Here is a 72089-nt window from a genome sequence, read left to right on the forward strand (position 1 = left end):
TAGTATAAGATGATCTACAAAGGACATGAAAATAAACAACTGTATGTGTATACATACAGAAGAACATATCAATGTTAATAATACAAAAACAGGACAGGCTTAGGTAACAATCCTATTACTGCAAATATAATGATAAATGTGTGCATTGGTCTATGTGACTTAAACCTCATAGTAAACCAAACAATATGTCATAATGGTTATAACAATGACATAATCGAAAACAATAATTTATCCTGAAAAAATAATAATGAATCATATGGCTAAAAAAATCAAATAACTGGAAAGAATGGTTGTTGAAAAACAAAAATCAGCAATATTAAATTATAAAATATACTATATATATGTGTGTGTGTATATATATATATATATATAAAACGAAGCTGAATCACTAATATAACAATGTAATGATAATGAAATTAATAAGTGAATACCACAACTGAATATAAATAAAAACAGAAATCCTTTAAACAAATAAATATAAATAAAATGATAATGCAATAAGAAAAATAAACCATAAATTAATATAATTATAAATATATTAAATATAATAAAAAATGAAACATGATCCACACCCTGGACACTGAAGGATATTAAATGATATTAATAAGGAAATGTTTTAATTACCAATAAACATTAATGCCAAAGGGTGATAAAATGTCCAGGGTGCAGATCCAGAACATCTCCCTCCTGTTGAGTCTGTTTAGCCTGTCACCTCCAAGTGATGCTGAGGGACATGCTCCAATCCCTGGAAGGAGAAATGGGCCATCCCCACCAGAGAACATGTGGAAGAGTGACATGACACCGGGTGGTTTAAGTCCCGTTTTTTTATCAGTCTGATATGTTCCATAATGCGGGAACCGCAATGGTCTAATCGTTCATCCAACATAACATTTTTGACAGTCACATTTTAACATGTAATTCACGTAATTGGTATGACAGTTAATAAATGTTTTGATTGAATGGTTTGACCTGCCATGAGAAATTGTTTTCACTGGATTAACATATTGACAAATAGAACATTCTCCCACACCGAAAAAAAGCCTCTAGGTATACCCATGGCATGCTATGGGAACATTCGTTTTGCTTGGGATGTATGTCCTGTAAGGGCAGGCTCACAGCTGGGCACCGCCTTCAGGATTCCCACCCTGCTACTGCTCTGCCCCTCATCTTCTCTATCAGATTTATTATACAGGCACTTTTCTCAGGAAGAGCATAATTCCACAGCGGTATATCCTGTCTTCATTCAGGCACCTTCATTGAGCCTTCATTTGTCATATGACTACAGTACATGTACAATCAATATCTATTTCTGACATACATCAGGAGCATCGGCTCAGGTGTTTCCCCATTTTTTCCATCCTATATGTGATGGTAGGGGGTAGCCATGCTATAATATAAAGGCTAAGCTCATCTGGTTACCCCTGAAAACCATGGGTCCCTGGCAACTGCATAGCACCATGAGCCAGGGACCATGTAATGTAACATGTAAAAGTTAAAGTGAACACTGCTTTTCCACTTTCCATGTTCCCTTTGTCCCAAAGTCCTGAAACTTTAGGAGTGTAAGTCTAGGGTGGGATATTTGGGTAGAAATGCAATTATTTTGTTTGCAGGATTTCGGGGGCCAAAGTTACCGGTAGTCCCCCAATTCTCCCTGGCTTGCAGGCATGATGTACGAGTAGCAGCGGTGCTGAGTAGGATCAGGGAAGAAGGGCTGAAACCTGCAAAGTGTCTGGTGGGTATGGCTGAAGTGTTGTACTTAGGGCACCGAGTGGGTGGTGGGCACCTTAATCCAGAACCAGCTTAAGTGGAAGCTATAGTGCAGTAGCCCGTTCCTAGACCAAAAAGCAGGTTATGGCTTTTTTAGGCACCGCTGGAACAGGAAGTTTGTCCCACAGTATAGTGACATTGCTAAACCCCTGACTGACAACGCAGAAACGATTCTTGGTTCTGGTAGACTGGTCTCCTGCCTGTGAAAAGGCTTTCCAGGCACTGAAGACAGCACTGGCAAGTGCTCCTATTCTTGCTACAGCAGACTACACCAAGAAGTTTCTTGTACAGACCGATGCCTCTGACTATGGTATCAGTACTGTAGGTGGGGAGGAAGTTGGTGAACATCCTGTGGTATACTTAAGCATAGCTTAAGCACTATACTTAATAGTGGCTTATGCTACTATTGAAAAAGAATGTCAGGTCATCTGAAGAAACTGCAGCCCTATTTGTATGGTAGGTCATTCACAGTGATCTCAGATCACAATCCTCTGAGTTTGCAACTGAGGGTGTCGGAGGAGAATGGCAAGTTACTGCGCTAGAGTCTTGCATTGCAGGAGTTTGACTTTACACTCCAACACAAGAAAGGCAGCCATCATGGTAATGCTGATGAACTCTCCCGTCAGGACATCCCTAGCGAGCCAAAAGCCACCAGTAGATAAGCTTGTCACGGGAGACCAGGCATTTACACCTTTTATACCGGGATCATAACACTGAGCAAAACAAGGTGGTAAAATAAATTGTCATTTATTCACTTAAAATAGACTAAGCACAATGAAACACAAAATTCATATGAAGGACACACATACTGGGGGTCTGGGGCTGAAAACTAGACTTTCCTAGCTTAATCAAAACGTAAAACAAAGTCTTTGGTTGACCGGGACCTGTCCCGAAACGTCCTGGAACTCAAATCGGCATGAAGTTCCTGACGCCACCGCTGGATCTGCTCCAGAGGAGTTGAACTAACTTGACCGCGACCTATCTCAAAACATCCTGAAACTATTTTCGGCTTGAAATCCCAGCCGTGACTGCTACATGCAATTCTCAGAAATTGGCTGCAAAAAGTGGGATTAGAAAATTTCTCGACCTGAAATTTCTGAAGCCGTCTAGCTGCTATTTCTCCTTGAGCCTTTTTTGGTACATTCAAATTTGCCGCCGCCGCTCTGGCGCTGAGAATCCCCTCTCCGGATTGGCTGAGATATTCATATAGTATTTCAGAGTTCATTCAAATACTACAGCCAATCCGAGCATGGGAAAAATCCTACCAGCCAATCAGAGCGTTGCCGGTCTAGTGAAGCTGGGCAAGTGGGACATTGGCATCAGACAAGGTCATGCGCCAACCTGGCACCTCTGCCACTTTTCATGCAGAACCAACCCGCTGAGTTAGGCTCCTCCAAGTCTGGGTTGGGTCACATGGTTGTCCGAGGACTTCCATTACGCCCAGGATGTGAGTACTTGAGCCTAACTCCGGTGCCCACATGGCTTTCACACCTTGGCAACCTCTGAGGCTTTCATGTCTGGGACCCGAGCAGACTTTATGGCACCAAGCTTGGTAGGCAAATGGTCTCTCGGAACCCTGGACCTGGAAGTCCCAGCTCATATACCGTGCACAAGCATATATACACTTTAAACATATCAGTTGAATAAAATATATAATTTAGCATTTCTAAGTCTTATGATTATGGGGAGTAGAATAAGAATCCTGCACTTTTATTCCTTCTAGCCATATTCCCCACATACTATACCGGACTTAAACTTTAACACTCCTTGCAACCATATATGGTTGGAATACCCCCAGAACCCCTATACCAGGTTCTGGGTGATCAGGTCATTAACTGGGCATCTCCTCATATACTAGTGACCCCTTTACCGTTCTAGGGATACCACACATCCATGTGTCCCATTTACCTTTCTGGTCTGTGCTGAAGCAGGGAATCCTAGCGGCGAGTCACGCAAGCGTTTTCAAGAGGAGATTTTGCCGGAGCAATGTGTCTCAATGTATCTGAGAATCTGACCTGATTCCCAGGTACATTTTTAATGTATCCAGCATCTCCAGATCCCGACTATCTAGACACGTTCTGACAAGACTTTCTCCAGCCCCCCCCCTTGAAACTCATAGCCTAGCAATCTCTGCTTGCTGGCACACCTGGAAAGGTAAAAACACAACAATTATTTATTGGCGCATAATTTACAGACATGCAATGACAATCACTGGGCTCAAGAGCTAGCACTCCCGAACCCCAATACATGGATCAGAGGTAACCAGACGGGCTTAACTTTTATTCACAAAACAAATGTTCCCGGCACTCGAAGTGATAAAGCATAGGCAAATGGATCAGCCAAAAGGATTTAATGGTATATATGTAAAAATAACACAAATACACAATACAAGCTGAATGATGACTGCTGATGTCTATAAGCAAAAAGATGCACAGTGAAGGATAATGAGATCTGAAAAAATAAAACAGGGAGAGACACAGGGATGTGAGGGAAGGATAGGAAAAGGAAAAAGGGGGGGTGAGGAAGGAAAGTTCAGGGCAAGGGGGGCAACGAACGTTTCGGTGTATGAAACCCTTTCTTCAGGCCCGTTCCCAGGGAGACTGTAGTCCCCTGGTACTTCCCTATACCATGTGACTAAAATCCCTGAGGTAAAGAATGTCATACTATTGTATAATGAGGTCAGAACACAGGACAACAGCTATCAGCATAAACTGATGCTAAATTAGTGATAGCTGGTAAAGAGGAGTTCTCAAGGAATGTGATATCCTGAACATAGACTTTGTGAAGTGGAGAAATGCTGCCAGCACGATTGGAGTCCAGAGGGATAAAGCCCAGATGCAGCCCTGTCCAATTCTGTACACACAGCCCAGCAGAGGTAACTTTTATTGTTGAGCCTGGTTACCCCTTCACCGTCACACTCATTGTGGACGCATACGAAGCTCCCTGGACCCTTATGGTCTTATACCAACAAAGTTTTGGACAGAGTATACTTGTGATTTTGAGCACCATTCTTCAACCAACCCATAGAAGGAAAAGTGACATGACATAGAGGTCTCAGACAGTGGGTTCCCAGTTGTCGGAGTATTGGCTCTACCGGCAGATCCATACCAGTATTCGGTTCAGCCTCTATGAAAGTGGCAGTTCCCAGACAGGACTAAGGTATAATCTTCACCTTGATAGGACCGGCAAGGATCCCAGTAAGGGCCCAGCTTAAATGGGGTATAACAGAAATTACTCTGAAAGAGAAGGGGGCCAAGTCCTAAAGCAACCAAGTAGATATACCCCCCTCTGAGTATTAAGAGTGGGCACTTATGGAAGCACAATATTCATGAATAAGAGAAAATACTACAAAGTTGTCGTATTTGTGTGGTGTGACCCAGTGACTGGGGACATGAATAAAGTTGTACTACAAAAGTTCCTGGCGCCCATTATTTTCACCCTTGCTACCTCATCACCCCGCCACCCGAATACAGCCCTCTGAGTCATGGCAACCTATGCTGAGTAGCCAAAAATGGTACACCAACGTAATCTCCCTAGAAGCCAGGCCGGGAGTGTTACATGGACATTACATAATGCAATAGATCAGTCAAACAGTATTGTGTGCCCTGCCATTTACAGCAGCTTCATGAAAAGCATGAAATATAACAATAAAAGCCAATAAGGAAAATGACTATTGGTGTGTCAATTGTGTGTTTAACTGAGTTGTTCTCTTTAGATATTCTCTTGATTTGTAATCTAAAAAAAGACTTCAACGTTAAGATGATTAGAGGATTCATAAATTAGTGTTATGAATATTTAGCGTAATATGTTTTTGTGACGTATATTTCTGGTAGGATCCTTAGTTTCCAGCAGCCTCATCCATCTCTCGCTGCGAGTGCTTCATGTGTCCTTCAGCTTGGCACGTTCCTTTTTTGGGGGGTGGCGTGCATGAGAGGGAGCTCACGCGCTGGTTGCCTATATGCAGGGTATAGAAGTTGCATCTGTATTCTGTACTATAATTTACACCTGAAGGGGCAGTTGCTTTCGAAATATTGTGTGCTTTTTGTAATCAAAATTCTACAATCATTTTCATATGCCCTAATTGGGTGTGAATAAACAATGGTAACTTTGATGTCCTGGTGTGTGAGACACATCTCTGAAACAGTGGGCTCGCAACAATGAGGTGTCTTTTTTATTTTATTTAACGGTGACAGGAAAAAGCTGAGGTAGGGAGAGATGAGCTGAGGGAAGCGTGAAGCGTAAAGGCTGACGGGACAGATAGGGGAGGGGAGAAGAATGCAAAATCTAAAAGTTACAGGTTGAAGTAAAGTAAATAAGTAAAAGATCTTGCTAAAGTAGATTAAAAAAAAGCAGCTCAAGAATAGGGACAGTGAGACAGAAGAGGAAAGTGGGAGTAGCAGACACAAAAAAAAAGAAATAAACAGGATTCAAGGGGAAGAAAAGTTTGCCAGCATCTGATGACTGCAAGGAAGACAAAGGAGATGTCCAGAATATCTCCCTGGCCAGAGGGAAGTTGTGTTTATATCCCTTTTATTTTAAACAAACAGCATAGGTGTCCACGTGGGATTACAGTGGGGTATACACATTCATTTAATAGCTTTAAGGCAGGCACTGTCTAGTCCAAGTAAAGAAAACAAGTTACTGTGTTTTAAGTATTAAACAGACTATTTATAATCTATTTATATATTTTATAGTGCATTATTTATTTGTTCTCATGCATTTATATGCATACCTACTTAGGTATGTGTATTCATTGTTCAATAAATATCATGATTATTAGCTAGCTTTATTTTTATTGTGCTTATTGTATCCAGTTTTCTTTTTATTGTGTGTTGGGACACGCTTGGCCTGAAGTACTATTATTTATGTACACAATCCTGTACAAAGTAAGTAGTGTTTTCAGTAGACTTAGCTAAGAATCAGAAACATTTCTTGCTGCCTGTTAATTTTACTGATTATGGTATTTATGTGATACATCATTGCTTTATTCTACATTGAAGCAAGTCTTATTGTAGAATACATATTTATGTGTATATATTAGTGTTGTACCGAGTCCTAAATTATACCGGGTTATGGGTACCCGGGCAAAATGAGCCCAGACTGAGTGCACCCCTCCTCATTGTACTCATGAATTGTAATTTAGCCCAGTGTCTAAAGAGGAGATTGTACAGGAGCTCCTCAAATTACAGCTTGTGATAGTGAGGGGGTAACCAGGCTCACAATAAAGGTTTAAGCACGTTTGGTTACCTTTGACCCATGTGTTGGGGTTCGAGAGTGTCAGCTCTTGAGCCCAATACTGTTTAATGCATAACCTGTAAAATGTGTTAAAGATTTATTGTGTTTTTAACTTTCCAGGGATGCCAGAAAGCAGGGATTGCTAGGGCATGAGTTTCAAGGGGGTGGGGTTGCAGAGAAAGTGTTATCAGACTGTGTCTAGATAGTCAGGGTCCAGAGTTGCTGGATACCCCAAAATTGTACCAGGAAATCGTGCTTGGTTCTCAGATACATGTAGGCACATTGATTATTGATTTATTTCATTTGTTCTTTTGAGTTTTGTTAGGTACAATAAAGTTGTTGTTGATTTTTATTAACAACATGGGTTGACGTGATGATGTTTTTGTCGTCATCACGTGGACGTGTGTGGCGCGAATCCAGTCACTTACTTCCGGGTTCGGCGGACATACAAAAACCCATGCTGGAGGTAAGAATTTATGCACTTTGATAAAGCCAGTTTGGGCGAAACATGTCAGTGTAACTCTTTCCTATTTTTGTCATAATATATCGTTTTTATTATCATCCTCCTCGCTCTGCTATTTTGGAGGTGCAGCGGGTTTTTTTTTGGCTTTAAGCCAAATTTTCTTCTACTATCAGACATCAGAGCTGAAAGCCACCAGGGAACAAATCAGGTGTTAGAGCCATTTGGGTAGCAGGGCTCAAGTACCCTCGTCCTGGGCTGAATGGAAGTCATCCGGACTACCATTTGCCCCATCAGACTTGGAAGCACCTGTCCAGCAGGTGGCATCTGAATAGTAAGGGACTAAGGTGACAAACCTGTGCATGTCCCTTGGCAGATTCAGATTCCCCGCTTACCCGGCTTTCTAGACAGGCATCGCTCTGATTGGCTGTTGAGAAAGTTACCAAGCTATGATTGGCTGAAGTATTTTGTGAATGAACTCCAAAATACTATAAGAAAGCCTCAGCCAACCCGTTCGTGAGATTCTAAGTGCCAGAACTGCAGCAGGAGATTTGAATGTGGAGAAAGATGCTCTTGCACGAATAGCAGAGCACCGGCTTCAGAAAAAACAACTCTAAATATTTTCTAAGTCCAACTTTTTGCGGCCAAGTTCTCACAAAGGAACGTAGCGGTCGCGGCTGGGATTTCAAGTAAATTTTAGTTCCAGGACGTTTGGAGCTAAGTCCCGGTCAAGCAGACTCAAGTCCTCCGGAGAGAAGGGAGCGGTGGCGTCTGGAACTTCATGCCGATTTGATTGCCAGGACATTTTGTGCTATGTCCCGGTCAGGGTAAGTTTCTTATTTAGGAGCCCCTGCACCCAGGAAAGTCTAGTTTTGTACCCCAGACCCCCAGTAAGTGTATTTTCTTATGTAGTTTGTGTATCATTGTGTGTATACCTTTTCCTGCGAATAAATTTCCAATTTATTTGACTTACATGTTTTGCTCAATGTATGACCCTAGTAAAAAGGTGCAAATGCCTGGTCTCCCATGACACAGCTAAACAATCAATGTGTGCCTTACCAATTGCAATCTCAGTTCCTGTCTTGGTGCCCCTATCATTACTAAACCAATTGCCTCCATAATCAACTCCATTTTGTCTTCCTACCAAATCCCTAAGGCCTTTAAAACCGCCAATTATCTCTATCTTCAAAAGTGGTGACAAAGTCTCAAACTAAATACCTCTCCCTATACTCCTCTGTTATGTGAAGTCTGGAAAAATGCATTATCTACCAATTATGCAACTTTTATCAATCAAAATGTCTTCATTAATTTTATTCTGGCTTCTGACCAAATTACTCCACAGTAACAACCCTCTTCAAAATGTGCAATGAGATCTAATGTGGTATGAAATATGGACAGTTGACTGGTACAATATTCCTAGATTTTGCAAAGGCTTTTGATACAGTTGACCACGCTATTATGTTAAAGATGCTGCAGTTCTCTGGTATTGGGCCACATGTCCTAAGCTGCTTTAACTCTTATTTATCAAGAAGATCCCAACATATCTCTCTCAGGCTCCAACTCCAACCACTTGGAAATTACCTTTGGGTCTCCCAAGACTCTGTTCTGGGACCTATCAGTTTTTCTGTCTGTTATAAATGACCTGCCCACAGTTTGTAAGACCACTTCTGTGCAAAATGTATGTATGCTGATGATATTATTCGATATGCATGCAGTCCCTTGAAAATGTACTGCAATCTGTTTTTTCAAACATTGAAAACTGGATTACCCAAAACAAACTGTTTTTAAAAACACTGAGAAAACAGTAACTATGGTGTTCGGGGCTAAAGCTACAGTTTGAAAGCTTCCCATGAGAGAGCTATTGATTAGAACCCGCTCTAATACTAATAATGCCTCAGTTACTAGGTTTACATATTTGGATATGTGGATTGAGAATGTAACTGTTGGTTTGTATATTGACATACTAACATCCAAAATCTATCCCAAAATGGGTGTACTTTATAGAAATAAATCCTGCTTAAGGCCATTGGTCAGAAAGCACATTGCACAACAGATGCTAATTCTAATTATCAACTATGGGGATATAATGTAGAGCCGAAAAAGGAAAGAATTAAGGCACTTCGTATTTATGCAAAAAAATATTTATTAAAGTCCCCAACAAATAACATTTCGGCTATCTCAGTAGCCTTTTTCCAGGATATGGCGTCTTATTTATTTAAATGTCTGTGTCGATTATCATATGTGAGGGAAACCAATTGCATGCTTAAAACTAGATTAATTGTACATAAGCGCAAGATAGGAAAGGGTGAGGCGGATACCACCTTAGTGCAACATTGTAAACCATTTAAACATCTGGTTGCCTCACTATGTAAAATGACTCAGTGCAGTGAGTAACTAGTCTCACCGTAGAAACACACTAACTGAAAATTATAAACAGAAACTGATCCCAAGAGGCTTTAGAATTAAAAAAACACCCCACACTAACTCACACTTTTAGAATATTAAGCTTGCGTATCACCATAGTTACATAGTAGATGAGGTTGAAAAAGACATGCGTCCATGAAGTTCAACCTATGCTAAATTTAGACAACAGATATTTTATCCTATATCTATACTTACGTATTGATCCAGAGGAAGGCAAACAAAAAGTCACAGTGACATATCATCCACTGAAATCTCATAAAGGGAAAACTAAATTCCTTCCTGACTCCAAGAATTAATCCCTGGATCAACATCCTTCCCATGTTTACTTATTTGGTATATCCCTGCATACATTTCCTTTCTAAAAATATGTTCAACCTTTTTTTGAACAAATATATTGTATCTGCCATCACAGTCTCCATGGATAATGAATTTCACATTTTAACTGCCCTTACTGTAAAGAACCCTTTCCTTTGTTGCTGATGAAATCTCCCTTCCTCCAACCTTATGGGATGACCCCGAGTCCTTTGTACTGCCTTTGGGATGAATAGTTCTTTTGAAAGCGCCTTGTACTATCCCCGAATATATTTTTATATAGTTATCATATCCCCTCTTAGACGCCTCTTTTCTAATGTAAATAAATCTAATTTAGTTAGCCTCTCCCCATAAGTTATATTGTCCATCCCCTTTATTAATTTGGTGTCTCTTCTCTGCACTCTCTCTAGCTCCATAATGTTTTTTCTATGGGGTGGTGCCCAAAATTGTACTCCATATTCAAGGTGTGGTCTTACTAATACTTTATAAAGGGGCATCATTATATTTACTTCCCTTCCATACATTGCCCGTTTAATGCAAGATAAGATCTTGTTTGCCTTTGTAGCTACTTCATGACTTTGGGCACTATTGCTAAGCCTGCTGTCTACAAGCACTCCTAAATCCTTCTCTATCATGGATTCCCCAATGTATCCCCATTTAATTTGTAAGTTGCCTGTTTATTCTTGCTTCCCAAAGGCATAACCTTACATTTATTTGTATTAAACCTCATCTGACATTTACTTGCCCAAGTTTCCAGTCTCTCCAAGTCCTTCTGGAGAGAAATTACATCCTGCTATGATTCTACTACCTTACACAATTTAGTGTCATCAGCAAAGATGGAGACTTTGCTCTCAATGCCAACCTCAAGGTCATTAATAAACAAGTTCAAAAGCAGGGGTCCCATTACCGATCCCTTAAGTACTCAACTCACGACCTTAGCCCAACCTGAAAAAGTTCAATTTATGACAACCCTTGTTGTCTATCCTTCAACCAGTTTTCAATCCAGGTGCATATATTTTTACTGAGTCCAATTTGCTTTATTTTGTACACCAACCTCATCTGGAACCATATCAAAAGCCTTTGCAAAATCTAAGTAGACCACATCAAATGCATTACCCTGGTCTAAATTCCTACTTACCACCTCAAGGAAACCAATAAGGTTAGTTTGGCATGATCTATCCTTCATAAATCCATGCTGACTATTACTAAAGCTAGCTGCAGGTAACTGGATGTATGTGAAATGTGCTAATTGTATTTGTTCAATAGGAGTGAGCTAGCAATCTAATTTTTGGATCCCCGGTAGCTGAAGAAAAACGACACACCTACATATTTGTTTTATATTGTTCATACAGGTAGAAACCACATATAAAAAATAAAGTGTGTTTCAGTGCTGGCGTGTGCCTGTGATCCCCGATCAAAGCACGTTCAATAAGCTAACTCACGATCGGAATAAGATAGCACTCTAATTTTTGGAGTGGAGTAAGTAATAAAGAAACCATACACACATATAAAGTTTATAGTAGTGGCACAAGCAGAACATACTTTATTAATAAACTGTGTTATACTGTTGGTTTTAAATGTGAAGACAGGAAAACTTTTTCTGTGAGCCCGGGAAAAATCCTTTAGCATGCAAATTTGCTAAGGGTGAATGAACTGAGGAATTTTTCAATTCCGTACTTCAAAGGGCCCCTGCAGAGAGGGTGCCTCAATGTCTATGAGAAGTCCGGAGTTGAAAAGCCTCAGCAATCCTAGGTGTTAGGGTGGCCGGGATATTGTGAGTGCCAGATACCGGTGTAAAGTATGGGTACTTCACACTTGGTGCCAAACCCCAGACTTACTGTCTCCAGGTAAGAAGTTGGACCCGGTATGCTAAGCAGCTTAGGTGTCAAGTTGACACATGCTCTATGCAAACCAGGAAGCCACTTCTACCCCTGCTATGAACTACTGGCAAGTCTGGGATAGGGGGAAAAAAGTGTTCCCACGGAAGGGATTGGGTGCGTATGTTAGGTATAGGACCCTTAACCCTATAAAGATGCCTGCAGCCCAGTCCCAGATGGATTCATCTGATTTTAACAACGATTTGACCAAGTTCCAGTGTCTGCGGTTCCGGAGTGTGAGGGGTTAATAATATTGTAACCAAGGATCATCCCCCTCTTCTGGAATTCGTTAGAGCTAAGGGTTCCCAAACGAACCCTGTAAGGACTGAACAACCTTTTTCCTGTTGGCTGAGATATAGGGCTGGCAAGTTGCGCCCTAGCCAGGAACTGCTACACGGATCCTTTTGCGCACCCACTTGCATGCATGCAGGGGTGCCCAGAGACTTTGTTTCGTTCCAAGGACATTTGTTTTCGTTTCCCTATCCCAGTAAGTGTTTTATTGAGTGTATATTGTGAAGATTTGTGTGTCTGTCTGAAAAGAAATAAATTACCATTTATTTTACCCAACTTGTGTGTTCAGGGCAAAATCCCGGTATTAATTTGTGTATAAGTCTTTGTCTCCCATGACAGGCATAGACTCAAAACACAGAATTTCGCACATCTTGCACTCTCCAGCAAGAGGGGAGAAAAGAGGCATAGCTATACTGATTAACTCAAAGATACCTTTCAAGTTAAACAACCAGATATCAGATATGGGAGACTATTGATTCTAATGGGTAAAGTAAGGGAAACAGCCGTAACCCTGGATTCACAGGATATGCCTAATGAAAATCAGACTTTTTTTGTAATATGTTCACAAAAATTATGAACCATAAAAGAGGCCACCTTATCATGGGAGGGGACTTTAAACCTGTTATAAACCCAGCAAGGGACAGATGAGATGCTAAAGCAACAAAATCCACTGCTAATAAGAAATTCCAAATCACTGCATAAGATAATATGGGACAACCACCTGGTAGATACATGGAGAGCTGTAAACCCCATGTCAAGAAGTTACACACACTTTTCTGCATATCACAACCTACACTCAATGATAGACATGATAGTTGTAAGAACAGGACTAATTGCATAGATTGAAGGTGCTGAAATTGAAAACAGATCTTGGTCAGACCACGCACCAGTAAACTTAAAGCTATCTGGTCAAAAACACAGACTGAAAACACGAAAAAGGGAAAGAACCCTTGGAGATGCACACTACTCTAATACATAAAAATAATAAAGTTTTATTTAAATCTGAACTATACACAAAAAAAAAATATATATATATATATATATATATATATAAAGACCATCCTAGAGCGCATGAATCTTACCAGCCTACTATATAACCCAGATGGGTACTAAGAAGCAAAACGAAGCTATACCAGAAGAGCCAGCAGATTGCCCAAACAAAGTATCATTGACTGTGTAGCCACTGAGCTTGGCAAAATGCTTATGCTTTTATAACTGTATCTTGAATAAGTTATAAACCCAGTGTGGTATGATGATCCTCATACCACACTGGGTTTATAACTTATTCAATATCTTGACTCTAAATCAAGAGACAAAGAAAAGTCCGAATTGACAAACCCAGACTCACACACAAAGACACAGCAAGATAATACCACATTAGAATTAAGAAACCGCCTGATTGAAAGAACTGAACAAGAGATTTGCTGATCATGTCAACTATATAACGACAAGGGAAATAAGGCCGATCACCTTCTAGCATCTATTCTCAGAAACAAGATTAATAGTCACATTATTTATGCAATCAAAAAAAGCTCAGGACTCCTTACCCATAATTTCATAGAAATAAATAATGACTTTAGGAACTATTATCAAGAACTCTACAACTTGACCCAACAAGTTCAGATCATATAAATAAATACTTAAAGCACAATTACCGACCCTAGATACAGACTCTGCCCAAATATTGGAGAAGCCCATAACGTACAAAGAAACTACTCAAACTATTAAATTACCTAAATCCTCAAAATCTCCAGGCCTTGACGGTTATACCAACGTTTATTATAAAAAGTTTGCTCCCACATTAATTCCATATCTATTTAAATTGTTTAATGAACTACTTAAAGGTAAATCCCCACAACAGGAAAAGTTAAAGGCTCAATAATGATGATACCAAAAGAAGGTAAAGACCCTGCTCGAGCTATAGACCAATTTCACTAATAAAAGTGATGTTAAGATATTTGCGAAAATATTAGCCACTAGAAAAAACGCAGTCCTAGACTTCCTTTTACACCCTGACTAGGTAGGCTTTGTCCCAGAGGGAGAGACAAGCAGCAGACATCTTACGGAGGACAACAAATATTATCCATAATTGCAATAAGAGTCAGATCTCCACAATAATCCTAGGGCTAGATGCCAAGAAGACCTTTGACAGGGTGAGTTGGCAATTTACAGTATGTTTCAAATCCTCCATAAACATAGAATAGGCCACCGCTTTATAGCTGGCATAAGAGCAGTATATTCATCTCCGGCTGTAGTAAGAGCTTCAGGGTTCACGTCACAGTCATTAACGATTAAAAATAGAACCCATCAGGGATGGCCAAAGTCACCTCTACTATTTGCTCTACTGATAGGGGCATTAGCATCTTGAATCAGATTAAATGAAAACACAGGTGTGACGATAGGAAATAAGGAACACAAGGTCTCTCTATTCATAGAATATGTCCTTTTTTTTCACTAATCCAGAAGAATCCCTGCCAGAACTTTTAAAGAAATAGATGACTTTAATACATTGACACATTTCAAAACAAACAACACTAAATCTGAGACTTTGAGTCTAAACATACCGACTGCCTTGAAAACTAATTTGGATCAAGATTTTAAAATAAACTGGTTGGAGACAAGTCTAAATTATCTGTGGGTTTACATCACAAAACAGTAAAAACCTTATATAACCAGAATTATCCCCCCATTAAATAATGAAATCAAAGAGGACCTCAAAATGTGAAAAACACACCAGATATCATGGCTGTGAAAGATTACGGCAATAAAAATGAATATTCTTCTGAGAATTCTGTACCTCCTCCAGGTGTTACCAGTATCTGTCCCACGTCAAACAATCTGTGATCTGCAGAGGGGTGTATCTGGGTTTGTGTGGGGCAATAAAAACCCCAGAATTAAATTAACAATTATGTGCCTCCCATTATTGGAGGGCTGCATGGACCTACACGACATATAGAGAAATTATAGAGCAGCGAGACTCGGCCACTTGATATTTTGATCACTGAATAAGAGCCAGAAACCATAAGTAAATATAGAGACAATTGAAGCACAGGTAACTGACATCTCTACTATCCTCTGTGTCCTGGCTTCCAAAAGATACACCAAACGTAATGCCCACCCAGTTATCTCCTACTCGTTAGGAGTGTGGGACAGAGCCCACAAGCAAGGGAATCTCTCACCAATTTCTTCCCCAGTTCCTGCTATGGGGAAACCCTGAGTGACAAACACCAAGGGTAATTTCCCTTATGGAGGCATAAGGTAATGAAAACACTGGTTGGTGTATGATATACCTTGGTTACAAAAATCTACGGAGCTCCACGGTACCGCTGCACAGCTGCAGACATCACATTTACTGGCAAGACACCATGGCTTGCAAAATGTCAGCGTTAACAGATTTCAATTACACACCTGGGCTCACGATTCAACGCCATTCATTTGCGGAGGTTCTAGCTGATGGGAATGTGACTGACGTCATCCCTGACTCAGCACACTGGGTTTCCCCGCTTGATGAGGAGGGACAGTAATATCTGGATCACTGATGAACAATTGGATCTGCCTTACTGGTAATATATTGAAGACATCTATATTCACCACACAGATTTCATACGGGACTCCGGTATCAACACAAAGATGTATCACATAGAGCTGGTTAAAGTGCCAGTTAGTCACAATTAATCTATTTCCAACTTTTGACAATTGAGCCCTCAAGGCTACCTACAGTCTCCACCCATTGTGTAGTTTATATATTTTATAGCTGCTAATGGACATAGGTTGCTAGGAGTAGGGAATACAACTCACATTCTCCCTGTTCTTTGGCGCAGTAAGTGTACTGGGGTTACACTTAGACCACTCTTGATCACTCGAGTATCGCCTGATAACGCTGCATTTAAGCCTCCCTGTTGTCCTGCTCCTGGAAATCACGTGCCTCTCTTAGACACTAGTACCCAAACTTCCGTGGGTGTGCGCACCTTCGTATACTTCTGTATATTGCAAACCTACAGACAAAGACAGCTACTTGAAGGGCAACAGCTTCCACCCCACACACACTAACAAAACACCTCTCAACACAGAGAGAATCAGCGGGGCACTGCTATGCAAAAATGTATAAGGCTGGACTGTGCTGGTAGAAAAATCTTTATTAAATCATGAACATAAAATGGATAAAAAGGGGTAAAGCCCCCTGCAACTCTAACGCGTTTCACCCCGTGGGGCTTTGTCAAAGAGTACCTATAAATATAGATATAGCTATGGACCTCCATCTGGTAATATCTCATCTATATATATATATATACTGTATATATATATATATATATATATATATATATATATATATATATATAGATATATGCACACACACACACACACACTAAGTTATGGTGGGTGAAAAAGGCGACAAGAAACCTCCACTGTATAGCATATAGCAAATAAAAAGATCACTTGTGAGCACATTCACATGTCTTAGACAAGTCTGCAACCCTGCCTTTCACCATTATCACCTGCTTCCACTGCAGCAGGGGATTTGGGGAATTTACATGCAAATGAGCGCACTGTATCACCTTTTGCCTGAAATCCATTTTTACATGGAACCCTTCTACGCTAATGCACAATGTTGACACTGCTGTTGAGAAAGGCAGGGTTGTAGACCTGTCTAAGACGTGAATGTGCTCACAAGTGATCTTTTTATTTGATAGATATATAGATATATATGCACACACACATATACACACATGATGTATTTCTCAAGGAGCGATGAGCGATGGACTCCCCCTCATCTTTTGTAAGTACTGCCCTCGCAAATTAAAAATACATCAGTAGTTATCGATGGATACAAATATGGGGAAAGTCAACTTTTCTATTCTTTATTTGACTTTTCTTCCATACCCAAAGGCTTTCAATTAAATACAATAGGTTATTCCAATGTAATTCCCACAATAACATCACATACAAACAAATCAATAAAGGATGTACAGTACTGTAAGAATTATGTAGGTGCTTCTGAGGCACATGAATATACACTAGGCAACCTGTATCAAGAATACAAACCCAAATTGATCGCAATGTTGAATAATGTAATTGTAATCTCTTATGTGCTAAAGGGGCTTGCAAAATAGCCAACACAATACAAACACATTCTTATTTTGTATTATTCAAAATATGCTACAATGATTAAACTGTAATTAATCAGATTTCATTTTTTTTTTTAACTTGTAAGTTGCATTTTTTATGTAGCTATTTACATACATAGGCGCTATGGTTACTGTTTTTTGTTCTTTTCAGAAACGACACAAATGAAAGTGGATATCTAAATAAATATATTATCCTTTAAAAAAATACACTTTATGTATATGCTTTTATATACACTACACAATTTGTCTATTCAGTTTCTTGATGTATCCAAAGATATAATGTATTTCACACAAATACTATTATTCCGTTTTTGCAGATGCTTACATTACCTGAACACTATCAGACCAATCAAGACGTAGGCCATGCAGAGGACGACTCCCATGGCCAGCACGAATATACAGTAGCACCAAAGAGACAAAGGCAATATGCTTATATATTACATATATCTAAACTTGTAGAAAAGTACAGGTTATAATACATTGGAGTGGTACATGCTTGAAATTATATTTACCAGAGATGCATAAAAAATAGTAAGGCTCAAACTACATATTTTAGATGCAGAGCGTCCAGAGGAGGGAATTTGATGAACAAAGCTACTTTAATACCGTACCACCCTTTGATCTGCAAATACTTTTTGGTATTATGGCATATATGGTAACAACATTTTTACTTAAGTAATTCTTCAATTTCTGATTCCTAAAGATCTAATATTGTACGATTCAAGGTTTTCTCCCACAAATGTTTGTTTGGGTAGTTTCAAAGTCTTTGACTTTATTTTGAGGTAATAACATTGTATGATTAGAAGTCTCTTCTCCATAATAATTTGCTTGGACAATTTCTCTATACATTTAATTGTTTAAAAATCAATTATTATTATATGATGTTATTGTAATTGTATATACCATTTTTTTATGGTATAAATTCTCACAATAGGAACCTCAATTTATTTTTATGATATCATTCTAGATATACATTTCCTTTATCTATTTGTGTATGTTTTATTGTTTTCTGGTACAACAATAGACAATTCGATTGACAAATATTACTTTATAGCTTTTCATTGTCATTTTGTTGGTTACTTTTTGATCAGTTAATATATGTTTCTTATTCAATATGTCCCTTGTCTTTTGTTACTTTTTATCTTCCCTTATACCTATTGTATCATGTGTATCCGCCATTTGTGTATTCGTTGCTGTGGGCAACTGCAACTGTTTAGTCACTGTGCATCGTCCATGTTTACCATGGGGGATCTCAGCCGCGACGGACAGGGTGGAGCCTTATACAGGGAATTACTACAAGTGCCGGTACCCTCGAGAAGAACACTGCTCTTTGACAAAGTGCTATTTACAGTATTTATCATAAAGGGAAAATCCAAGACCACTCCCTAAAGACACACCAATTGAAACTTCCGCATGAAATCCATGAGGAAGAAAAACCTAAGACAACACTTTTTCTTCCTCATGGATTTCATGCGGAAGTTTCAATTGGTGTGTCTTTAGGGAGTGGTCTTGGATCATTTTACCACATCCCTCTGTACAAATATTTGTATTTTCATTATATATAATAAATAGTCATTTTTAATGTTCTTTACCATTTCAACTTTATCATTTTGAGTGCATTCATTGGGGAATCTTTTTGTTTGTTATGTTTAGCTACCAACTTGGTGCCAGTAGGTCTGACAAGGCATCAGAGATGAAAGCCACAGGATATCTGAGGTGCCAAGACCATTTGGGAAAGAGGTAATAGCAAGTACCCACGTCCTGTGATGAATGGAAATTCTCAGAATTTCCATTTGCCCCACCAGACTTGGAGGAGCCCAACCCAGTGTGTGGCTTCTGAATAGCAAGTGGCTGAGATAGCAACTTTGCACATGCCCTTGGCAGATTCAGCACCCCCACTTGCCTGGCTTCACAAGACCAGTATCGCTCTGATTGACTTGTTAGGAAACTCCCACGCCCGAATTGGCTGCAGGGTTTTGTGAATGAAACTCCGAAGTATTATAAACCCCTGATCAGATTTGTAGATTCTAAGCACCCAGTCCAGCAAGTAAATTCAAGTCCTCTGGAGATAGGGGAGCGGTGGCGTCTGGAATTGCACGCTGATATCAGTTACAGGACATTTCAGGCTAAGTCCCTGTCATGGTAAGCCTTGGATTTAGCCAGGAAAGTCTAGTTTTCACCCCCAGTAAGTGTGCCTTTTCTTGTGTAGTTTGTGTAACATTGTGTGTCTGCCTTCTCCTGTAAATAAATGTACAATTTATTTCATTTTTACCTCTTTTGCTCAATGTATGATCCTGATAAAAAGGTTTAAATGCCTGGTCTCCCGTGACAGTAGTACTCTTTGGGAAGGATGTATGCCTATCCCCTAGTAGATGAGACAGATAGTGGTGGATGGTGGTGTCAAATTTAGCTACAATGTAATGCAGACTAAGATTGACTATTGGGTAACAGTTATAACACTCAATATGCTGTAAATAAGGTTTATGAATATAGATTTAAAATGATGCTTGCATACCTATGTTGATCTAAGTGACATTATTTAGAGTCAGGAAGGAATGTAATTTTCCCTTTATGAGACATCTTTGGATGATGTTTCACTGGGTTTTTTTTTTATGTGCCTTCCTCTAAATGTAAAGTATGTGACACATACTGGGATATACTTATCTGTTGGATTTACCCTATTGTGTCATAGATCTAGCGCTTTCATGCTGCTGAGGTTTATTTTTCCACAGCCTTGGTTTACAGGGCAGTTTTGATGCAGCTAATACATGAGGCAACATTATTCTAAGCATGCTGATTATAACATTTATATTTCTGATTGAAGTAAGAGCTGTTTCTTAGGTCACCAATTGATGTAGTTATACAGGATTACAGATGTACTATTTAGCAATTGTGTAGTCAGGTCTCCACTATTCGTGCTGTGTGGCCATACTGCACATACCCATGTATATATATTTGTGATATACTGAGCATTTATGCTGTTACATTGAGGTTTATATGTCATCTGATACCTGGTATACTTTGTGCCTATTAGGTGATTACACCAACAGGGGATTTTTTCCACTGCGTACCAACCACTGCATTTATTAACTGGTGTATGTTGAGGATAATAATCCTATTATTTGAGTCTTATCATATCAATTGACTTAAACCAGACAGGTCTTGATTCAACACCCCATAGGGGATTTTAGTATTTATTCGTTTTGTAATTTTAAGTCGTCGGTTGTCATAATTAATAAATATTTTTTATTTTTTGAATTATTGTTTTTTGTGAGCTCTGACTCACTCTAGTGTGTCACTAGGTAGGGGTGATTCTACCTCATATAGTGGGACAATTGGTATCCCAGGCTAATTTAGCTATTAATATTACTTTGAGTGCAGTTAACTGGGTTCTTTTCATTAATCTTAGAGTTAACGTGTTGTGATATTAATACTGTATATGCAGCCCTTGATTAACTTTATTGAAAACTAATTACCTAAACTGCCAAATCGATTCATTATCCCTTGATCGATCAGCAAAGATCTTGCTTCCCAGGGTTCACTAAATGGCTGCCATTTAGTTTCAATCAATTCTTCAGTCAGTGTAACTCAGCAACTACAATGTATTCTAATATTACTAAGGTAACATTATCTACTATTAGAGTTTGCAGATCAAACCGCTGGGAATATTGGCAACAAATTATCACAAATAGGAAAGTATTACAAAGATCTTGCACTGCTGGGGACGACTGCTAAAAAGATTAAAATCAAAGGATGCTCAGAATATTAAAACTCAAAAATGGCATTGAGTTGAATTTTAGAATAATAAAAAAAAAAAAAAAGTATCATCTAACACTACAGAACTGATTTATTTAAAAAAACACATGTAGGATATTGCATGGATTGCTCCTTTAAGATTTATATAGCATACATGAGTTTACAGCAGATGGCACAGCTACTTAAAGGTGTACACGAGCGGATTGGATTTCTACAAAGAATAAAAACATTCTGGGTGCTTTATTCTATGCTTTGTGCGCTTAAGGACACGATTATAGTGGCGGCACACGTGCAACGCCAAAACAAATGAATGTTGTCCAATGAGCGCACACGACCATGACCGACGCGTGATTTTTGAAAAGACATTTGAAATTGTTCTTGCCGCGCGACAGCCGCATCACGTGAGTGGTTCAGCCAGAGGGCAAACCGCTCACGTGACGTCACGGCCACGCCTCCCTGTCACCCCCAGCGTACGTTTCGTGTGCCCGCAACGTCACTCGCACGCCGACAGTATAATCTCGGCCTAAATGTGTAAACTTCCTGGGGGAAAAAAATATTTTGAGGATGTTCCAAGTAAAATTAAGGCAAAGTAGTATTACAACATTATTTAAACTGAAGAACGATCAGCTAAGGATTACGCAGCAGAACCAAACTTACAAACTGTACAGTTTGGAAATGTCCAAAAAGAGGGCGGTACAGTACAGGAAGGTAGCAAACCATGAGTGCAAATCAGGTCACAAGATGCAAAGAATTACTGGTACCCATCTTGAACGCTTTTTCACTTCTACCTCATTCACATTATAACAATTGTGTGCACATTTGTTTCCTGCTCTAACAAGATCTTATTTGGTTCACTATAAAGATTATTTATTTGAGAACCATAATCATTTTGTTACTCAAAGCTATGCAAGTACCTTTAAACATTATTTATAAGTTTTGTTTTCTCGGCACCAAATAATTGTATTGATCTTTAATGTCTTTTTGTAGAAATGTTGTCACACATAGAAACTGATGATTTTTGTCCACTAATCCTGCTAAATCTCCATGCCTGTTAAAATTTCCCCCACTTCTTTACAATGGACTGATGAATGGAGATCTATGGGATCTAAAACTCTTATCGTTATTTTTTGCAATTAGCAATAGATATTACGTGGACAATGTACTGTAAATGTTGATTAAAAACATAAGATAGCAGTTGGTACAATAATTAAAACAAAATAATAATACTCAGCAATGTGTTTTTCATGGTGAAAGCCAGTTAAAAAAAAATCTGTACATTAGTTTATTGTTATTGCAGATATGCATGAGATCTTAGTGTTCTGTAACCATGATACAAAGACGCTTCATCGTACTTATTGCTTATTTTATAAGCCTCCGAAGAACAAAAGAGCACACCCCCAGTTGGATACCCCCCAGCATGTGGCTGATTCATAGCGCTATAGGGTTAATCTTTTTTGATTTCATAAATTACTCAAATGGTGACTTTATCGATGTTAAACTAATTTCAACAAGATTTCTCTCTCACACACACACACACACACACACACACACACACACACACACACACACACACACACACACACACACACACACACACACACACACACACACACCACAATCGTCCATAAAAAAATAAATCTCTAAATATTGTACGTAAACTAAGTCTCCCCTCCAAACGCACTCACACCCCCCCAAACCTCTCCAAACACACTCCCTCCAAACGCACTCTCACCCCCACACACAACCGCCTGCAAACTATTCATCCAAAAATGAAAGGGGAAGTGCGCGCCCCCTCCCCCCGCGCGCCAAAATACATACCGGAGGCGGGCTTTCAAAAGCGCGTTTGCCTGTGTACGAGTTTTGTCCCTCTCGCGTTCCGTAGGGCCATTGTTTTTTTTGAATGGTCCCGTGTAGGTCTCTGTGGATAAGGGTTGAGGTACAGACCAGGCTCACAGGTCCGAGGACAATGGCACAGAATGTGCAGAATGTTACATTGTCTCTCACTCTGCCGATCACCTGTCACATCTGCCTCGGGAAGGTAAGAAGTAGGTCCATGTTACTGCAGCTTTCTGCTGGGAAATGATGCTCGTGTTGCATTGCCACCCTTCAAGGCAAAGGGGCCAACCAGGCACTTGTCTTGTTGGTCCAACTGGCAGTGAACAGTTTAACAGGGATAGTTCTGCTCTGTCTTTTCCAACCGTTTTGCTTTTACGTTTCCTCTTTCAGGGAAAGTGATGCTAATTAATCATGACTGACTAGATGCACATGGTCCGTGAAGTGAGTTTCACTCTTGTCCTTTTTTCCCCCCAGTGATCTCTTATTAAAGTCATTGTCATTAAACTCCATCCACTGTCTGAGGGGTTAATCAAGCTTGACAACTCATTTTCGCTAAGTTTCAGTCAAATCCATGTCATCATGAGATTTGTATGTATACGTTTATATAGCACCAACAGTGAAAATAAAAAGCACAGAGCGCACCGAGGTTGAATAATATTATAATAAAAGTGAATACAAATAACAAGTATCAGATTAGTCTGTGAAACATGTTGTGGTAAGAGCACTGTGAACACTGCATGCAAATCAGCCCCTTGGCTAATTGCCACTTGACTTGAGAGAGAGACTGTGAACTTGGGAGACGTGCACAAAACAGCACACGGACCGCGCGGTACTGCGCATACCCGGAAGTAGTAGTTCAGAGCAAGACGGAGGCACTACTCGATCCCAGCACGCGGGATAGACTGTCTCGAGCTCAGCGTTACTTCCCTTCTACCCACAGATGGGGCAGCATGGACTGTACCACTTAAGATCTCACTGGACAACAGATTCATTATATGTAAGTTGATACTTGCGATTTGTATTCACTTTTATTATAATATTATTGAACCTCGGTGCGCTCTGTGCTTTTTGTTTTCTCCACGCACAGAAGCAGCAAAAGGAATGAGTTGGTTTACTCTAGAGACTGTAGGAAGCATGAGCGCGGATCAATAACCCCCCTTTCATAGCACCAACAGTGTACAGAACACTTGTCAAAACTATAGTACAGGGAGGCAGAAAGGATAAACAATTGGGATCAGAGCCGCATGTAAATGATAACCCTGTCTTGAAGTGTTTACAATCTGTGCCCTTGGTATCAGGTGCTAATCCAAGTTCATTCTAGTTTACAGTAGTCCTAAAGTTCCGTTGATAATGGGGACCTACAAAACCAGGGCTGGATCAGATTCTCAAGCAGACATTCATTTTTTTTTTTTTTTTTAAATACTGATTTTGTGTTAACATAATTGGAACAGTGAATCACATTATTTTCAGCTCCAGGGACCCCGACTGTTTCCAAGATACTTAGTTTTCAGTGCCGGTGTTTCTTCTCCCAAATGGTTAATTTAAAGTACCCACATAACTGCAGGCCAATAGGAAGCTGCAAGATATGACGTTGCATGTTCCTCTTGGATGGCCGCGGGCGCCATCTTTAAATATACAGGAAGTGTACCGGTACCGAAAACTGTAAGTATTTCAGGAACCAGTGGTCCTCAGCTGAAAATAACACAGTTAATCTCCGGGGTTCCCCTCTGGTTCCAAATATGTAAAAAAAAAACATTTTGGGCCGGATTGCTGGTTTAAACGATGGGACTCTTAAGTCAGACCTGTCAACGCTTCCAGTTTAGCAGTCATTGTCTTTAGTGATGTTTCACTGATACATTACAGTGCCCTTTTTTGGGGTCAGATCCCCAAATCACTGATTTCAGTCTTTCGAGGTCGACATCTGGTATTTGTACCCTTAATATATGGAGTTGTTCGCAACACACTGTTGCAGTCTCCTGTAAAAGATAAGAAGTTAAAGCTGCAGTTCAAGCTCCCGTTTTTTTTTTACTTCAATAATTTCATGTGGGAAATCTCTACTTGCCTAAAAAAAAATCTGCATAGCTGCCGGTCAATTCGTTCTCCGTCTATTGATCGGCGAAGTTTGGCGACATCTTTAAATCTGGGGAATGTAAATGGTTGCTATAAGAACAAGCATGCTTGTTAAAATAAAATACAAGAAAATTGGTCTTTCAAAGTTGTTTTTTTTTTTTCAAACAGAAAATGCTTAAAGTATTTTTTCTTACTACAGAACTGATTTATTAAAAAAAAAACACACATGCAGGATATTGCTTGAACTGCAGCTTTAAGTTAATGTCCTCTTTGCTTCTTCCTTTGTTTCTTTTTGCCTCAACATTTAATTATTATATTCAGTGTTTTAAATTTAATTTAAAAACAACATTGGTTTTGCTGCAAGAGGTGGTGATTTGTATAAGCAAATTATTGATGAATGTAGATTTTAAATGCATCGGTTGCATCTGTTTTGTGCTTCCAGATCTTAAGTCTCTCAACTCCACACAGAAGATTGTAAGATGCCCGAACTTGTTCTGTTTGTCTATTGACAGTTACAATTGCCTGCAGAAGAATCCAGTTTTCAGCAGTACCATTAGGGCTCCTGTAACTGTAGGAGAATATTGTAACCTTAAATGGCAAGCATTAAGAATAACTATGGGCTATACCAGTGGATTTCAACTTTTTTTTGTTTTGTTAGGGAGCCCCAGAATTCGATTTTTAAATTCTGGGGAACCCCAACCCTCGTCCCCGTCTCTCAACCCCTCCCCCCCATCTCTCACCTCCCGTCTCTCCCCCCGTCTTCCTTTGCCCTGTCTCTCCTCCCCCCTGTTGCCCCTGTCTCTCCTCCCCCCTGTTGCCCCTGTCTATCCTCCCCCCTGTTGCCCCTGTCTCTCCTCCCCCCCTGTTGCCCCTGTCTCTCCTCCCCCCGTTGCCCCTGTCTCTCCCTCCCCCGTTGCCCCTGTCTCTCCCTCCCCCGTTGCCCCTGTCTCTCCCTCCCCGTTGCCCCTGTCTCTCCCTCCCCGTTGCCCCTGTCTCTCCCTCCCCGTTGCCCCTGTCTCTCCCTCCCCGTTGCCCCTGTCTCTCCCTCCCCGTTGCCCCTGTCTCTCCCTCCCCGTTGCCCCTGTCTCTCCCTCCCCGTTGCCCCTGTCTCTCCCTCCCCGTTGCCCCTGTCTCTCCCTCCCCGTTGCCCCTGTCTCTCCCTCCCCGTTGCCCCTGTCTCTCCCTCCCCGTTGCCCCTGTCTCTCCCTCCCCGTTGCCCCTGTCTCTCCCTCCCCGTTGCCCCTGTCTCTCCCTCCCCGTTGCCCCTGTCTCTCCCTCCCCGTTGCCCCTGTCTCTCCCTCCCCGTTGCCCCTGTCTCTCCCTCCCCGTTGCCCCTGTCTCTCCCTCCCCGTTGCCCCTGTCTCTCCCTCCCCGTTGCCCCTGTCTCTCCCTCCCCGTTGCCCCTGTCTCTCCCTCACCGTTGCCCCTGTCTCTCCCTCCCCGTTGCCCCTGTCTCTCCCTCCCCGTTGCCCCTGTCTCTCCCTCCCCGTTGCCCTTGTCTCACCCTCCCCGTTGCCCCTGTCTCTCCCTCCCCGTTGCCCCTGTCTCTCCCTCCCCGTTGCCCCTGTCTCTCCCTCCCCGTTGCCCCTGTCTCTCCCTCCCCGTTGCCCCTGTCTCTCCCTCCCCGTTGCCCCTGTCTCTCCCCTTTACACTCCCTCGCGCGCATGCACACACTCTTCCACGTACACACACACACTCTTCCACGTACACACACACACTCTTCCACGTACACACACACACTCTTCCACGTACACACACACACTCTTCCACGTACACACACACATCTCCCTCCCCCCTCCCCCTCCTTCCTTCTCCCCCCTCCCCCTCCTTCCTTCTCCCCCCCTCCCCCTCCTTCCTTCTCCCCCCCTCCCCCTCCTTCCTTCTCCCCCCCTCCCCCTCCTTCCTTCTCCCCCCCTCCCCCTCCTTCCTTCTCCCCCCCTCCCCCTCCTTCCTTCTCCCCCCCTCCCCCTCCTTCCTTCTCCCCCCTCCCCCTCCTTCCTTCTCCCCCCTCCTTCCTTCTCCCCCCCTCCCCCTCCTTCCTTCTCCCCCCCTCCCCCTCCTTCCTTCTCCCCCCCTCCTTCCTTCTCCCTCCCCCCCCCTCCCCCTCCTTCCTTCTCCCTCCCACTCCTTCCTTCTTCCTTCTCCCTCCCCCCTCCCCCTTCCTTCTCCCTCCCCCCTCCCCCTTCCTTCTCCCTCCCCCCTCCCCCTTCCTTCTCCCTCCCACCCTCCCCCTTCCTTCTCCCTCCCACCCTTCCTTCTCCCTTCTCCCTCCCACCCTCCCCCTTCCTTCTCCCTTCTCCCTCCCACCCTCCCCCTTCCTTCTCCCTTCCCCCTCCCACCCTCCCCCTTCCTTCTCCCTTCCCCCTCCCACCCTCCCCCTTCCTTCTCCCTTCCCCCTCCCACCCTCCCCCTTCCTTCTCCCTTCCCCCTCCCACCCTCCCCCTTCCTTCCCCCTCCCACCCTCCCCCTTCCTTCTCCCTTCCCCCTTCCTTCTCCCTCCCCCCTCCCCCTTCCTTCTCCCTCCCACCCTGCCCCTTCTCCCTCCCACCCTCCCCCTTCCTTCTCCCTCCCACCCTCCCCCTTCCTTCTCCCTCCCACCCTCCCCCTTCCTTCTCCCTCCCACCCTCCCCCTTCCTTCTCCCTCCCACCCTCCCCCTTCCTTCTCCCTCCCACCCTCCCCCTTCCTTCTCCCTCCCACCCTCCCCCTTCCTTCTCCCTCCCACCCTCCCCCTTCCTTCTCCCTCCCACCCTCCCCCTTCCTTCTCCCTCCCACCCTCCCCCTTCCTTCTCCCTCCCACCCTCCCCCTTCCTTCACCCTCCCACCCCTTCCCTCTCCCTCCCACACCCCATGCCCCTTTCTCACCGTTTAACCCCCCCTCCCCCCCCCCTGGCGGCCAAGGATCCCCAGAGGGGTGCTCACGGAGCCCCGGTTGAAAACCACTGGACTATATTTTAGTTTCCAAAACATCGTTTTTTTTTGTCTTGAATTTTACATTCGCTTATCAGGATCCATTAGATATTGCAAATTGCATGGGTTCTTTGAGTCATTAAATATAACTCCTGTCTGTTCTGTTCTGACTGACAGATTAAATATAACTTGCATTGCATGTTCTTTATATATTCAGAAATATTCCAGATCTGCGGTTTGTTGTACAGTAGAACTACCCCCTTCATTGACAGAGGGGCATATAACCAAAAAAAAAACCTCTTTCCTTGGCACTTAACAATTCCTGTTTCTTTAAAGGTACGGCAGCCTGTCATCTGTGTCAACTATCATGTCTTCTGTTCTGTGTGTATTGAATTGTGGCTGAAGAACAACAACCAATGCCCAGCCTGCAGGGTGCCTATTACTCCTGAGAATCCCTGCAAAGATATAATAGGTATGCTGCAATTGGATTGTCTTAATTATCTTCTACATTTGGGTCCTAACTCACAAGCACACAGCGACCGTTTATGTTCAAGGATGGAAATTTGAATGATAATTAAATGCTGCCACGTATAATAATTTTGAGGTATCGTTGCATAGTCTTATTCCACTCGCTCTCAAGACATGAATATTGTTGAGAAATTAAGACTCGTTCATGGACCACATCGCCAAACACGTGGTTTTGTTGTTGGATAGTGGCCACCATTGCAGTAAGTAAGGTGTGATAGATGGAGTTCCATTTACACCACAGCCGGAGTGGCTACCGGCACACCCTACGGAGGTCTGTATCTCCGGAAGTCTGGGGTCCCCGGAGTTGAAATTAATTGAGTTAACCTCTGCAGACCCCCTGCTGTAATACAGTATATTCATTTTTTTTTAAAACAATCGATCATCACTGTAACAGCTGCTCAGGGAGACACAGAGAGACAGCGTCTCTCTGTTACTCCCCTGCGCAGCTATTACAGACGCGTGACTGGCCTGGTAGGATTAAGTCAGCAGTGTCTCATTCAGAAACACAGACACCCACTGAGTTAATCATCCCGGGCAGTTTACTGCTTTCTTGTCCCGGCCCTGCCACACGCATTCACCCACTGAGGCAGTAAACGTTGCTAGATCTGTAATTTGCAGTAAGACAAACCAAAGACTAAAGGGAACTGAACCACTACATGTATAGTGTTTACAGACATTAGCAACATGGCTTTAGAAATGATTTAAAAATTGTTTGGTTTTGAAATTAAAAAATAAATAATCGTAATGACTATTTAGTTCATGAAGCATGTCACTGCATTAATGACTTCTCTTTGGTCCTGTTTGAGATTTTGTTTTAGTGGTATTACCATTTTTCTGTACATTGCAAATTCCCTAAATGGTGGCTGTTGTGGGTTATGTTAGCAGTGGCCTGTTTTGGTGTTGTATTCATGAAAACCAAGAGAAGTAGGGTGAATGATCTGAATGTAGGTGGGAAATGAGTCTTCTCCTTTTCAGTGCCATGCTTTAGTGGAGGGAATGCTCCGTTTGAATCGAAGTGCCAGCTCTTTGTGACTTTGGGTGTATATCAAAATCAGATTGTTAGATCTTCAGGGGTTTATTGATCATGCAACAGGAGTGTGAACTTTTGAGTTGTGAATTCCAACCATTTACTGTGGTTAAATTGGCATGCAAAAGATTGCTTTACTGTGTATTTTAAGTCTCTTTCGCAACAGATATTAATTGTATTCAATTTTATTCTTACATTTACTGTGGTTAAATTGGCATGCAAAAGATTGCTTTACTGTGTATTTTATGTCTCTTTCGCAACAGATATTAATTGTATTCAATTTTATTCTTACATCCTGGATGTTCTTGAACTACCATGCAGGTCTTGTAAGATTTATTATTCAGCCTCTGCTTCAAACTGTAAGACACTGGTTTGTCAGCGTTTTTCATCACATGGAACACATTTCATAAGTATGTAGTTTTAATCAAGCTCAGACCTGGCTTTTTATTTGATACATATAAAAAAAAGAAGCGCAAAAAGAGAAAAATGAGTCATAGATCATTAAAACATTTATAAACTTGACTCTATAAAACTTACATAATAAAATAGGATCCTTGTAGACCCAAACATCCACAAAAGCAAAGCATAGAGAGGGAGGGGATTGGGGGGGCCGGCGGGGGGGGGGGTTTGTTAGTCCCTCACATCCAGAGCCCATGGAGTATGGAAAAAAGTCCAATGGTGTTGCTGGATGTTTCAGCTCTAAATGGATGGAGTCTGCACCCTCGTGCAAACGGGGATGGTCGCAGCTGCCCGAGCATACGTCATCACTCTTACTCTCAGCTGCGTGTTGGCGTCGCCTCTACGCGTTTCGTGTCATATGACGCTTCTTCAGGAGGTTTTATTTGATATACAAGAATGCAAAGATTCACAGGAACTGATGCAAATTTGTACACAAATAGTATACACTAGTACTATATATGTGCACAACACTTCAACTCATGTCCTCCTAGCATCATCATGCTTTTAATATTGGTCTCAGGTGTAGAATCACTGTGTCCAAGATGACAAAATAAAGGGGTCATCCTGTCAAATGAACAATAGAGCAATGTACTTATGTTTTGAGAATTATTGATTTGAAGAAATGTTTTTGTACACAAAGCGCCACTATTTTGACTGTTTGTTAATTAGAAGTCAATTGTGTTATATGTAGTACTTTTTTATTTTTTAGGTGGTACAGGTGAAAATGAGTGCATGTTTAGTCATTCGGTCCGAAAGCACCTTCGTAAAACTAGACTTGAGCTCCTTCACAAAGAATATGAGGTAATTTTAGACTTTCTTTTTTTTTTTTATTATCAAAAATTGGATTTTTTTTACAGACTTGTTGATTCTGATTTGCTAAAAAAATACTTGTTCTTTGTTTAATTATTTTATGAAAAGCGCTAGTTCCGAGTATTTTCAGAATATAAAAGTTTCTGTTTCTATATTGTTTGTCTCCTGCCTTTCTTTGATAATTAATTTGAAGTACTTCTTTTACTCTGCATTATTACTATACTAACATTGGTTTTCTTCATCACCAACCTGTTTTAGGCTGGTGTTTAACTGTTTTACTGTTCCATTTTGGATATCTATAAGATGGCGTATTTTTTTTATATTATGTGTGTGTCTGTGTGTACAGTATATGTATGTATGTTTTTGATAACTAGTTATATAGGAACATCTAAGTGCATTTCTATCCAGTGAGTTAACATTAAATGGAAACATTAATGACCTTGAAATTTACCATTTTTGTTTGCGTTGATTAACTCATAACTGAACATATGCGTCTAATGCTGTGGGATCACCATATTGCTAACATAATAATGCATGTGGCCCTTTCGGGTAGATTCCTTAACCTCTTCTGCGGGTTAAATGCCACGTTTAATGCCATTTATAAGTCCATTGTAGATAACGCAGGATCACAGTGCGATAACCTGTGTCGCAGGTTCATGAATCCCAGTGTTTATTTCTGTCTGTTTTTATAATAACGCTTCATTGTTAAAAGGGATCCCTGAAGCAGGTGTTTGTTCACCGAAACGACGGATGGTTTGTGACTGTAATCAGTCAATAAAATGAACTTTTTATAAATTATTGCATTTCTTTTGGTGTGCTCAACTTCCCTTCTGTTCTAAAAGGGATGCTTAAAATGTTAACCTAGATTGTGTCAAGGTGAGCCTGAAATCAAGTGACCCAAATATACATTCATGTTTATTTTATTTTTTTGGTGTGTTTCATTTGTCATTTGCATCATGTATTGGAGCATGGGTTGTTAAACTGTGGTCCCTGGACTACTATAGACCGCCAAAATCTTGAGCTAAAACAAAGAAACTGACGTTTGAAGCAGGGAAGCACACTATAAGTGCTAGTGTGCGCTCATTGTGACCTTGGGCAAGTCACTATATATTCCTGTGCCTCAGGCACCAAAACTTAGACTGTAAGTTTGTCGGGGACAGAGACTTTGCGTGTAAAATTGTATGTTCAGGGCTCCATACTACAGCTTAACCCGTTATAGCGTGATCCGATTCAACGCGGATCCGCTTAGAACGCAGTGTGAGCGTGGCTCCCAATAAATTACACAGTCACACACATAAGTACATTTTCTTATACCATAAAACAAATACCTGTATACTGCTGCTCACTGAGGTGCGCTTTTGCCCGGTCACGTGGGTGGTGCGGCGCGCTCTGGTGACGTCTCTGGCAGGCTGTGCGACATCTGGTGGATGCTGGTGGCAGGACTCCAGGAAGTGAAGCTGGCTGGAGTGGAGCGTGCTGCTGTTGCTGCATGACACTGGGACTTCACCACCTTCCTATAGTTCTCCCTGCTGCAAGAAGTTTATCCAGCCCCCCCCCCTCCCTGTATACAGTTTCCCCTCAGTCTAATCCCCCCGACCCCTTGCATATAGCGCCTCGGCGATGGCTGACCCGGACGCCATGTCCGTGGTGTCGGATCCCCAGCATGCTGCGGAGCGGCTCCGGGTAAGTTCTGCGTGGGGGTGCTGCTGCGCCGCCGGATCTGGGACAGCTGGGAGAGTTATCCCAGCTCTCCCCCTCCGGCGGACGCGGAACCCCTGATCGCGGCTAGTTTTTTTTCTACGATCCGCTTATAACGCGATCGCATTATGTGGACCCCAAGCACTGCGTTATAATGTGGTTCAGCTGTATATTGTAATTCTAAATTGCTTTAAGTTTCATTAGGGAAAAAGGACTGTAGAGAATAAAGTTGTTGATGTTATGACTTCAGGCAGCTCCATTTTGTAGCCTGTGGCTTTGTGTCACTACAAGTATACGTTTCCAATTACTAATTTTTAGATCCATGATTATTTAATTTTTATTTTTTTACAGAATGTTATTTAAACAGGCATATTGATGAGCTGTTTGAACGGCTTCCTTGCAAGAAGGTAGAGGGTTAATTAAGTTTCCAATCCCCCCCCCCCCTTAATAGGGTAGAGTAAGGATTTAAGGAGTGTGGTGGTCCTCTAAGGATTTCTTAACATTGAACTGATGTGTTAGAGTAACAAAGTAAAAACTTGTACTTTATGCTATGTTATGTTTTTATGCCTTGTTCTCACGTCATAAACACGCAGAGGCATGTGGTAGTGGTATCAAAACTACTTGGTAATTTGTACCAAGTAATTATGAAATCTCCATAAAATCGTTTTTCCTTACTGATTAAAGCGCCATAACTTTCACATTTTAGTAATTATTCAGACAAGAATGCTTCCATGAGTGTGAACACTTTCCTTGTATATATGTAATGTCATTATATAGCGCCCATAGTGTACTGAGAGCTTTACTAAAGAGACAATACAGTACAGGGAATTATAATATAATAAATGCAACAAAGTTGGATAATAGTAAAGGAAATTCTTCCTGGAGCATTTACAATCTAAGTGGTATGTTGGAAGACTTACAGAGAGTGAGCGTGTAGGTGCAGGAGATGGCAGTGCTTGGCCCAATGGTTGGTAGAAGCGACTGGGTTTTGAAATACTTAATTTAAGAGGTGAGGTTTTTAAGGTTTGACTTAAAGGTGGGGAAAGAAGGTGATTGGTGCATACCAAGTGTGAGGAAGTTCCACAGGTGAGAGGAAAGAGGTTGGAGGAGAGCGCGAAAGAGAGCAGTAGAGGTGGAAAGAGACCATTATGGGTAGAGCACAGGACAAGAGCAGGGGCATAACAAGAAATCAAAGCTGATATATAGGGGAAGAAATTAGTGTAGAGCCTTGAAGGTAAGGAGGACAACTTTGTAGGTGATCTGAAACTTGATGGGAAGCCAGGAGAGGGATTTAAGGTAGAGATGAGCAGATACTGTTTTGGGAGAAAGTTACATTTTTCTAGCGGCAGAAGAATTGTGGATAGATTGCAATGGAGAAACTTTTGAGACAGGGAGGCCTGTTAGTTGTATGTTACAATAATCTAGAAGGGAGAGAATAAGGGCATGCATTTGAGTTTTAGCAGTAGATTGACAGAGGAAAGAGTGTATCTAGACAATGTTATGGAGGAAGAAGCGACAAATTTTAGCCGTGCCGTGAATGCAAATGGAGAAGGAAAGGGAGGACTCAGCTATCACTCGTATGCAGCGTGCTTTAGCAACAGAATAGATGGTAGTACCGTGTACTGTGATGGAAATGGGGTTATTAGGTCAGGATTAGGGGGAAATACGAGGATCTCCATTTTAGACATGTTAAGTTTAAGGCGGCAGCGCACCATCTACTAGGATATAGCGATGAGGCAACCAGAGATTTGGACCTGGATTGCAGGAGTGAGGTTAAAGGTGGATACATATGTGTATCATCTTATAGGGATGATCCCTAAAACCAAAAGAGTTATTAGGTCACCAAGTGATGGTGTATAGAGCGAGCAACGAAGATGTCCCAGAGTAGAGCCCGGGGGTACACCAACAGAAGATGGATTTGAAATTTTGGTAACAGAGATTAAACATGTGCGATGGGAGAGGTATGAGAACCGGGATAGAGCTTTGTTGCGGATACCAAGAGGGTTTAGAATATGAAGAAGAGAGTGGTCAACCGTATCGAAGGCAGCAGTGAGATCGAGTAGGATAAGTATTGAAAAATTACCATGAGATTTTGCTTCATGTAAATCATTGGCTTCTTTAGTGAGCACAGTCTCTGATAAGTGAGCTGAACAGAAGCCAGATTGTAAAGGGTCCAGGAGAGAATGGGAATTAAGAAATTTGATCATACAGAGAACACGAGACGTAAGGCACGTTGGGTCTATGGTGTTTTTGAGAATAGATGTGACCAGTGCATGCTTAAAGGAGGAGGGGAAAGTGCCAGAGGAGTTGAAGATGTGAGGACTAAGACAGGAGAATGAGTTCTGATAAGATGTGAGGGGATGGGATCTAGAGGGCATGTGGTAGAGGGACAAGAGAAAATCCGCATACAACTCCGTAACAGGAGAAAAGGAGTGGAAAGTGGAAGGAGGAGGAATAGGTAGAAACAGAGTATGGGGAACATCTTTTTTCCATTTTAACTTAAAAGTATTAAAAATCTATGATTGTAGGCAGGTCTGTAAGTGGGCAGGGTTTTTCACTACACTTAAAGACTTTAGAGAGGTGCAGTTCAAACAAACCAATGGTAATGACATGTTTAAAGGTTAAATATAGGCGTCTTGACACTTTGTTTTTTTGTTTTACAAAATAAAATAAAAAGCCAGCTACAACTAATTTTAAATACTTTTATTTTATTCAACTGTTGCAATCTTAAACTTGGCAGGGGTTTTTACTTTTAGTTCTTACCTTTTTGTGTGATGTCACTGTTCAGCAGGGCCCTACATTTTCAAAGGGCCTTTTTTCCACTCCTGACCAATCCTATGATTGGCATACATTGTACTTTTTAGTGTCTTTCCAAGGAAATTCACAAATGTAACAATTTGCTTTAATGATGATTAAATTACATTACAGCTAAATGGACTGCTCCCTAATAGAGGCGTAGAAATATAAACTGAAATTGCAATAAAATGAAATCCCTTTTCAATATGATAATTTTAGACACTAAAACCTAAAATGCAGAAAAGCTCAGTGGTGGCAGTTTGTAATAGAGCCCTGGAGGAAAATATTCTTACATCAATATTTCTCCAAAACGGCAAAGTATTAAATAACTTCACAGTGATGTGATCAGGATTTAAAAAAAAAAAATAGGAAGTACCTTCTACTTTTTACATCCTTTTTAAATGAATAAATAAGACTACCCTGGTCCCAGGATGTTGTTTTGTTTATTGTGCTCCAGATCATTCCAATAAATGATGGGAAACAACATTCCAGTAAAGGCCTTGCACTATTTAATGGTAAACGTGGGCTATCTTTTCTAAAATATACTTTATGAAAGTAGACATTGAAAATAATGAAAGGACTATATTATGTTTCATCAGACATATTTGAACTGGATGGTGAACTGTTGCCTTTAAAATGTTCCCTTTTTTTAGGATGAAATAGAATCACTGCTAAAAGAGATTGATGAACTGAAAGGAAAAAATATTCATTTTCAAGAACAGCTGAAAATTGTTCTTGATCCGATTCCTGTCGCTATGTCTTCTTCACCCAGTGAATGTGAAGGTGGAACCAAAGCTGCAGAAGATAAAAGCTGCATAGACACTAGAACCTCAGAGGAGTGGAACAAAAAGCTTCAAGCAGCACATGACATAACCAAAAAAGTTACAGATGATATTGAAAAGCTAAAAGAGGTCAAGTTAACCTGGTGTATTGCATTATTTTCTCCCTAAATCTGCAGTTGGTAAACTTTTTATTTTATTTTTTCTCTACACGTCCATAACTATGACAGAACTTCCCATGCCACCAATGTTTTACAGTGATCTACTCATATGTACAGTACCTACATAGTTTTATTCTTACTGAATGCGCAATTTTCTATATGGTTTAGTTATCCGTTGCTGTTTCAATCTGCTTGTTTTAGTCTTCGTTTGCCAAGTGCGAAGGGAGGTACAGTACAAAAGGAAATGAAACTCGGCAAATGTTACTTATCTGCTTGTAAGTGATAGTTGTGCTACAGGTTGCTCTAAAGAAGAATTGTAATAGAAAATAAAAGCAAAGCAATCTTCTGGTTGGAGGTTGTTGGGCAACTTTTAAAGGGGCAATCCCTGTTTTTTTTTTTTTAAGTTTTCAGTGTTTTTGATAAATGCATAGTTTTGCAAATATTTTTCATATTTTGTTATTTGCATTATAAAGTAGATAGTAGAACATCTGTATTACTATTCTGGTAAAAACTGTGATGGGTTTTAATCACAAATTCTTCTAGTTATCACATTCGTTATTTTCAATAATACACTGTTAGACCATATACTGCACCGACACACTTTATTCGAGCAAATACCCAGTATGTACCTGGCAGATACCTGGAATGCGCCGCTCCTCACCTCTGACAAGCCCCGTTGCGTTTGCCTTCCCAGCCTGGGTTCATGCCTGGCTGACGGGCGGCTGATCTGTTAAATGATAATGATTAGGATTTAATAGGCTGCAATGCTTCGCGTGTCTACCAGATGGCATAAATTCATGAATTGTAATGCAGTATATATATATATATATACTGTGCGGTATTGCAGCCAGCGGGAATAAAATGCTTCAATCCCTGCCTGGAAAATAACCCAATGCACTCGGGCAGAAAACAGTCACAAACCTCAATACACCCGGGTATACCCGAATTCGTGGGACTAGCCGAGCTCGAATAAAGTGTGTCGCCAGTGTATCAGTTTAATTAAGAACTCATGATTTCTAATTCGTCTTGCAATATAGGAAGCCAATCAGCTGCTCAGCAGCAAGCCTATGGATGTGTCATACTGCATTCTTCTCTGCACAGAAGGTTTCCCTTTTTGTGAACTTCATTATTTGACTTTAATGTGTGCTGCTTTATTCAGTCAAGTGGAGAAAATTATCATCTATTTTGCTGATACCTGCATATTGTAATTTTACTTGGCCAAAAAATATCTAGTCATGTGAAAAAACATGGAAAAGCAATTAGTACATTCCCTTAATGACTTTCTGAACTAACTACATACTGTAGCTTTGTTTGTCTCCCTAGATAGGGAACTCGCATTGTGTTTTGGGAATATGAATACAAAATGCCTTTGCAAACCTGTCCCAGTGTTAATTAAAAGTGATGTTTTCTTCAATGTTACAGATGTATATTTCGATTTTCATTTATGTTCATTTTAGTAAGAATGTGTTTCTTGTTGTATCCTTTGTTATAATTTATTATTTGTATATTGTAGGCAAATAAAAAGCTGAGAAATGAAAACAGCACATTTGTGAGAGAAAATTTACGATTGAAAGCTGAAGTAGAAAGCCGATCACCTCAAAAGTATGTTTGTGTATGTTTTCTGTAAATGTTTTTAGGGTTTTATGTTTTTATACACAATGTTTAACTGTTCTTGTTTCACTATACTTGTTGATCCATTCATCTCCTCTAACTTCTCCCAATAACTTAATTCACTAGTAATATAAACTTTATTGGTGAAACTCAGCAAATGTTACTTATCTGATTGTATGTATGTATGTACAGTATGTATAGCTTTATTTATATAGCTCCAGTTATGTACATAGTGCGTCACAGTAGTAATACATGGGTCTGGGTCTGGAGTTAGAAGGGCGAGAATGGCAGAGAGAAAGAGGGACATGTAGATCAAGAGATGAGGATAGGGCAGAGTTGTAGCTCCTGACCAGGTTGTCAGTTTAGAGGAGAGGGAGAAGTGCCAAGTTGGAATCCAAATCTGGTAGGTTAATACCAACTTTGTCTGTAGAAATGTGGGGTAGATGGAAGGGGAGAAGTGAGAGAAAATTAGATGAGATGATGGTCAGAAGGAGTGAAGGGGGAAATAGAGAAATTAGAGAACTTTTTGGCAATGGCCATCTTTGTAGGTGCTGAATACAATCAATTGGTGAAGGCCAAAAGAAGAGGTTAGAGAGTGAAAGCAGGAAGCCCAAGGGAGAGAGGTGTCATCAATAAGGCGTTCAAGTCCCCAAGGGGAGTGAGGAGAAAAAGGCGAGCCAGGATTCAGTGTGAGAGAAAGACAGAAGGGAGATGAGTAGATGTAGGTGGGCGATAGATGACCACCACGTGGAGATGGAGAGGAGTAAAAAGCCGGACAGTGTGACACTGAAAGGAGGGAAAAGAAAGAGAGAGAGGGAGGAATAGAAAGGGTTCAGTAACGGCAGATTGAGAGGAGGAGTCCCACGCCTCCACCCCTGGCATCAGGGCGTGGAGTGTGGGACAAAGAAAGGCGACCATGAGAGAGGGCAGCTTCCAGTGCAGAGTCAGACTGAGGGTTAAACTAAATGACCCTTTTTCAAGAGAATATACAGGTATTGCACTGTTTTTTTTTGTCACATAGGAAGTAGCTTTAGGCTGTTTGTTTTTTGTTGTATACATTTAGCCAAGCCCACTAGCACTCCTTTTGACACACACACACACACACATATATATGTATGTCCATAGCATAACAGTGTTGCACACTAGCCTTCTCAAAATTCTGATGCTTGTCCCATAAAGCAGATAATAAACTTGTATAGTTACCAGAGTAGCCAGAACTGGTCCGGTGACAGAGACACAGCACACAGTGATATAGAAAAAAACTGTATTAAAGATAACGCAGGACACCAACGTTTCGGTCCTCAACAGGGACCTTCCTCAGGGTAGTGCACTACCCTGAGGAAGGTCCCTGTTGAGGACCGAAACATTGGTTTTGGTGTCCTGCGTTATGTTTAATACAGTTTTTTTTCTATACCACTGTGTGCTGTCTCTCTGTCACCGGACCACCGGACCAGTTCTGGCTACTCTGGTAACTATACAAGTGTGTGTGTGTGTGTGTGTGTGTGTGTGTGTATATATATATATATATATATATATATATATATATATATATATATATATATATATATATATATATATATATATATATATATATATATATATATATATATATATATATATATATATATATATACACATTTTGTGGTAATGTTTGGTGTTTCTCAGAGCTTGTTGGGTATCTGTGTGTTTATTAATTTTGTGCAGCTGGTCTCAGCTGTTTTTAGGAGGTTAGCGGCCCCTCCCCAAGGTTTAAGCTCGCCCTCCTCACTTTCCAAGTTGGCAGGTCTGTTTCGTTTTGCTGGGTTAAGGCAGATCATTCTTTCTGTAATTATACAGGTAAATAAGAATTTTAACTCGTGTAGTGTTAGGACCTGCTAACGGTCATGCTTTGAAGTGGCAGCAGGCTTGAGATGCTTTGGCCAAAGGGTTAAACTAAATGACCCTTTTTCAAGAGAATATATAGGTATTGCTCTGTGTATTTTTGTCACATTGGACGTAGCTTTGGGCATCTTTGTTTTTTGTTGTATGAAGAGTCAGACTGAGTAAGCAAAGTTTCGGTTATTGCAGAAGAGCAGAGCATGAGGGAAAAAGGAGTCGTACACGGAGAGGAACTTTTTGGAAAGGGAGTGGGCATTCCAAAGGCACAGTAGAAAGGGAGAGAGGATGGAAAAGAGGAAAGTTGACAGAGGACAGGTATAAGGTTAGAAGGGTTGACACAAAGAAAAAAAGAAGTTTTATGTGAGGACGAGAGCATGTAGAAATAAGGCAGGGACAAGGATTGCAAGAGATTCACCCAGAAGCAAGGAGAAGCATGGAAAGAATGAGAGAATGTGTGGGAAATGTATAAGTGTGTTTTAAGTGCAAGGACTATAGCTGTGTAGTGTGATAGGGTGCAGATTGGAAAGGCGTTCATGTAAACTGAAAAATGGAAAAGGAAGGACAGATTAAGAAATATGAATGGAGTTATACATAATGAGGCTGGTAGAAAGAAATATGTGTAGTTTGAAAAGAGGTAAGGTCAGAGCAAATATAAATAGTAGAGCAGTCATGGCAGTGGTAGCAGTGATGGATTAGTGTTTAGACGGCAGTGAGGACTGGGCAGTGAAAATTAAGTTCGGGTAAAGATACAGTGGGTTGTGAGAAATGCAATATATTAGTGGAGGTGCTCTAGAGCAGGGGTGAGCAAACTTTTTATGCCGAGCCCCCCTTTTCATCCATGAAATTTCTCGGGCCCCCCCTGCCTGATGTAATCAAAATCACATGACGTCAGTGCACGTGAGCTGGTTCAGCCATTGAGGGCGAACCAGCTTTGTAACGCCCCCGCCACACGTCTACAAAAAAAGTATTTATAGCACAAATTACATAACTTAAAAATAAATATTATAATATTTGTCTAATAGCGTTCCCATTTCTGCTGTATTATTAATCTCTCTCTTCCCGCCACATTAGAACACCTCAGGACCTCTCTAACCTCTTCCAGTCTCTCCCTGTATTTCTCACTCCCCCTCCAGTCCCTCTCTATTCCTCCCCTCAGTGTCTCCCCCTCCCCCCCCACTCTCTTTCCCTCCCCCCAGTGTGTGTCTCTTTCTCCCTCCCCCCATTGTCTCTCACTCTCTCCCCTCTTCCAGTCTCACACTCCTCTTCTAGTCTCTCCAACTCCCTGTATTTCTCACTCCCCCTCCAGTCCCTCTCTATCCCTCCCCTCAGTGTCTCCCCCCACTCTCTTTCCCTCCCCCTGTGTGTCTCTCTCTCTTTTTCCCTCCCCCTAGTGTCTCCCTCCCTACATTGTCTCTCACTCTCCTTCCAGCAATTGCCTCTCCCTCCCCCCAGTGTCTCTCTTGCACTCTCCAACCAGCTATTGTTTCTCCCTCCACCCGGTGTCTCTCTCACACCCTCCCTCCAGCCATTGTGTGTCTCTCTCCCTCCTGCCAGTGTCTCCCCTCCCACCAATGTCTCTCTCATCCCCATCCCCATGTAGCTCTTTCACCCCCCCCTCCCCATGTCACACTCACTCTCACCCCCCTCCCCATCTCACACTCTCACCCCCCTCATGTCACTCACACCCTCCCCATGCCTCAGTCTCACACTCACTCCCCCATGTCCCAGTCTCACACTCACTCCCCCATGTCCCAGTCTCACTCTCCCACCCCCCCATGTCCCAGTCTCACTCCCCCCCATGTCCCAGTCTCACTCCCCCCATGTCCCAGTCTCACTCCCCCCCCCATGTCCCAGTCTCACTCCCCCCACATGTCCCAGTCCCCCCCCATGTCCCAGTCTCACTCCCGCCCCATGTCCCAGTCTCACTCCCGCCCCATGTCCTAGTCTCACTCCCCCCCATGTCCCAGTCTCACTCCCCCCCCCATGTCCCAGTCTCACGCCCCCCCATGTCCCAGTCTCACGCCCCCCCATGTCCCAGTCTCACTCCCCCCCATGTCCCAGTCTCACTCCCCCCCATGTCCCAGTCTCACTCCCCCATGTCCCAGTCTCACCCCCCCATGTCCCAGTCTCACCCCCCCATGTCCCAGTCTCACTCCCCCATGTCCCAGTCTCACTCCCCCATGTCCCAGTCTCACCCCCCCATGTGCCAGTCTCACTCACCCCCTCTCCCCATGTCACACACGCTGATGCAGGAAGCAACGAGATGCTGCTGTGTACTGTAGCACAGCGCAGCACAGCGCCACTTAATGGCCAAAAGAAAAATTGCCGCTGCAGACGGCTTTTTTCCCTCTGCTCCTGGCAAAATCGCCGCTGCTTCCTGCGCCCCCCCTAAACAATGTTGCGCCCCCCCAGGGGGGCGCGCCCCCCAGTTTGCGCACCGCTGCTCTAGAGTGAAGAGAGCTTCATCTTCTTACGTCTGTGATAGAAACTCTCCTCCTTTCCAGCACATTTCATATTTAGAGTTCAGGGTCAGTAGATGTGTAGATGTCCACTTGTTCCACTTCTGTTGGACTCCCTGTTAAACTCCACACTGTATGCCACTTAAAGTTAGGCTGCTCCCCTAGTCTGTCACTAGCTATATTTGTTTAAGAAGTCCCCTGATTCAAATTATGCCCAGACTCCGCTTAATTATCACATTTGAGGCACAGAAGGCAAATAATAATAGTTATATACGTTCACGGCTTTACAAATGTGACCTGAATTGTGAAATCATACTGTATATAGTACATACAGTATCTCTTTTTGTGGTGTGTTTTTTTTTTTTTAATGAACCCTTATAATGATACAAATGTCATGTACATTTTTGAAGAATGGATGTTTGAGCTCAAAGTCAAAATGCATTTCGGAACTAGAGTGGTTTTATTGCTCAGGAACCGTTGTCTAGTCCGTGGGAAATAGTATGTAATATGGTATTTGCATTGTAATCAATAAATATTTTTTTTTATATAGCATACTAAACACTCACTAGAGTCTATTATGCCTTCTTGACAATTAACATACATCATTTTGACAAGCATTTTGTTGTAGGAAGTCATAACTTTGATATTAATGAGTGAGCTAATAACAGACCTTCATCTGGCTAAATAGAGGAGCCTTGAATTATTTTAAGGACAACCAAGTGGGTGCAAGCTAAAAACAGCCTAGTTATACTATACAGTTATAGAAAAAGAATATCTGTACCAACAATGTTTATCAAAAAAAAGTGAGTCATGTGGGGAAGTAATGCTCTAATGATGATTCACATAACATTGGTAACCAGTGTCCTCAATTAAATTACTCTGTTTTTCCACATATTGTTGCACTGCAGCTATATTTTACAAAAATAGAGCAACCTCACAGCAGCTTATAGAACACACATCTCCCTGCTTTACAGGTACCAGATTACCCATTGTATAAACTATGTTTGATATGCTTGGAGATTTGTCCTAGAAGCACTGGTTCTCTAAGATCATTTCACTAACATTAATTAAGAATGTTTTCACATTCTGATTTAATTAAAGATATTAATGACTAAACTGTAATTAGCCTACAGATATAAATTATGCAGATTTTACTGTGATTTTCTACACAAGGGCATTAAAAAAAGGACCATGGAAAACTGCATTTCTTATTCATTATTTGGGATGTAACATGTGTTGCCTTAGTAATGCTTTTTGTCTAAACACCTGCATGCAAACATATTTACCACCCTATTGAATATAATCACCAACCACTTTACACAATTGTACTGTTAAAAGTAAAACTGGATTTTGTATCTGAGGACACTGGTTTAAATAGTTGCACTTTCGATTACTGTGCTTCGCTGGGTAAGCACTAAAACCATGTCCATTAAATAAATATTAAATCACACATTTTATCCATTATCCAATTTGACAGGTATGCATGTAAATGTTAAAACTGTGTTTCATTTCTTATGCCTCAAGTGTTTATCCCAGGAAACTTGCATAAGCACTTTAATTTTAGGTAGTAGCCAGGAAGACTCATTTTGAGTTTACATGAACCTGACTTTCTATTACACAAACCAGACTATTCATAGTTGGACAACCTGATGCAATTCAGATTTAATGTAACATTCAGTATTCTTCATGTCAGTAATGTTTCATTACAAATCAATGTTTACAATAATAACTCACAATAATTATGCAAAGTTGGTGTAATAAAGTGTTAATATTTTGGCCATCCAGTGTGTTCAATATAGTCATTTATAATAACATACACTGAAGATGTGAAATCTGTGCCTTTTTTGTTTAAATAAATTTGCAATTTACTTTATTCCTAATGTATAACATTACACCTAACTAGTGCAAAGTCTCTGTTTTTGGTGTACCGTCTTTCTTTCATTAGTCAATCATTACTGATTGCATGAAAAAAGCCAGTTTAAGCTCAAGGTTAGAGAGCTGCATTGATGTACAGTGACACGTTAGGTTGTTTCAGAATAACTACAATCCATAAATTTACAAGAAACAACAAGGCAGAGCCACTATATTAGTTCTTATTCTAAGAGCAATAATGCCAAATTTGTGGCTATGACACAAGTAAGCATTTGCTATTTACAGTAAATAAATAATAAAAATGACAACATAGAATGTACATTTTTTTTTTATCTGTATGTAAATTACACTTGTAATGTTTTAGGTTGCATGTATTTTTTTTTTATTTATTTTTTTTAATAGTGAGAATTTTTTTAGAAAACTAAATCAAAATGGAATTGTCTCTTTTAGGTTTGGAAGATTTACTGTTGCTGCATTACAAGCTAAAGTAGATCAGTATGAACGTGAGATGAACAGGCTGAAAAAAGCACTTGAGAGGAGTGATCAATACATAGAAGAACTGGAGTGTCAGGTTGAGCACCTGAAAATGCCTGCAGATCAGAAACAAGTGAGATCATACAGTGAAAACACTGCACTTAGTGAAGAAAATGTACAATTTGAAGGAGATGGAACAGCACTTGATTGTCAAGAAGTGAAACAGAAGGAGATTTTTCTGAGTCTCAGTGATGAAACCTCTGGGTTTGGTGTGCAGGATTCCAAAGGTACATGCTCAAGTACAGATGGTCACCCATCAGACATTAGCAAAGCAAGAACCTTAATGGAAAAGGAATGCTCTCCTATTTTGCAAAAGAGGACTTTAGCTAAACTAAACAAAGATGGTTCTACTACATGGGAGGGTAACGTGAAGAGATCCCCATGTAAAGACAAACGGTTGAAGGATAAAACTGATGGGCCTACACCATCTAAAGACGAAGAGATGCCTGGATGCAGTAGCCCAGGTACGTCTTTACTGCCTTTTAGTTCTCTTCAGTTGAACACGCCTAATAGAAAGAATAGTCTTCCTTTTAACCAGGTGAACATGAAAAAACCTTTGACATATCTTAGAAAATTAATGTTTGACTTTCCTGATGAAACCAAAACAGACAGTTTTTCCACTGCAAACAATGAAAATTGTTCAGACACTGAGAAGGACCCAACATATTTGACAAAACAGAAATCTGTTTTTTGGAATCCTTGCCAAGTCAATTCTGAAGCCCAGAAAGGAAACGCTGAAATATGTGGACAAAAAGAGATTGATATGCAACCAAGAAAGACTGTCACAAAGCCAAAAGACCAAGCAGGTCAGTATTTGTTCAAAAGGTTACAGGCCATAAGTGATGATGAAGTAAATCGCACCAGAACCTCTAGTGAAACGTCAATGGATGCTGCCTTTCTTGATAAAATCAGCGAGCTGGATTCCATGATGTCAGAATTAGAAAGTAGCCAAAGCCCATTTCATGACAATGTCACATCTAACTTTGTATCATCATTGTCAAAGAAGGTCACAAAGCTTCAAAATGAATCTAAAAGCAAAGTTAATAAAACCTCTGATACCGCTATTTGTCCACAATCTACCCACCTGTCAGAAAATACAGAACATCTAACACCTGGTTCATTTCCAGTGTCTTCCCCATGTACTTCTGATAATGATTTCCCATTGTTTGGAGGGGAGTCTTTAGTCCTGTCCCAGGATACAGACTTCCAAAAACATCAGTCGAATTCAAAGGTTATGCTTTGCAACCCACTACCACAATGTAAAGATCAAACTCAATTTCAGTCCTCTGTGTTTAAAATGCCTAATGAAGAGCAAGATACACAGTCAGCTTGGACTTCTTCCTGTGTTCCTGATAGCAGTAATAACAATTGTCAATCAGGAAAACGAAAGATGAGTAACCTTTGTAGTGAAAGTCCTTTAAAATCATTTAAACTCTGATTCGAATGCTTAGTATTTGTAACATAAGGTCTCAAAGTTTTTTGCAGTCTATTTTGTTAATTACGCCTGTCAATATGTATATGAGATGTTACTGGAGAAAGGGCACTGCATTGAAGATTTGGCCCGTTAGAAATGTATACCTGGCACCTTCTTTTCTGCATCTGTCCAGAGAAATGGCTGTACAAGTAGAGCTGTGTGTGTGTGTGTGTGTGTGTGTGTGTGTGTGTGTGTGTGTGTGTGTGTGTGTGTGTGTGTGTGTGTGTGTGTCAAGAAGTGACATACATACATACACACACACATACGTATGTATAGATATATATATTTATTTTTTTATTTGAGATGTTCAAGAAGTGGAATACATCCTAAAGCATTAACTTCATATCAAAATACGACTTGGTTGTTTACCATTGGTCCAAGGCTTGAGTTCAGCATGCAAATACAGTCTGCTTTACTAACGAAATACTTGGTGAAAGCAGGGGTATACTATGTAGAAGACTTAGGGGCTGATTCAATATACTCCGAAGAATGATTGGCCGAAACATGCCATTGAATCGGCCTACCGCACCATCAGACCTTCAGAAATAAGGCTCTTAGTCTTGCATTGCAACTGGTATCACACAACCAGAATCTGAAGTGTAACATGATGGAAAGGAAGAGGCAGAGCACAAAGGCTCATTAACCAATTTGTATCTACAGTAGTTGGTGCAAAAATGATTATAAAACTAACACTTTTTTTTGTATACATATATTTTGTGTATTATTATTTTTTCCGATCATTGTTGATTCTTGTGTTGCTACTTAAGTCAGTCTATAAATGAATCATTGGAAGCCTTTGATTTTCCTCTGTAAATTGAATAAAAAATATCAAGATTTGTACAACTGTTTTTCCTTATTTAAAATGAAATTTGCTACGTAGTTCTGAATTTGCTATATATACCAATCATTTACCCTTTGTTAGAGGAATGTTTCCACATTTGCAACATATAGTAGATGGCTATTAGCATATATCTGTGTCCAATTAGGGAAACTGTAACTGTTTATTATGCAAGGCCTAAAAAACAAACTTTTGAAGGGAGGAAATTATAGGTTCTCACTTGGCCCTAATATATCAACTTTTCTAGTTTCTACATTGACTAAATGTCTTGCAAGTTTTTTTTTTTTTTTTTTTTTTGTATGGCCAATCTAAGCTCTTATTCACATAAAGAGATGGGGAACACTTTGCAAGAAGAGTTAATTCATACCTGCTACACATTAGACAATATGCAAAAGAGAAGTGCATAAACAAGAAAGAAAAACCTGTGGAATAAATGTTCAGAACAGTGAAATCTGTGGGGGGGGTTTGTTTTTTTTGCATCTTTGTATTTTTATTTCTTTTGTAAATCAGCAGGTAACATTACAGAATTTTGAAATATGCACATAACATTGATGAGGGGTGATTGGGGGATACAAAAGGGAGGGAGGTGAGGGGGGAGGAGAATAGGAACGTGGCACACCAGTTACATGGTTACAATTTATTTGGTTCAGTATTTGTTTATTTTTCAATACCCTTATTCAATACCACATTATTTTAATCGGTTCGTCTATATCGGCATCATCGGAGCAGCTACTCTCATTACAACACACAAAAACTGATAACCTTTCTGAGGCCGCCAACCACAAACCAACATAGTCTAGAGTGTCAGATCCTGTCTTACAAACCTTGGTTCTGCCATTCTGTCTAGCCAAGGTCCCCCAAATATTTCGGAATTTGTGCATGAAGTCTGTTAAATATGCTGTCATCTTTTCGTAGCTAAGTGTTAGCCAGACTTTTGATTTATTTTTTGGTTAAATTTGGCATAGGACCGATCCAGGAGGCAGCTATAGCGCACCTGGTTGCTGCAAAATATGCAAAATGAGCTTACGGTCATAATATGGTATATTTAATGGGGACTTATTTAGCAGGGCTCTTCTTGGACTTGAGTTTTAAATATAACATTAAAACTTTTTAGGGCAGCGATCTCTTTCCAAAGGCCAGTTATCAACGCGCAGTTCCACCAAATGTGCATCATCATTCCAATCTTACCACAATCTGAGGAGAGGTTCCCATAAATTCTGTGTAATCTATCCGGGATCATATACCAGCAGTATAACACTTTATACACATTTTATTTTATATTAGTATTTATAGATATAGAGGATGTCACTTCCCATATGTCCTCGCAAATGGAAGGGTCCTGGGGTTCTCACAAATCCTCAGCCCATCGTCTAATATAAACTTCATCCTGTTTTAGTAGAGGCGGGATAATTGTTTGGTATAATATGGTAATCAAATGGGTTTGAGAGACAGCTCCTCAAATATAGTTCTGTAAATGGTCAGATTTTTATTTGCTTGTTGCGTGACAAAATGTCTCAACTGCATATACCCGAGTAGTTCGGAGTTGGGCATCAGATGTTTCTCCTGCATCTGGGTGAGGGTCTTGGCCCTACCTCTCTCGATAAGATCTCCAACTCTGCTCCAACCCTGTTTTATCCCCCAATGATGACTAGGGATCACTGCCTGGCCCAAACATTGGGTTATTAAATAGAGGTAACATAGTGGAGTTGGGGGTTTTCAAGTTACATTTTAGACTTATTGTGTTCCACACCTGTAGAGAGTGTATGGTTGTAGGAAGGACGGTGTCACTCAATATGAGCCTGGGGTACCCACAGGAGAGATCCCAACGGCACCAAACAGGAGGCGTCCTCTATATCTATCCATCTCACAGAGCCAGGAGCAGTATGCCACAGCGTCAGCTGGGCCGCTTCACCGTAGGATTTTATATGTGGTACTGCCAGGCCTCTGCTTTGGTCTCATTAGGCTGCGTCCATAGTGGTTCCAACGGTGCGAGCGACGTCACTTGTGCCAAATTCAAACCAATGGGGCCAATGTGCATAGTGAGCGCCAATGCGTGGCGGGACAAACTTGTTTGTCTTTGCCGCGCGACGGCCGGGTCATGTGTGCAGTTTGCCCAATGAGGACGAACCAGCTCCGTGATGTTATGGCCATGCCCCTGAAACGCCTGCCTGTCACCTCTGCCTGCAGGACAGAAATCCCTCCTGCTACAGGCAAGCATGCCGAATACACTATGTTCGAGGCCTATGGGTGTTAAGACTAAGGGCTCCAGGGTGAGATCGAGCGGGCATGTGTGTTAAGTGCGATCAAACACATTGCAACAATGTGTTTGACCAGTGTGCGCATGTGCCCGTGAGCACTCCACTGCTTGGTGAGACAAATTCTTTTGAATTTGTCGCGCTTGGCCTGGTCATGTGCGCGGTTCAGCCAATGAGGGCAAACTGCTCACATGATGTCATGGGCACGCCCCCCCCTCTGCGTGCACTCGCTCCCAGCCTGGCCACGGCCTAACATGATTTTCTATTATTCCAGATGAACCTGGTGATGCAACTCTGAAAACTAGAAATATCGCAATGCTTAAGTAATATCGGCAAGGTCCTATAGAGATACAAAAGTATGGGCAGGCGGGTCATTTTGACCACCACTCTTCTACCAAACCAGGAGATGGAATACTTTGACTAGGACTCAAGATCTTATTTTAGTTTCTTATACATTGAGGGAAAATTTGCCTGATACATTGTGGTATGAGTTCGTAATTTGAACTCCTAAATATGTTAGACTACTTTTATCCATTCAAAATCGAAATAGAGTGAAAGGAGTTTAGTTCTGCTGGCAAATTTATATTTGCTCTTAGTTATTTTAAGACCAGAGATTTTTTCAAAACTATTTAGAAGGCTTTTCACGTAAGGCACCCTGCTAGCACGCGACCTGCATACATGACAAGGGTTAATACTGACGCTTGCAAGCGCTCCCACTTTTCACCTCCGCAAAGGTCCGTCAAATGGACAATATCCCCTCTACACGATCAAGGATCAAAACACAACCCGCATGCTGCCCCACCTTTAATCTCCGCAAAGGTCCCTCAAACGGGTTGTATCTCTCCTCAATCCGTCCCAATATACCACTGCCACAAACAACACACAAGTGAGTACGTGACTTAGATATGCAACCAGGGTTAATACACATGGCTACTCTAGCGGCCCCACCTTTCTCCTCCGCAACGAACCAGTCAATTAATATTAACCCCTACTCAATTGCAAATCATATCTATCCACTGCCACCACCTGGGGATATGAAAATAAGATGTCAAATTAATATTTGCCAGGGCCTCAGGTTCCTGTTTATTATAGAAAAAACTGCACTTTAACACACCAAAATCAATTGTAGTAACATATGTCAGAATGCGTAAATTATTCTCTCCAGAGTGCACCAGTTCATTCAGAGCCCAAAGCATTATTTATTAAATGTTTTAACATATATAAAAATACAGTGTTTGTTACAGAACAGGTATTACAAAAAAATACAGTTACAATATAAGACAGAACAGCTTCTTAAAATAAAAATGGAAAACATAGAAGAAAAGCTATACTTTACCAAATGCCATAGATTTTCCCCCAAAGAGGTCACTGGTAAGAGACAACAAAATATCCCTACTCCTTTGCCATATCTAAATGTACTCATAACTTCACTTCTGTAATACTCACACGTGAGACACATCAATACATTCAAGCACTCATGGTGGACACTGTGACGGTGAAGAGGTAACCAGGCTCACTAATAAAGGTTGAGCCCGTTTGGTTACCTCTGATCCATGTTTTGGTGTTTAGGAGTCACAGCTCTTGGACCCAACTGTTGTAAAAGCATTACCTGAGACAATAAAGATTTTTTTGTGTGTTTTTACCTTTCCAGGAATGCCAGCAAGCAGAGATTTCTGTGGTATGATTTTCAGGGGGGTTGCGGAGAAAGTGTTGTCAGATTATGTCTATCTAGTCAGGGCCCAGAGTTGCTGGTTCACCTAAAAATGTACCCAGGAATCAGGTCGGATTCCTGTATGCATGTAGACACATTGTCTCGGTTATATCTCCCTTTGAAAACGCTTGCACGACGCACCACTAGGGGTCCCTGCTTCAGAACAGCCCAGAAAGGTAAATGGTACAAAGGGATATAAAGTATCCCTGTAACTATAAGGGGTCCTCAGATTAGGGGGGATACCCAGTTACTGTACAGGTAACTCATAACCTGCTTAGAGGTTCTGGGGGTACTCCAATCATCTATAAGGTTGTGAGGGGACTTTTAAAAGTCCAGTCCTAAGTTTATTGCATAAAGTGTGGCGAATATGGCTAGTTAGAAATAACATGCAGCTTCTTATTCTATTTCCCATAACCAAAGGACTTAGAATATTTTTAAAGTGTATATTTATGGAACAGTGTGTTTTAAAACATCTGTTTATGTACAGAAATGAGCTGGGACATTCAGAACCAATGTTCTGACAGGCCACTGGGGCTACCAATTGGTGGCAGGACATCTGGAGATTAAAGCCCCAGAAGATGTCTAAGGTGTCAAGACCATTTGGAGAGGAGGGAAGGACTCAAGTATCCACGTCCTGAGATCAATGGCGCTCTTTTCATTTCCATTTGCTCCACCAGACTGGCAGGAGCCTGTCACCGCGGGTGAAATTGAGGGAATCCGGGCCAAAGGTGCCAAATTGCACATTAACCTTGGTTCATTCAGATTGCCAGGTAACCCTATTTTTTTCTACCGGTTTGTCTCGGATTGTTTGCTGAGAATATTCTCACGAAAGTCAGAGGTATTATAACCCTTTGTGCCCATCAGATAGTTAGTTCTCCAGTCCACTAAGATTCTGAGATTCTAAGTTTCCAGTTTCAAGTCTCCAGCAAGAAAAGCACTGCTTCAGCGAAAGTTGCCTGGAATATTTTCTGAAACATACAGGACACCTGCAAGCTCATATTAAGCCCCCAAATTAACCACAACATATATATAAGCATATAAGTGTCACAGAGGAGTGCTATGCATGGCAATATATATTTAAAACCAGAGACGGAACATGAAACACAGACAGAGCTCAGTGCACATCCAGTGAAACTTATACACGGTACAGTGCCTAAATATATATATGTATAGATATCTATTAAATAAAATGGTCTTTTAGTTTAACATTTTGGCCAAATTGTTGTAAGCCCCTGAGCCACTACACGGCAGACCACATCTCAAGGGTCCCTAACACTAATATTAGGCACTGTACCGTGTATACGTTTCACTGGATGTGCACTGAGCTCTGTCTGTGTTTAATGTTCTGTCTCTGGTTTTAAATATATATTGCCATGCTCAGTAGCACTCCTCTGTGACACTTATGCTTATATATGTTGTGGTTAATTTGGGGGCTTAATATGAGCTTGCAGGTGTCCTGTATGTTTTACAATTCTTGTTCAGCTGGTCTTAGCTGATTGGAAGGTGGCGCTTCCTATCTTGTTGAAGCTCACCCCATCCCACATTTAAATGGTTAAAAGCTCACTCCATAGCATCTCCCACTCTCTGGGGAACTTGCTTGCTTGCAGTATGATTGTGACAAATCTAATACAGAGTGCTTTTCCTGGTAATGTACAGGTTAATAAAAGCTTCAATCAGACTTAGAACTATGTAACTAATTTTGACAGATTTATTATAAATTATTCTTCCTGGTAATACACAGGTTATTAAGAATGTATATTAGTGTTAGGGACCCTTGAGATGTGGTCTGCTGTGTAGTGGCTCAGGGGCCTACAACACTTTGGCCAAAATGTTAAACTAAAAGACCATTTTATTTAATAGATATCTATACATATATATTTAGGCACTGTACCGTGTATAAGTTTCACTTGATGTGCTCTGAGCTCTGTCTGTGTTTCATGTTCTGTCTCTGGTTTTAAACATATATTGCCATGCATAGCACTCCTCTGTGACACTTATATGCTTATATATATGTTGTGGTTAATTTGGGGGCTTAATATGAGCTTGCAGGTGTCCTGTATGTTTTACAATTCTTGTTCAGCTGGTCTTAGCTGATTGGAAGGTGGCGCTTCCTATCTTGTTGAAGCTCACCCCCTCCCACATTTAAATGGTTAAAAGCTCACTCCATGGCCTCTCCCACTCTCTGGGGAACTTGCTTGCTTGCAGTATGATTGTGACAAATCTAATACAGAGTGCTTTTCCTGGTAATGTACAGGTTAATAAAAGCTTCAATCAGACTTAGAACTATGCAACTAATTTTGACAAATTTATTATAAATTATTCTTCATATTATAACACAGGTTATTAAGAATTTATATTAGTGTTAGGGACCCTTGAGATGTGGTCTGCCGTGTAGTGGCTCAGGGGCTTAAACTAAAAGACCATTTTATTTAATAGATATCTATACATATATATTTAGGCACTGTACTGTGTATAAGTTTCACTGGATGTGCACTGAGCTCTGTCTGTGTTTCATGTTCTGTCTCTGGTTTTAAATGGAATATTTTCTGTCCGGTTTTTGCAACTGTTATCAGGGTTAGGATTCCCTGCACCTAGGAGGGTCTCAGTTGTTACCCCAATTCCCAAGTAAGTGTTTCTTTTTGCTATAGCTTGTGTGTCATTGTGTGTATGCCTTTTCTTGTGAATAAATATAGAATTTATTTAATTAACTTGTTTTGCTCAATGCATGATCCTGTTAAAAAAAGGTGTTAATTGCCTGGTCTCCTGTGCCAGACACAATGAGACTAAATATAACAGTGAAATCCTAAAATTAAAAGAAATATTAATATCTGTCTATTAGTACCTGCTAGACCTCACGTCTGTAATCATTATGTGCGACTCGGTTCCACGGATACACACATGTAATTTTTAGCATGTTCAGGAGAGGATGTCACATGCTATTCTCATATATTTAATAAGGTTACTCTTGCTTTTATACCTTCTGTAGCCACCCCCTGCCGAGAAATGCTTTGAAGCTCGGTCTCCCGTGCACAGAAAGTTATCACAAGGGCTATATTTTACACCCAAGTCTCCAGACATTGCCCTTATCTCGATTCTACCAGCCATATACACTTGGCTGCAAAAAAGGTGTTAACATACAATAAACCCACTCTTTGTACTTTTCACGCCCAACTTCAATGAAGCCGTTGTGAAGCCCCCACAGATTCCTGAGAAAACAGCACACATTTTGTATTTTAAACTCAAACTGCTGCTCATTAACCCCTTAAGCACCAGAGGGGTTAAAGTACCCAATATCTCCTGACATTATCATAACAAGGCTAAACTAATTTGGTAGTGAGGTCATAGCTTTATTTATAGTGAATAGAATATCATCGCCGAGAAGACTAATTTTATATTCCTGTGTCCCTACCATCATTCCAGCTATATTTGGGTTAAGGAGACACAAAAAATGTAACCTACCGCTCACCTACTATGAAATAGGTAAGTTTAATTGAACATAGGGTGCATACGGGAACGATAGCATATATTAACAAAAAGGTTGAAAGATACAACTCAGATGGTACCTATTTGCACTCAGTATGAACAAATTTTAGACTGGAAAATATAATCCGAGGGTACAAATATCCCTATAAGGGCACTCACAAAGATGTGGGTACAGTTAAAAAAGCATTTAATTAACATATATAAATATATAAAAACAGTATATATTGTGAAGATTGAGATAATGTGTGTGGCTAACATCACCTCCATTTTGGCCTAACCGTATGCTTGTATGTATGCCAATTTGTTTCATTCATGAATGAACTGTGAATGTTTGATTCTGCAGAGTATCGCTTCTGGATGTAACCCCCCCTTGTGTAATTCCTACGGGTCATGTAATAATTAGAAATAGCATTCGTAAGCGGTTTCTCGTGTCTTTAGATATTTCTGCTAACTGTAGGCTTTCTTATCTGACAGCTACAGCATACATACAGGGCTGGACAGAGTAACTCCCTTATGTCACAAGGTTAAGAGGCCCACATTATGGTAAATTATCGATAAGAATATAGTATATGCAGCATATTTTGGTATCAATATGTCTTTTTTGTATAAGTCATCATATATCATTTAACTCTAAGCCAGCCCCCTTAAGGGGTGTATTACTCATTTTGAAATGTATAAAAATGTGATCCAAGCAATATGTTTTCAGAGGCCTGAGTTCCTTGTTGGAATTCTTTTCTCTCAATGGTGCCATGGTACAGATAAACTCATGTGTTACTTTTTGAACCCTTGACTTATTGATCTTATTTCTATGCTTCCACAATATGAAAAAAATTGGTTAAAAATACGATGAGGTGATTGTATTTTATTGTATGTCTTTATTTATATAGCGCCATTAATGTACATAGCGCTTCACAGTAGTAATACATGTGGTAATCGAATAAATAACAGATAATATAAATAACAGATCATGGGAATAAGTGCCTTAGACATAAACATAACATTAAGGAAGAGGAGTCCCTGCCCCGAGGAGCTTACAATCTAATTGGAAGGTAGGGAGAACGTACAGAGACAGTAGGAGGGAGTTCTGGTAAGTGCGTCTGCAGGGGGCCAAGCTTTATGTATCATGTGTTCAGAATATCCACAGTGCTATTCATATGCTTCTTTAAGCAAGTGTGTCTTAAGGTGGGTCTTAAAGGTGGATAGAGAGGGTGCTAGTCGGGTACTGAGGGGAAGGGCATTCCAGAGGTGTGGGGCAGTCAGTGAAAAAGTTTTAAGGCGGGAGAGGGCTTTAGATAAAAAGGGGGTAGAAAGAAGACATCCTTGAGCAGAACGCAAGAGTTGGGATGGTGCATAGCGAGAAATTAGGGCTGAGATGTAAGGAGGGGCAGAAGAGTGTAAAGCTTTAAAAGTGAGGAGAAGAATGGAGTGTGAGATGCGGGATTTGATTGGAAGCCAGGAGAGGGATTTCAGGAGGGGAGATGCTGAGACAGATCTAGGAAAGAGTAGAGTGATTCTGGCAGCAGCATTTAGGATAGATTGTAGGGGAGACAGGTGAGAGGCAGGAAGGCCGGACAGCAGGAGGTTACAGTAATCAAGACGGGAGAGAATGAGGGCCTGAGTCAGAGTTTTAGCAGTCGAGCAACAGAGGAAAGGGCGTATCTTTGTTATATTGCGGAGGAAAAGGCGACAAGTTTTAGAAATGTTTTGAATGTGAGGGGCGAATGTGAGAGAGGAGTCGAGTGTGACCCCTAGGCAGCGTGCTTGGGCTACTGGGTGAATGATCGTAGTTCCAACAGTAATGTGGAAGGAGGTAGTAGAGCCAGGTTTGGGAGGAAGTATGAGGAGCTCTGTTTTAGCCATGTTGAGTTTAAGGCGACGGAGGGCCATCCAGGATGATATAGCAGAGAGACATTCAGAAACTTTGGTCTGTATAGCAGGTGTAAGGTCGGGTGTTGAAAAGTATATTTGTGTGTCGTCAGCATAGAGGTGATATTTAAACCCAAAAGATGTTATTAGGTCACCTAGAGAGAGTGTGTACAGAGAAAAGAGAAGAGGTCCCAGGACAGAGCCCTGGGGTACAGGGAGATCAATAGAGGAGTAGGTGTTAGCAGAAGAGACACTGAAAGTACGATGGGAGAGGTAGGATGAGATCCAGGATAGAGCTTTGTTCCGAATACCAAGAGTATGGAGAATGTGAAGGAGAAGAGGGTGATCCACAGTATCAAATGCTGCAGAGAGGTCGAGTAATATGAGCAGAGTGTAATGACCTCTGTCTTTGGCAAGTTCAATATAGAAGAACCCCGCTTCAGCTAAGTACAAAGTAATAGTGTGGGGGTAAGGTGCTAATGGGTGACGTATAAGGTGAGTAATAAAGAAGCAAGAACCCACTATAAGCACTCAATACCCCCTGATGTATGATGTGAAATTTAAAAATAATTTTGAATGCTATACTAATTAAAATAATGGGTGTTAAAACCCATTATTTTAATTAGTATAGCATTAAAAATTATTTTTAAATTTCACATCATACATCAGGGGGTATTGAGTGCCTATAGTGGGTTCTTGCTTCTTTATTACTCACCTCTGTCTTTGGCAGCATGGAGGTCATCAGTTATTTTAGTGAGGGCTGTTTCCGTGGAGTGAGCAGTGCGGAAGCCAGATTGTAGAGGGTCTAGGAGAGAATAGGTGTTGAGAAATGGAGCAAGCGAGAGAATACAAGACGTTCAAGGAGTTTAGAGGCAAAAGGCAGGAGGGAGACAGGTCGATAGTTAGAAAGACAGGTAGGGTCAAGCTTGCTGTTTTTGAGTAATGGTGTAACTGTTGCATGTTTGAAGGAGGATGGAAAGGTTCCAGAGCAGAGGGAGGAGTTAAAAATATGTGTGAGCGTAGGGATTATAGTAGGAGCAAGAGGTTTTAGGAGATGGGAGGGAATGGGGTCAAGAGGGCAAGTGGTAGAGGGAGAAGAGGCGATCAACAGCGACACATCCTCCTCTGAGACAGTGGAAAAAGAGTCAAGGAAGGCAGGAGGAGAGTTAGGAAGAGGTGTAGGATGGGAAGAAGAAACAGAGGGGATGTTCTGACGTATGGATTCCACCTTTTCCTTAAAATAGTCAGCAAAGTCCTGAGCGGAGATGGAGGAAGGAGAGGCAGCTGAGGGTTGTTTGAGTAGAGTATCAAAGACAGAGAACAGTCGGCGTGGGTTAGACTTGTGCATGTTGATTAGTGAAGAAAAGTAGGCTTGTTTAGCTTGCGAGAGGGCAGAGTTGAAACAGGATAGCATAAATTTGTAGTGAAGGAAGTCTGCGAGAGTGTGAGACTTCCTCCAGAGGCGTTCAGAGGAACGAGTGGAGGAACGCAGCATGCGTGTGTGGGAATTTAGCCAGGTCTAGGGTTAGAAGGGCGAGTGCGGCAGAGAGAAAGTGGGGCATGTAGATCAAGAGAGGAGGACAAGACAGAGTTGTAGTTCCTGACCAGGTTGTCGGGGTCTGTAGCAGAGCTGAGAGAGGAGAGGGAGGAGCGTAAAGTGGACTCAAAGTCAGGTAAGTGAATAGAGCGCAGGTTTCTGCAAAACCTGGGGGTAGATGGAGGTGGAGAAGGGGAGAAGCGAGATAGAGAGAATGAGATGAGATGATGGTCAGAGAGAGGAAAAGGGGAAATGGAGAAATCGGAGAGAGAGAAGTTCTTAGTGAAAACCAGGTCTAAGTAGTAGCCATCCTTGTGGGTGCTGGCTGCAGTCCACTGTTGAAGGCCAAAAGAAGAGGTTAGAGAAAGAAAGCGGGAAGCCCAAGGGAGAGAGGGGTCATCAATGTGGCAATTGAAGTCCCCAAGGAGAAGAACAGGGGAGTCTGAGGAGAGGAAGAAAGAGAGCGAGGATTCAAAGTGAGAGAGAAAGGCAGAAGGGGGATGAGTAGTGGTAGGTGGGCGATAGAGGACCGCCACATGAACAGGGAGAGGAGAGAAAATCTGGACAGTGTGAGCCTCAAAGGAGGGAAAAGCAAGAGAGGGAGGAATAGGAAGGGTTCGGTAACGACAGAGAGAGGAGAGCAGGAGCCCCACGCCTCCACCCCTGCCATCAGTGCGCGGGGTGTGGGAGAAGGAAAGGCCACCATAGGAGAGGGCAGCTTCCAGAGTAGTGTCAGACTGAGTGAGCCAGGTCTCAGTTATTGCAAAGAGAAGCAGGGAGTGAGAGAGAAAGAAGTCATGCACAGAGAGGAACTTATTAGAGAGGGAGCGAGCATTCCAAAGGGCACAGGAGAAAGGGAGAGAGGAGGGAGGGTGGCAGGGGATGGGTATGAGGTTGGAGGGGTTGACACCAGAAGGAGTAGAGGTTGCAGTTGGCAGGCGATGACGAGCGCATGTAGGAATAAGACAGGGACCAGGATTGGGAGAGATATCCCCAGAAGCAAGGAGGAGAAGCATGGATAGAAAGAGGATGTGTGAGGATGATTTGTAAGGGTGTTTCTTAGTGCAGGGGATATAGCTGTGTGGTGTCAGAGGGCGCAGGTAAGAAAGGAGTTCATGTGAACTGAGAAGTGGGGAAGGAAGGAGAGATGGAGATATATGAATAGAGTTTGAGACATACTGAGGCTGGTAAAAAGAAGTGCATAATTTGAGAAGAAGTGAAGTCACAGCAAATATAAATGGTAAAGGCAGCATCACAGCAGTAATGATGCAGTCTGGTATTGATGATATCCTCCTTTCCAGCGTAGTTCAAATGCAGGAATCAGGGCCAGATGGGGTGTCCACTTCCTCCTCACTTCTTTTGAACTTCCTTTTAAACTTCAGTTGTTCAGTAGTCATGCCACTTATAATGGGCCACTTGGATATGGGCTGCAGATGATCAACAGCAAAGGGATACCGTATCCTCACACAGCTATGATTTCTCTACGTGCGTCCAATAAGGATTTGGTAGGATTGGTATAAGTAATGGGGAGATAGGTCACAAAGAACCTGATTATCTGAATGTTTTCATAGTGATGTAGAAATAAGACATATGATAAAAGATATGGTGGAGTATATTTAGCCACTTCAAACAGAGTACAAGTAAGTAATGTATGGCGAAAAGACACAGTAATACTTAAATATGCTAGTTGGGAAGTGTGCAACAATTCATAGGGATCGGTTGGACCCAATCAAAATTTACAAATGATTGTCCAACATTTAACAACCAATGGGGTGATGTGAGAGCCATTTTCAAAAAATACTGGCATATACTGTTGGAAGACCCAGACCTAAAACGAGTTCTTAAAAGATCACCCACCATGACATGAAGAAGGGCCAAAAACCTCAAGGATAGGTTAGTCCATAGCCAGGTTAGGTTATAACATTTCCGATACTGGCCTTGCAATGACCCCGCCAAGGTAAAAGCGGTCTTGGATTAGCCTCGTCCCACGACTCTGAAAGCCGTACAATGGTTCCTAGGCTTCGCCAATTACTACCGAAGATTCATACAGAACTTCTCTTCCGTAGTGGCGCCCATTTCGACATTGACGCAGAAAGGAGCGGATCCTGCATTATGGTCTCCTACAGCTATTCAAGCATTTGAGAGACTGAAAACAGCCTTTGTGTCAGCCCCTGTCCTTGTACACTCGGACCCCGGATTACCCTTCACCCTTGAAGTGGACGCATCTGATGTCGGGCCGGTGCAGTATTGTTCCAGAGGAAGACGCCTCACGCCAAACTTCACCCGTGTGCTTTCTTCTCCAAGAAATTTCCTTCTGCCGAACATAACTATGATGTAGGCAATCGTGAACTCCGTGTCATCAAAATGGCTTTAGAGGAATAGAGGCATTTGCTTGAGGGCAATGAAAATCCAGTCACCATACTTACTGATCACAAAAATCTCATATACATTGAAGGCGCTCGTCGGTTAGATTCAGGACAAGCACGAAGGCCACTTTTTTTCCGCGGTTTAATTGTATTATTTTGTATCTACCAGGCTCAAAGAACGTGAAGACAGACACCCTCGCCTGTCACTTTCTGGTGGAAACAAGGCTGAAGACCGAGACTAGACCATACTTCCCCCATCATGCATATTCTCAGCTAATTCCTTTGATTCCTTGGAGAACATCGCTCAAAGTCAGTAGGATATTCCTGAGGGCCTCGAAGTCTCAGAAGGATGTCTTTTCACTGCACTTTCATATTGTAGGAAGGTACTGGAATGGGGTCATTCATCCAAGGGCTCCAGGCACCAGGAGAACCATAAACCTTCTGGAACGGTCCTTTTGGTGTCCAGGATTGTGGAAGGAGATAAAGGAATTTGTCACCACGTGTCCTACATGTGCTCAAAATAAGACTCCCCGTAACAGACTCACAGGGTTGCACCAGCCTCTTCCGATTCCAGATTGCCCATGGACACACCTATCCATGGATTTCATCATGGAATCACCGATATCCAAAGGTATGAATAACATCCTGGAAGTGGTAGACCGATTCTCCAAGCAAGCCCGTTTCATTCCCCTTAAGGGACTACCTAATGCCCTCAAATTATCTGAGGTATTCATCAAAGAAATCTTCAGTCTCCATGGGGTTTCCTAAGTTATTGTCCCGGATCGGGGGTCCCAATTTATCTCTACATTTTGGCGGGCCTTTTGCCAACAATTAGGGATCTCTCTCCACTTCTCTTCCGGTTATAATCCTCAGACCAAAGGCCAGACAGAGAGGACTAATCAATCACTAGAACAATTCATCCGATGCTTAGTTTCAGATACTCAGAACAACTGGACAGATCTCCTGCCGTGGGCCGAGTTCTCTTCCAACAACTTACGTAGTGAGTCGACATTGGAGTCACCGTTTTTTATCAATGATGGTTTTCACCCTTCAGCTCTTCCTACTACAGGACTCAGATCCGGGGTGCCAGCAGCGGACAACAGGATTCTGCAACTACAAGACTCATGGGAGAGGATTCACGAGAATCTCAAAAAAGCAGTATCCATGCAGAAAAAACAGGTTGATCTGCATTGACGTAAAACTCCAGCATACAATCCCGGGGAAAAGGTATGGCTGTCCACGAAAAATATTTGTCTGAAGGTACCCACAGCCAAACTGGCACCTAGATATACTGTTCCATTTACCATCACTGAGAGGATCAATCACAATAATACTGTTGGACAATCATTTGTAAATTTTGATTGGGTCCAACCGATCCCTATGAATTGTTGCACACTTCCTAACTAGCATATTTAAGTATTACTGTGCCTATTCGCCATACATTACTTACTTGTACTGTGTTTGAAGTGGCTATATATACTCCACGATACCCTTTTATCATATGTCTTGTTTCTACATCACTTTGAAAACATTCAGATAATCGGGTACTTTGTGACATATCACCCCATTACCTATACCAATCCTACCAACTCCTTATTGGACACACGCAGAGAGAAATCATAGATGTGTGAGGATAAGGTATCCCCTTGCTGTTGATCACCTCACTGTATTTTTAACCCAAACTGTTTGTATATGTTAATGAAAAGCTTTTTTAACTGTACCCACATCTTTGTGAGTGGCCTCATAGGGATATTTGTACCCTCAGAATATATTTTCCAGGCCTAAAATGTGTTCATAGTGAGTGCAAATAGGTACCTTCTGGGTTGTATCTTTCAACCTTTTCGTTATTATATTTGGGTTAAGCCTGGCACCAGTGGCCAGGGGCTCGATCGCCAAGGTAAATAAAAGGGGCGATATGGGGCAGTTATGTCTTGTGCCATAATGGTACTAACCCCGGGGGTCATCCTGCGCTGTGATGGTGATAGTGATGCATAGAGAAGTCGCACCCAACTGAGAAAATTTCCCTTGAAACCAAAAGCCTGTAGTGTTTTAAATAGGTACAACCAATCTTCCCTGTCAAAAGCTTTTTCCAAATCTAGATTAAGTAGCATTGTGGGTATCTTATTTGTTTGTGCAATATGTATTAGATTGGTCACTCTACGGATATTATCTGGGGCTTGTCTTTGTGGAATAATTCTCACTTGGTTGAGATGAATAAATGTACAAAGCTATTTATTTAATCTGGGTGCTAACATTTTGGACAGATTCTTAACATCAGTATTAATAAGAGATATTGGTAGGTAGCTGCGGCAGTTTGTCTGGTCTTTCCCTGGCTTATGTATAGGCGTAATCATGGCCTGTAACATTTCAATTGGGATAGTATTACTTTCAATAAAGCTGTAGAACAACTTTGTTAAATGTGGGGTTAATATTTCGGACAATCTTTTATAATATAGGCCAGGGAAACCATCTGGTCCCGGAGCCTTGTTTGATTTGAAGGATTTTATTGTAGTGAATACCTCCACCTCTGTAACAAGACCATGCAGCCCCTCTAATTCCATTGGAGTCACCCTTGGTAAATTACATTCCTTTATAAATTCTATTCTATCTTTTGTTGTTTTTTTATTTATCTGGGCATATGATAGGATGGTTTCAGGGTTGTGTAAGGGTCCCTGAAATCTATTTTTTAAATGTTCCTAGTTGGCTGTTTTTTGTTTATAGTTTTTCAAGATATAAATAATTACTGGCATTGCTTCACTGTGTTGCTTTTAGGAAGTGCGTATTTTCCTCATGCCCACATATTTAACTTTTTATTCATATAAGCACATGTAAACAGCAATTTGCAGGGAGATATTATACAGGGCATAAAACAGATAAGAGAAATACAAATAGGCAATAGAAGTAAAGGTTTGGAGAACGGAAGTCAAGCCCTAGAGACGTTACAATCTAAGGGGGATGTGGAGATTGACAAAGTACAAGACTTGTAAGGATTGCTCAAGAGGGCACATGGGAGTACAGTGGAATATATAGGTGTATTACAGAGTGATTTGTTCACATAGCTGCTTTTTAACTATCCTTGTAAACTGGGCATTTGTAAACCATTTTTGAGACCCTAAACCAGACCCTAGTTTTAAAATAAATATTTCATATATTTACATACAGATGTACTAAGACACTGTACCCGCAATGGGGTTGAAGAAGCAAAAGTCTGCGGAGAAGGGGACCTTGTCTGCCGTGATCGAGCTGTGTGGGATCCATGCTTCCAAATGGGACATCCTACAGAGTTAATCCTCTGGTGCTGCAAACCACCGCAGTCGTGTGACCAGGTTGCTACAGCACTAAAGACACAAGGTTTGCTACATCCGTACTCTTGTGTTTACAAATTATTTGATTGGAACAGATAGAAGATGGTACCGTGCTAGCTTGTAGCTACACAGCACAAATGAAAGTGTAGCCCTCAGACCCCCCCCCCCGGTCGCAGATCGGACCCCCTAGGGTGTACTAAGATCTGGCTACATATGTCTAGGTGGTGCATACCTGCTGGCAACAGGAGGGCCAGAGTCTCCCGCGATGGTGTGGGGGAGTACAGGACCAGGTTTCTGAGGTTCTTGCCTTCATCTGATCTCAATGGTGCAACGCCTCCATCTCTGTGAAGCCCCAGGGATATGGTGTGGAACCCTTACAGAGAATTCCCACTCAGGGATGAGAGATTCCAGTCTCAGTCAGGTCTTTGTTAAAAGCAGCAGCAGCAGCTCTCTTTATTGTTCACACAGCAGAGTAGCAACAGCAACAACAGCAGCACACTTTCAACTGTAGGTACAGGGTCTTCTCTTCCACCAGACTGCACTTCTTCAGGATGGGCTCTCTGGATCACTGTGTCCCTGCCACCACCCCAAGCCGCGGCGCTCAGGGTGGGGCTAGCTCTTCCCTCACCCCCTAGGCAGATTGAGAGGCATTGGTCCACCGTAGCTCTATCAGCTCTAATCAGGGCCTGCCTGATCTCCTCCAACTGTATCACACTAACAGGAACTCTCTCACTCAGAACTGACACACTAAATAGACTATGCACTGCCCTTTATGACTTTTGCAGGCCCCTCCCCTATGTCTCTTGCCTTAGACACAGAGTCAGGTGGCCTACCTCCACCACTCAGGGCAGGGCTTGAAGTGGGGGAAACCCATGATAACTACTGGCAGCCTGCCCTTAGCAGGGCTTATACCAGTAGGAGGATAGACATACAGTGGCGACCAACTTTATTCTAACTCGGCTACGTCCGCGAATTTCAGATTATCCCGGTTATGTGCGGTTTTGTACCGTTTTCGCCCGGAGTGTATTGCGTTATTTTCGCGCCCGTGATTTAAGCATTTTATTCCCGCTGTCTGCAATACTGCAATGCCGTGTAAAAACTCATGGGGGAGTTTGCGAGCTGTTGTCTTTGAAGTCTAATACCTTCGCGGTTCAACCTACGTCAGTACACAGTCTGTGCGCGCGTGCGCGCGCAGTAATAGTAAAATTGCATATTTAATTTATTTTAAAGTACAGTACTGTACATGCTCGGACCCTGTTGGGGTGAAGTGCGGGGGTTCCTAACATCTGGGGGCAAAATGAATTTTATTTCTAGGTGCCCTAGTACAGAAGTTCCCACGCCAATTGTCCGTGAACTTGACCGAGACCCTGAGTAGTTCCCACGCCAATTGCGCGAATATAATTTAAAATAATCCGTTCTGTGGGTCTGAGCGGGTTGAAATTTGCCTGGTCCTCATGCGGAAGGACCCTTGCCATAGTGGCAAAATATCAGCCTTCCACGACCCCCGGAACCGGAGATACCAAAAGACAGTTTAAAAGCACATTATCAAAGTGGCATTTTTTTCTGCCAGGCAAGTCAATGGCAGAAACCTAAACTTTACCATTACCCTGACTCCATTCTGTTGCCACGAGAGGGTCGCAATTTGCCATGCAATCCTGCCGCAACTAGGACTACATGGTGACCGAATCTGAGCCCATCTAGGGGCAAATTTTATCTCTAGGTGCCCTAGAACAGAAGTTCCCACGCCAATTGCCCTAGTTCCCATGCCAATTCCCCTAGTTCCCACGCCAATTGCGCGATCAGGCAGTAAAAAAAACAGTGCAGCAAGCCTCGACATTTGTTACTCTGTCAAAGGAGCAAATGGACAAAGGAATATTAATTTAATATATATATACAGTATACAGTTTTTATATATATATATATATATATATATAGAAAATCTACTGTTTGTTTTTTGTGCATGGGGCACAGGGAGTTAAAGTGACTTGCTTTTTATGTACTGTATTTGGGGGTTGTATTTGGGGGTTTATTCATCAAATTATTATGATGAACTGCCTTTTGAAATTACAGTGCTGTTAACTATTTCAGCCACACACCTCCAGAGTCATTCATTTTCTGCAGTTGCAGTACTTTTGTCATTGTGTTTGTAATCCCTCCCTAGCCAAGCGTCAATCGGCTGAGTCACACTATCCTACCAACCCCCTCTCTCCACTGGGTCGTTAATCTTCTGCATATTGCCATTGTGTTCTTACTCCGCCCATAGCCGAGCTACAAAGACTCAATACGCCTGCGTCTAATCACACCATCCCCCTCCCCAACCCTTAGAAACCTGTTTTGTTAACGGTAACGCTTTGGAAAATACCCTCTCGAATTTGAAATGTAAATCTGATGTGCACAGCACTGTGAGAATTGAGAATAAACTGATATTTCTTCACGGAAAAATAAATACAAAGATAAAAATAATCATGAATAATACATACAGTACTGCAGCCTTTATTAAATTCTTCTGGCAGATTGAAATCGGAGAAACATTTACAAAACATTCTTATTCATTGGTGCACTGTAGGGGTGGCTGTCAATGATTATGATTCGCAGGAAAGTGAATAAATATTTATTTTATTTTATCAGGAACCAAAAAATACAAATATAAAAATAATCAGGAATAATACATAATGCAGTCTTTATTAAGTTCGTTTGGCAGCTTGAAATTGGATAACCATTTGGAAAACATTTGGAAAACATGGGGAAACATGAGTAATGCACATTTATAAGAATATTATTTAATACTACAGTATATACAGTAATGTACTGTATACTATATACTGTATAGTAATATTATTTTTTCCGTCTTTATCTTTTCCTCATTCTGTCTGCAGTACAGTAGTTCATTGAGAGAGGAGAGGTTTTGTGTACATCATTACTGCTGTTTATATACTGTATATTTGACTGTACAAGCAGATTTGACTGTACACAACACCCCCACCTCCCCCTAGGCCACCCTTTTTCCTGAAATGACAAGAAAACCAAAAATTAGTGCAGTTACTGTACTGTACTGTATGTGCGTACTGTACTGTATTATGGCATTGTGTGATGTGTAGAACTACTGTAGGTGGCTGGTGCAGCTTTCTCTGGAAAGAAAAAAATGGAGCAGTTAGTAGGCAGTTACTGTAGTACTGTCAAACTAGTCTACTGTATACTGGAACTACTGTATACTCTGACTACTGTTAAATTCTATGTAAATTCTATGTACTGTACTGTAACCTGATGGCTGGTGCTGCTCTCTCTGTAAAGAAAAAACTAACTACTGTACTGTATACTCTTACTATCTGGAAAGAAAATATCTGTGCCATACTTACCTGTATCATACGGTACTTAGAATACTACAGCACAGTACTACTTTCCTGATGCTTGCCCATTGCGCGCGATGACTATGGGCAACACAGTGGCAATATGGTCTATATATTTATTGCAGCGTTCCACGGTGAGTACATCGTTCCAAAAACTCATTATGCCTTTCAACAACTCGTCCTTTTTGGAGGGTTTTGCCACTTTACGGATATGGTCCTTCAGCTGATGCCAGACCATTTCGATCGGATTGAAGTCTGGCGATCTGTCATTGGAAAGAAAGGACAATTGGTTTAAGAGCTTAAAACAGTGGGGAACAAAAATGGGACATGGTCTACTGCACTTACTCCGCTGGCGTCTTCACCCAGTTGATGCCGCGCTCAAGGATATGCGCCGTTGATGCGGTGTGCTTGGGATCGTTGTCCTGGTAGAAGCGGTGACCATTGGGGAACTCGCGTGTGATGTATTGCACTATCTCGGGCACAATGTTGTCTTGGAAGAAAGCTTTATTCATGATTCCTATAGCAAGAAAAGAAAAGTGCTCAAAAAACTGCACAATAGTACAGTACAGTGCATACAGTAAGGCAACACTAGTCAAGTACAGTGCATTAGGCGACATTATATTTGATAAATTTTACCTTCAAAGATGACAATGCATCCCGGTCCACGCCTAGAGATGGCACCCCACACATGCAGCTTCACAGGGTGTTTTGGCCACGGCTTCAAAGATATGCGGCCTTTTTTGTGGAACGCAAATCTTGCAAATCTCTCCAGCGACACAGTAGACTCATCAGTGAAGATGCAATCCTGGAAAGTCTCCCCGCTGTCGATCCATGCCTGGGCCTGGAGCACTCTTTTGATTTTGTTTTCGTCCCGTATCATGGGGTACGCTCTGTAATGACAAGGAATAAAAATTTTTAGCAGCACAGTGCAGTACAGTTTGCTAAACAACACTTTTACCTCCTGTACTGTCCAGTACTAACCTCACACGTCCATATTTCCATCCAATGCTGCGTCTCATCTTCTTTATGCTGCTCTCGGATACAGTCAGATTGTGCTTTTCCTGCAGAGTTTTTTTTAACTCTTAATGCACTCCTCTTATCATTCTCCTCACTTATTTTGTCCACCAGAAGAGTTGTTTCCCTACAATGTAAAGAAAATATATTGTTTTATTAATACACTGGCGACACACTTTATTCGAGCTCGGCTAGTCCCACGAATTCGGGTATACCCGGGTGTATTGAGGTTTGTGACTGTTTTCTGCCCGAGTGCATTGCGTTATTTTCCAGGCAGGGATTGAAGCATTTTATTCCCGCTGGCTGCAATACTGCACAGTATATATATATATATATACTGCATTACAATTCATGAATTTATGCCATCTGGTAGACACGCGAAGCATTGCAGCCTATTAAATCCTAATCATTATCATTTAACAGATCAGCCGCCCGTCAGCCAGGCATGAACCCAGGCTGGGAAGGCAAACGCAACGGGGCTTGTCAGAGGTGAGGAGCAGCGCATTCCAGGTATCTGCCAGGTACATACTGGGTATTTGCTCGAATAAAGTGTGTCGGTGCAGTATGTTGTAATATAAAGTAAATATAAATATACAAAAAATGTATACTGCTGTACTATAAATATAAATAGACAAAATATATATACTGTTGTACTATAAATATAAATATACAAAATAAATATACTGTTGTAATATAAATATAAATATACATCCTATATATACCATTGTAAGATAAATAGAAATATACAAAAAATGTATACTGCTGTACTATAAATATAAATAGACAAAATATATATACTGTTGTACTATAAATATAAATAAACAAAATAAATATACTGTTGTAATATAAATATAAATATACATCCTATATATACCGTTGTAAGATAAATAGAAATATACAAAAAATGTATACTGCTTTACTATAAATATAAATAGACAAAATATATATACTGTTGTAATATAAATATACAAAATAAATATACTGTTGTAATATAAATATAAATATACATCCTATATATGTACCGTTGTAAGATAAATAGAAATATACAAAAAATGTATACTGCTGTACTATAAATATAAATATACAATATATATACTGTTGTACTATAAATATAAATATACAAAATAAATATACTGTTGTAATATAAATATAAATATACATCCTATACAGTATATACCGTTGTAAGATAAATAGAAATATACAAAAAATGTATACTGCTGTACTTTACATATAAATAGACAAACTATGTTGTAATATAAATCAACAGAAATAACAACAGTATTACAGTAGATACAGAACTGTACTGTAGATGTACTGTACTGTATGAACAGTACAGTATGTACAGTTTTCTATATTTTTTTGTTGTTAAGTTTTATAAATATACTTGCGCGTTTGTTACCCTTGGTGCCCTTTTGCGGTCTCTGTTTTTTCCGTATGCATGATACTGCTGCGGCCGAGTTTATTCGAGCATTTGCCCGTTCTCGGCCGCAGCAGTTACCTGGCGCGCGCCGGAGGGTGCCGGGCGCGCGCCGAAGCAGCGGAGGAGAGGCCGTCTCCGCTGCTTCGGCGCGCAGGAGAGGCCCGCCGATCGCGGCTTCCCCCTCTCCTCTCCGGGTCCGCCGGGTCCCCCGGAACCCCCTGCCACCGTCCCCCACATCGCGGGACACCAGGGCTCCCTCGGGGAGCCCTGGACGCGCGTGCAGGGGGCGCAGGCACCCGATGACACGTGACCGCGCATCGGAGACGCGCGGCACGCCGAGGGGCTGCCACTTGCAAGCCGGGAAATCTCCCGGCTTGCGGAACTGGCCACACTTCAATAAAGTGTGTCGCCATTGTAGCACACGGTGGTTAATGGCACAACGAGGTCAGAAGTAGCTAACCAGCACTGGATTGCAGCAATTCGGTGTCCGCTCGTGTACATCTCCTTCATTCGCATGCTGAGATCCTTTGAAATCTTTTTAACAGGCATTGCTGCGAGTAGAAAGAAATACAAACACAAGAATGTATATTCGATGTTTAGTCGATGTGTATTCTATGTGCAGTCAATACACAAAATGGATGGTGTATTTATACGGTAATGACTCACATTAGAGTACACCCACTTTCAACACCTGTACCTGGTCGCCATGCATAAAAGGTCACACACTTTGCATAGCCCACCACTTGATGATCTTTATCTGAACTTGCCCTTGTCCAGATACTGCATTGTGCCACCTGCTTCCATGGAGCAACCCAGTTTCTATGGACGCAATAACCCACTCACCTCTGCCGTGCCTGTCAAGCTGAAAAAGCAAAAGGCGGTTGTCGTTTCCACGCCAAGGGCAAAGCGACAGGCTAAGGCCAATAAAGAAAACCTTCTGCTGACCCCAAAGGTTAAGGGTTTTCTTAGACGTCAGCCGCATTATGTGAAGAAGATATACGGTGATGTACTCTCAACGCAAAACGATTGGCAGCCAACCCATCGAATCCGCAGACCACTTCCTCCCATATGCTTCGACGACTCTGCTGTAGCTTCCTGGAAATCTTCATCCCGTCTTCTCCACCCCCATCTTCTCCGGTTCCATCCGACGACGCTGCCGCCTCTGAAATCCACGGATCACTGTCTCCTTTGCGCTTAGACGACTCTGCTTCTCGCCCGGAAATCCAAAGGTCACTTTCTCCATCCCTCTTCGACGACGCTGCCGCTTCTCCTCTACCGGGTATCCACAGGTCACCTCCTCCACTCAACATCGATGCCGCTTCTATCCATGGAACCCCCATCTCATCCTCCGTTGCACCCATCCCCCCAGATGTCCAGACGCCATGCACAAGAAGCAGCTCGTTAGACCGGATGCTGAATGGGATAAGTGTGGATCTCCCCGGGAATTCTATTGTGCTAGCAAAGATAGATCTGCTTCTGGAGACAATGCTAAATGTGGAGCAACGGATGCTACAAATGGAACAACGGATGGATCGACGGATGGAGAAGATAGAGGCTGACATAGCGGGACAATACATTATTTGCTCAGTGCTAATGCCCCTGTTTCCCCGATGCCGGAGCAGGGGGGTGACATGGATGTGATGAATGAGACCCTTCCATCACCAAGCACACCCCCTCCACCAGAAGATGTAGTGTACATGTATGCCGTTGAGGAGGACATGACAACCCCGTCAAGACCACGCCAGGAGAAAATGCGGCGACCACGACCGGAGGAAAGCTTCCTCCCAGACAACCTACCATCGCCTGTCGCCTCAAGCACACCCGTTCCCAAAAGACCTACACTCGCTCGCATCGAAACGGTGCCTGACATCACCCTGTGCGATCTGCCACCGAAGCTCCGGGAGAATTATAGGGTGAAGAGTGCTGGTGTACCCCACAAGTATGCCTTGATCATTTTTAAGCACCATGTTCTCTACTCGTTGTACTGCGAGTGGGCCTTCAAAGTGAACTACGATGGGAATCGCGTAAAAAAGGCGCTTCCTGTCAATTTAAGGAAAAAAATTGTGGAAGAAATGCGGCGCTTTTATGCAGTTACAGATCCTGTAATGAAAGGCATTAGAAACTGCATTAATGGCGTTTTGTGCCATGCAAGGAATCGGCCATGGCTGGACAATGTGGAGACCATACTGTTGTGCTGAACTGTATTGTACTGTTCATGATTTGCCCTACAGTACCCGCTGTACTTAAAAAAGGAGATGTTGTTGTGTGTTTTTTTACACAGGACATGCACAACTCCAGTCCCTGAGGGCCGCAAACAGGCACGGTTTTCAAGGTTGCCCTGAAAACCTGCCCTGTTTTCTGCCCTCTAGGACTGAACTGGTGCAGGTCTGACTGACAGTGTTGCGCACCATCCCACTGTATGGTACTGTATACAGTACTGTGTTTCTTTAATAAAGGAGATGTTACTTAAAATGCTTCAACATTGTATTTGTAAATAAATGTTTTTGAACTGATGGCACCAATAAAAGAACATGTTGATTTGTCTTACTGTACTGTACATTGTTTCCATTTGCTCCTTTGATAGTACTGTATAACAAAATACAGAGTAACAAATGTCGAGGCTTGCTGCACTGTTTTTTTACTGCCTGATCGCGCAATTGGCGTGGGAATTAGGTCAATTGGCGTGGGAACTAGGGCAATTGGCGTGGGAACTCCTGTTCTAGGGCACCTAGAGATAAAATTGTTAGGAACCCCCTCACTTCACCCCAACAGGGTCCGAGCAGTAATGGCGGCGAGAAA

At 41.6% G+C, this 72089-nt stretch overlaps 1 protein-coding gene across 1 annotated transcript; it reads left to right on the top strand.

Moving 5' to 3' along the window:
* The first annotated feature begins 23102 nt into the window (after positions 1–23102).
* OBI1 (ORC ubiquitin ligase 1) lies at positions 23103–46951 on the top strand. The gene is made up of 6 exons (XM_075590881.1): positions 23103–23286; positions 28399–28534; positions 30786–30877; positions 36034–36291; positions 37834–37922; positions 44591–46951. The coding sequence occupies exons 1-6, from the start codon at positions 23149–23151 to the stop codon at positions 46110–46112; spliced, it is 2235 nt and encodes a 744-aa protein (XP_075446996.1). The 5' UTR covers positions 23103–23148; the 3' UTR covers positions 46113–46951.
* Positions 46952–72089: the final 25138 nt, after the last annotated feature.

Source organism: Ascaphus truei, chromosome 3, assembly GCF_040206685.1.
Source record: "Ascaphus truei isolate aAscTru1 chromosome 3, aAscTru1.hap1, whole genome shotgun sequence".
Lineage (NCBI taxonomy): Eukaryota > Metazoa > Chordata > Amphibia > Anura > Ascaphidae > Ascaphus > Ascaphus truei.

What these genes read in the sequence shown, in the direction of transcription:
- OBI1 (XM_075590881.1), top strand. Translation starts at nt 23,149, where the DNA reads ATGGTCCCGTGTAGGTCTCTGTGGATAAGGGTTGAGGTACAGACCAGG. An exon ending in TCCCTGCAAAGATATAATAG is followed by an intron (nt 28,535 to 30,785) that starts GTATGCTGCAAT and finishes TTTATTTTTTAG; the next exon opens with GTGGTACAGGTGAAAATGAG. An exon ending in GAAAGCCGATCACCTCAAAA is followed by an intron (nt 37,923 to 44,590) that starts GTATGTTTGTGT and finishes TGTCTCTTTTAG; the next exon opens with GTTTGGAAGATTTACTGTTG.